At 40.4% G+C, this 72089-nt stretch overlaps 4 protein-coding genes and 1 non-coding gene across 6 annotated transcripts in view; 3 read left to right on the forward strand and 2 right to left on the reverse strand.

The window, feature by feature from the left end:
• Positions 1–29640: 29640 nt before the first annotated feature.
• LOC128610702 (uncharacterized) lies at positions 29641–31404 on the reverse strand. The gene is made up of 2 exons (XM_053630121.1): positions 31225–31404; positions 29641–30836 (listed from the first exon to the last, which is right to left on the reverse strand). The coding sequence occupies exon 2, from the start codon at positions 30625–30627 to the stop codon at positions 29641–29643; it is 987 nt and encodes a 328-aa protein (XP_053486096.1). The 5' UTR covers positions 30628–30836; positions 31225–31404.
• A 1435-nt stretch (positions 31405–32839) lies between these two features.
• Positions 32840–43048, forward strand: LOC128610092 (thialysine N-epsilon-acetyltransferase). The gene is made up of 7 exons (XM_053629174.1): positions 32840–33342; positions 39999–40050; positions 40165–40248; positions 41806–41907; positions 42244–42284; positions 42447–42627; positions 42758–43048. The coding sequence occupies exons 1-6, from the start codon at positions 33280–33282 to the stop codon at positions 42618–42620; spliced, it is 516 nt and encodes a 171-aa protein (XP_053485149.1). The 5' UTR covers positions 32840–33279; the 3' UTR covers positions 42621–42627; positions 42758–43048.
• Positions 40852–40955, forward strand: LOC128610824 (U6 spliceosomal RNA). The gene has a single exon (XR_008386428.1). It is a non-coding gene; the product is annotated as a U6 spliceosomal RNA (small nuclear RNA).
• A 17641-nt stretch (positions 43049–60689) lies between the features above and the next one.
• Positions 60690–68116, forward strand: tnfsf12 (TNF superfamily member 12). Of its 2 annotated transcripts, XM_053629167.1 has the most exons (7): positions 60690–61239; positions 63694–63775; positions 65235–65291; positions 65626–65682; positions 65775–65798; positions 65874–66001; positions 66158–68116. In XM_053629167.1, the coding sequence occupies exons 1-7, from the start codon at positions 61066–61068 to the stop codon at positions 66410–66412; spliced, it is 777 nt and encodes a 258-aa protein (XP_053485142.1). In that variant the 5' UTR covers positions 60690–61065; the 3' UTR covers positions 66413–68116. The 2 variants fall into 2 exon arrangements, with proteins under 2 accessions (XP_053485142.1, XP_053485143.1); XM_053629168.1 differs by lacking the exon at positions 65235–65291 and having other exon boundaries at positions 66158–68114.
• A 228-nt stretch (positions 68117–68344) lies between these two features.
• The window catches only part of chd3 (chromodomain helicase DNA binding protein 3), a 53097-nt gene continuing 49352 nt past the window's right edge, over positions 68345–72089 (reverse strand). Inside the window, exon 40 of the mRNA XM_053629157.1 lies at positions 68345–70512. Within this exon, the coding sequence (XP_053485132.1) occupies positions 70409–70512 (104 nt within the window). The 3' untranslated portion in view covers positions 68345–70408. The remainder of the gene's footprint in view (positions 70513–72089) is intronic.

The raw sequence follows: 72089 nt of genomic DNA on the forward strand, positions 1-72089 counted from the left end.
GTAGAGGTATTTTTGTGGTTATTTTCTTGTTGAATGGTCCATGGAGAAGCCTTACCTTCCTAGCCAAAGTAACTTATGGTGCTATCACAAAAGCCCCTGAACCACCAGCGGCAAAACAGTCCCAAAGCATTATTGATCCACCACCATATAATTTTTTTTCATTGTGTGCAGTCCTGTTTTTCACCAGACATGTCAATTATATGCAAAATGGTCAATTTTTGTCTCATCTGACCACTGATCTGATGCTTAGTGAAGTTCAGGCACTCCATTTTTAGGTTACTTTCAGGCAGCGTGATTTTGAAATATGACAACCACATCAACTAAACTGTGCAATTTTAAAACTGTGATCTTTGGGTCTTTTTCCTCCCTTACCATTCTCCTCACTGTGTGAACGGTCCCAATGTTCATGTATTCTCTTCCTATAAAACGTTCAGCTAAATATAGTTTTATATTTGTCCAATTGTCATTATAACCCTGAATGTTACTGTATAACTTTCCTATAGCCCTAAACCAAAGCGAAAAATACTGACACGAAGAAGTCAAAATGAAATGCAAATACGCTTAGTAATGTATTTACCAACAGTCCCATGTAGCACTGCTCCCAAACTAATTACTTGTTTCCCTTCCATCATTTCCTCCTTTCACAGCACGAAAACATTGAACTAGTAGCTTGATAATGTACATTAACTTATACCAAGGGCATAGGTTTGGTCTCAATATTGGTAGGTACACCCCCTGAAAAAAAGGACTGTTTAATGTTAACAACCAACTGGTTTATTAAAATATAAGATCTATATTTAGATTAAGATCTGTAATTACATTTCAATACAGATTATACAAAGCAACAGATCAAAGACTAAAAGAAAGTAAACTATAAAATTACTTGTTAACCGAAAAGAGAGAGAGTAAAAAATGTTTTGCATCCAACATCAACATTCTTCATGATAGTCCTTGGTGTCTATTTAAACAATCCAATCAGATGCCTATGTCAGTCACTGACAGATACAAACTGTTGGCAAATATCTTTAAGATCTACTTGGTCAAGGGCCTCTTGATGTACATGGCATACAGCTTGGTGGCGACTAAAGCTACCCGTGGCATCCTTCCAATTATCGAAACCTTTTGTGCAGAAGGCAGGGTCATTATTTTTTCCAAAGTGGTCTTTTTTATGGTGTATGCTTTGACACACTCAAAACAAAGAACCTTTTTCAGTGTTGGACTGTAGTGAAGCCATGAATACTGACTGTACCAGTTCGCCTGAAACTGCAAAATCTTGTTTGGAAGTTGCTGTACTTCGATGAATTTTGGATCAGGCTGGTATGGTTTACTCCCCATGTCCATGACACTGATACACTGACTTGCTTCAGGATCATCCTCACTCACACTGACTGTCTCCTAAAGAGAAAAGTAAACTTAACCTGGTCTGTATCAACATTTGCAAATTATTCTTTTGCATCCTGTGTTATAATAACTTGCAACTAAGTTAACATTAAAATAGGTAGACTATGGTACTTACAATACATGTAAATTGGTCATTTACAATTAATCTATAATAGCATATGAAGAGTTCATTTGCAAAAACAGATATCCACCATTTTAATTCATTTTCATAAATCATTTTTTAAATTGTGCATTCCAGGTAATACAAATCAAGCTGCGATTGGGTTGTTTTGATTACATTTATTTTCACTTAATTAAAACAACCCCACGGCAGTTTGATTGATACTACCTGGAATGCGCAATAAAAAAAACATGTTTTTTAAATATTCATAAGAATTGAGATATCCGTTTTTGCAAATGACCTCTTCATATAGGCCTATGTTTAATCGCAGTATCATTTTAAGACCAGCTGCTTCTCCCTCAACCTGCCCTACGGCATCTTTAGGCCTACTTGATTTCTGAGTTTCCTATGTGTAATAAAATTATGCATTGATGAAGATACATATACATACAGTTAAGCTTTGGATCCCATTTATTTTTGAGGGAAATGTTAATATTAAGTGAATACGTTGTTTTGATGTATGATTTTTTTTCAAAACAAACTCATGACCAATATGTTGACTTTCAAAGGTTATACTGTATATTTGCTGAACATCCTAAAGACTGACTTTAATGTTGATGCCTCCCTACAATTCCAAAATATAATTCATGATTAGGACCTCACCTGAAACCCTGAAGACGCAGTTGTTTTATCCTGCTCTACTTCAGCCTGCTGCTGCGTTTCCTGCATACAAACTAATTCATTAAATGATGACATTTTCATGGGATTTCTAGACTAAAATTCAACTCAACATAATTTCATATATGCACCTATTTTATGTTCCAGCTGTCAACCTGTCTGCTAGCCTGCAGATGACAGAAGCCAGGGTTAGCTTGCTAGTTAACGCTAGCTAACACGGTTAACTAACATCAGTTGACATTACTTTCTGCAGTGCAAGGCTGGTGACGTTTGGTCGCTAACAGGTTTTCATTTTAAATCAATGTGGCTACTGGACAGTTAGTTTACTACCTATTACTTACGCTTTGAGTTGGTTCGTGCAAATATTGGTAGGGACAATTCTGCCCTCCCAAAATACTGGTAGGGACATGCAAACCTACGCCCTTGACTTATACAGTACAGTATTTTAGAACTTGAGTAAATTTGTAAAGAATTTTGGAGCACTGAAAACAATTATTAATCTTCCCAGGATCTGTGCAAAGACTCTACTGATTATCTTGAGCAGATGTATGGGTTCTTTGCACCAGTCTTATGATTACTAAGAATCAAGGCAAATTAACATGTACTATAACACGCCTCTTGTGTATTCTTTTTCCTGAATCAGTAAGATGGTATAATCAATACAACCACCCACTGTTTCTGCATAGGCCACCTATCCAACTTATGTCTTATTGGACAAAAGTATTTAAACATAGAAGAATTTTTCAACAAAAGTGAGAAAATCTAAAAGATAAACAGAGAACATCAGTTTACAACTAGTCCTGAGTTAAATATAGTTATTTTTGCAACGTACCACCTGTAGAGATAGTTTAATGAAAACTTAATTATTCTTAGATAATATTGTGAGAGAACAGTTTGCCAATCCAGTGCTTAATTTCCTATATTTGTCTTCTTTCTTCTTTCTTCTTTTCTGCTCAGATTTTCCAGTGATTATGGTTTGAGGAGGTTTGTATGAGTAGGGCTGATGCCAATTTTAATTATATTGAGGCTGTATCAGTAATATCACTAAAACAGTAAAAGAGTGGGTATCTAATTTAAATACAGTTCATCATGTGGTCAAATGTGCTGTGAGTCAGTACCATTTCCACATTGCACATAATTTCAGTGATTGCATAATGTATTGTATCCTCTTTTTAAGACCTACATACTGACGTGGTGTTCACATGCATACAGACTTAAGCATTCATACACACAGGCTTCCAGTTGAGCAGTTATGGACACACACACAAACACACATACACACACACATACATACACACACACACACACACACACAAAACTTATTTTTGGCAGTGGTGCCACGTAAATCAGGGTAGACGTGTGAATATGCACTTTGTATTGAGCCAAATTACTCAGATTTGTAAGACCCATATGTGGCACTCAGTGCATTTCAGTTTAGCTTTTAGATTTTAGTGCTCCTTGATACACTAACGAATTAAGCAATCTCGCACGAGCAAGAGTGCGAATAAAGTTCCATTGGCAGCCATACATGCCCATGCCATAACACTCCCTCCACTATGTTTGACAGATGATGTGGCATGCTTTGGATCACGAGCCCTTCTTTTACTTCTCCATACTCTTCTCTTCCCATCATTCTTGTACAAGTTAATCTTGGTTTCATCTGTCCAAAGTATCTTGTTCCAGGACTGGGCAGACTTTTTAGATGTTTTCTAGCAAAGTCTAATCTGACCTATCTGGTTTTGGGTGTTACCTGTAGTTTACATCTTGAGGTAAACTGTATTTACATTCATGAAGGTGTTTCTTGAATTTAGACTTTGACAGTGATATGCTTACCTCTTCAAGAGTGTTCTTGACTTGGCTAGATGTTGTGAAGGGGTTTTTCTTCACCAAGGAAAAATTCATCCACTTTAGTTGTCTTCTGTGGTCTTCCAGGACTTTTATTGCTGCTGAGCTTGCCATTGCATTACTTCTTTTAACAAATGTACCAAATTGTTGATTTGGCCACTCCTAAAGCTTCTGCTATCTCTCTAATAGGTCTGTCTTATCAGTCAATTGTCCGATTACTTTTGAGCCTGTAAAAATTGAGGGACTCTGTAAAAAAATTGTTGTAATTCCTAAATGGTTAATGCAATATTTTTGTTAATCCCCTTGAATTAAAGCTGAAGATCTACACTTCAATCACATCTTGATTTGACACATGCTTCACTTCACATCTATTGTGGTGGTGTACAGATGCAAAATTCCAAAAATTGTGTGACTGTCCAAATACTTATGGACCCATCTACATGTGAAATACATTTATAGATTGTTTGTTTCTGTAGTTTGTAGAGTCTGGTGTATTACAGATGACAGGAAGCCTCTGTTGGCTTAACAGATGTGTTTTTGACACTGTAAAGCCTAATTTGTTTAAAATGTTCACACTGTAAAAACTTTATTAAATTGTGTATATGATGTTAAATAGGATAATTGCTTACTGGTTCAAATTACTCAGCTAAATTAATTAAATATCTCTCAAATCCTACCCTGATTTTTAAGACTTCACTCTTAGAGAAAAAATGTTCTTCAGTTGTTCTTTACTGTAAGCATTTGTTGGATATTTAAGGGTTAGTTTCTTAAAAGTGTTCAGATAGAGAAAAACGCTGTAGGGTTTTTTATAGAGACATTCTTGCAAAGATTACTTGCTATTTGTTTATTACTTGATTACTTGTTTATTGTTAGGATTACATTAATGACAGGCTGACTGTCTTTTGTTTGCTTGTAGTGTATGTGTGACCTTTCAATGACCTAAAACAGCATGTACAGTTCCAAATCTCACAAATCTCACACATCTCACACACACACCCTTGTGGCCCAGAGCCAAAATGCAGCATGCAGTCCTGTGTGCATGTGTGTGAGACAGGGACAAAGAAAAAGTGTGCAAGAGAGCTGAAGAACTGAGAGGAGATGGAAAAAGAGAAGAAAATGAATGAAATTAAACTTAAATTGATGTGGTTTTATGTGGACATCTTTTTAGGATCTGCCCAGGACAATTGGCCTTCTTAAGTGTACACTGCCAATTTAATCTGTTTTCTAGTGTACAAAGTGTACAGAGTGCCACAGTTTAGCCATGCTAGCTACTTAATATATCTACAACAGTACAAGTATGGTTAATTTTCAAATACAGCACTGTTTTAAGCATATTATAATTTGTACACTAAGAAGATTTTCCAGACCTGCTTGTCTGACAGACATGTGGGTGGTTCTGCTTGTTTACAGTAGCTGTGTGTTTCCACATGTAGACACGAGTGTTTTAATAACAAATGTGTGCTTACTAAATAATTACTTGTTTGAATACACACTTCAGCAGCAGACAGACAGTTCCTGTAACCTGTGTCCTCATTTTTAAGTGAAGGTCATTGCCCTTGGTTATTCCTACCAGGAGTTATTTTAGTTTTTGTATAAACATTATTGGCACTTGTCACTGTTTTAAGGAAAAGGAAGATTTCTGAAATTGTTCTTTGAAATTGTATTTTGTAATGAGAATTTGCAGTATGTTTGTCAATATCTTATATTGTATATAAGTTACGATTTGTTTAATTTAATTACATTTTTAATTTAAAAATAAAAATGATTTACTCCACAGTAGTGACGTATCTTTACCAAATATTCCAATATACTGTAAAAGTACAAGTATGTAGCTAGAAAGGTTAGTGAAACCCCCTTGCTGCTATAATCAAGAAACTTCCATATAAGGAAAATAACAAGTAACTGTAATTACCATATTTGTGTGAGAGAATGGACATGAGCTCATCGGTCATGTGACTCAGTCCATTAAGATGGCTTGTCTGCTTGCTAAACCTTTACCACAAATATGTTTAATATTGCAACATATTAACTCTTAATATCCCAACCGATTCCACTTACTTAGCTGCAAGTGACACATGGAAATAACAATGAGATATCAAGAATAGGAGTAATCACAAAGAATGTAACCTCGTGTAAAATAATGTAATTCTCATCTTACTACTTATCTAGATGAGGAAATCTTAGTAAGCCAAATAGGTTTTTGGGGAATTGCTATGGCCTGGGTGGACATCTGCACATTTTGGGGACTGATGCAACCAATCTGACCAATTTGGCTAAAATTGGCTAAATTTGGCTAAAATTCCTACAGATTTTAGTCAAATTTGTAGGAATTATAATGAGTGAGGATTTAGTTGGTTTTCACACAGGTTGAGGGGTGAATTATAAAATTCAACTTTAACCTAATCTTAGCCCTAAAATTTCATAAGAGTTTGTAGTTGTGAAGCCATGTTGATGTTTGGGTAACTAGAGGGGAAAAAATAGATAATAATACCACAGGCTCTAATTATATTCAATATGCAATTTAATGAATACATATGAATGTTAAGTGGGGAAAAAAAGCTTTAACCCAACAAAGGTTATATTGTCAGCTATAGTTGGCAACAAAACGTAACTGCAGTGGCTGAAGTGTCTAATCTTGGTGACATTAGTAAGAAAAACACAGCAGTACAGACACCACGTCATAGTCTAATCAGGAAAAGGAGGCAACTTCCTGTGTTGCACAAGGTTGCCTCAGTAGCTGTCTTTCTGGTTACTCATGTGCTGGTCTGGAACCTGTTTTTCACTTCAGCATAATGTGCTATTATCTGTGAGGATGCTGACCTTAGATCAGTATCATGCATTTTTACCTACATTCTGTCTAGGGATGACAAGTCAAAAGTGATACAAAACAAAACAAAACAAAAAAAAAAAACCCACTGCATCATACTTACAAAGATTTTTTTAAAGCACAATCATGATTGAATATTATTTTCCCAAATGGCAGCTTATTGACATTTAGATGGTTTACAGCGTGTCACACGACTGGATACAATACACTGAAATATTTATTATATTAGATAACAACCCATTTTTAAAACCAAATGTAAAATATGTAGATACTGTATATTATACCTACAGCAGAGCTTAAAAGAAAAATAAATCTTGGATCATATTTACAGACATCCATGTGTAAGAGCATTAAATTAATATCAACTCATTCCAGTCCTGTGTGACTGATTTATCATGCAACAAAAATTGTCCTATGTTCAGTAGTCTTTATTTTCAAAGTTGCATTCACTTCATCTGGAAGCTGATCTGGCTCAGTAGGTTTAAAATTTTAATAGCATTATGTTACACCCATCAGCATACTGGGTCAAATTTCCCTGTAGTTTCCTAAAACTCCATTTGCCAGTTTTATTGTGTTGAGCATATAAGGAACAGTACAGGCCATGACGTTGGTATTGAGGTTTTTTTTTTTGTTTTTTTTTTTTAAATGTGAATTTAGGCATTGTCTGGCTATTTTACTAGCTATTGGAACTAAATTAGAGTGTAAAATATTTATTTCTTTTCTGTTTTAGTTTGATTATTTTTAGATTTATCTGGTTTATGCTCCTTTGGTTGCAGTTTTTATAATAATAATAATAATAATAATAATAATAATAATAATAATAATAATAATAATAATTTGACAACATATCTACAAAACAAATTATGCAAAATATAATAGGATATACGATTTTTTTAAACCACTAAATTTTTTTTTCTTTTAAAGTGCAATGAAACTGGCCCGTAGCCTACATATATACTGTATCAAAAGATGATGTATGAATATAGAGTCGGCGCTGACTAAAAACCGTTAGACCCGTTTGTCTTGTGCGCATGCGCAGTGTCAGTGCGTCACGGCTGGAAAAACAGCGTCACATGACAGCAGGGGCACTGAGCTGTAGCTCCTCGTTACTTCAACACGGGACTATTAATTGCTACAAGGGGCCGTTTGGGAAGGAAAACGAGTGTGTTTGCGGAGTGACGTTGTAGCTCCACTCATTTCCTCCCCGCCCGTGTGTGTGTGTGTGTGTGTGTGGTGGCGCTGTTCAGTTAGTGCGCGCACACTGCTATATTTAGCACTAAGACATCAGCTCGCGCACTGTGGGCAATTTTCAATCTCAAACCGACACCCACACAGTGAATACAAGTGTACAGTGTTCTTTAAAGCTATGTAATGAAAGGACATCTGAGTTTATTTCATCATTATCGTTGTCACAGTTTTAAGACGTTTTTGATGGCTCTGTAATGGTTAGTAATGGTGTTTTTTTGCTTTCTGTGTGGTTGATATCAGTGTAAAAGGCACTAATGGTGTAATAGGTGACATGACTGATTCTAAATGGTTTTCTAGCATCTGGTTTTCTAAGATTTTCTCAGATTTGATGGTTTTCAGGATTAACAGTTCATAGAGGAGCCTGCAGGTCTTGGTTAGCCTAAGATGGTCTTTAAATGTGATGGTAATAGTGTAATGTGCGTAATGGATTTCAGTGACATGAGAATTAGTCCTACATTTGAGCAAATACAAGTCATTAATACATTCATGGTTATAGACAAAACTGTAAAAATCCCAGCAAATCACTTAAGGACAAACTGAATACATCCCAGACATGTAACTGAGCCAACAATGAGCGGATTCTTAGAAACTCTTAGATCCTGGTGGGAGAATGTTTAATTTAAAGCACTTTAACTAATGTAAAGGCTTATTTCATTTACACAGTGATATAACAGCCCCGATGTGTTTTTATTAAAGCAATGTGCTGTAATGTGATTAATTTAGGCTTAATGCTTATGTTTGTTTCACAGATTAATAAAACTTTATTTCTTTGACTGGGAGGGCATGATTTGTGAGGTATTCATTTCTGGGCACAGGGTCAGAGTTGGATCTACGTGCGTCATTACTGTTTAAAAGGGGGAAAACGCCCCCCCCCACCAAGTCTCAGATATGGATGTGTGTGGGTGTGTGTCTCAGACTCCTGTAACAAAACTGTTTGGACTTTCCCTTCTGCTTTAATTTTCTAACATAACTATCCCACCCATATATAGTTGCAATCAAAATTATTCAACCCCCATTGCAAATCAGGGTTCTTGTCAACATTCACAGACTTTCAGCTGTTTGCAATGAACAAATCAAACAAAAGCAAGTGAAATAGTTGAACACAGTGAATGCTTCAAGCGGTTTCCCCAAATTCAACTGAAAATGCAACTTAATATGATTTCTCCAGTTTCAAATTATTCAATCCCTTCCTGGAAAGCATCTTTAGTACTTAGTAGAGCACCCTTTCGCTGTTATGACCTGCTGCATACAAGATGCATAGCTTGGAGTTCTGGCATGGAAACCTTCTGCATTTAGTATGCGTCATACTGTGCTCACTGAAACCTCAGCGCCTGTTCCCAGTAAGTCTTGCTGCAGGTCTTTTGCAGTCACTCGGGGTTTTTTTTTACAAGAGGCCTTCACAGAAATCTGGTTGCAACCATTTATAACTTCCTTTTTCTGCCCCGTCCAGGAATTTAATATTTTTTCTGCCCTCAGTCAGTTCAGGTATTTCATGTGTTCCAGCTCAAGCACACCTGATGCAACTAATGAAGCCCTTGATTAGTTGCGGCAGGTGTGCTTGAAAAAACACCTGTTTTGCATATTTGTGCAGTTGTAAGGGATTCTATTCAGGGGGTTGAATAATTTTAAAACTGGAGAAGTCATTATAAGTTGCATTTTCAGTTAAATTTTAGGAAACCACTTGAGGCATTTGTTGTGTTGAACTATTTCAATTGCTTTTGTTTGATTTGTCCATTGCAAACAACTGAAAGTCTGTAAATTTTGACAATGAACCTGATTTGCAATGGGGGTTGAACAATTTTGATTGCAACTGTATATACAGTGCCCTCCACTAATATTGGCACCCTTGTTAAATATGAGCAAAGAAGACTGTGAAAAATTTTATTTATTGTTTAACCTTTTGCTCATTTGTTTAAAAAAAATCACAAAATACTCTGCTCTCATGGATATCAAGCAATTGCAAACACAACACAGGTTTATAAAAAATATCTTTGTTAAATAGGCTTATAGGTGTCCAACAATTATTGGCACCCCTATGAATTCATACGAGAAAAGTATATTTGAAGTATATTCACATTGATTTATTATTATTTTTAGTACACCTGGATGACTAGGAACAGGAAATTGTTCAACCATGACTTCCTGTACAGGGGTATAAATATGAGGTAACATATGGGCCAAATTCCCTTAAGCTGTGTCTGAAATCACTCACTCGTTCACTCGTTTACTCATTCACTATTCCCTATATGGCGAATGACATTTGATTCCACTATATGGGAAAGAAGCGAAGGAAAACGAGTGAGCGAGAATGCTGACGTAAATACAGTGAGCACTGTCACGGACACTATAGAGTTTATCGTAAAACAGTAAAGTTAATTTTCTCAGTGTGTTCATCTGTCACGTATATTGTGGCCTATTAGTTGATAAAAAAAAACAACTGCTTGCCATGTTTATTTATTATTATGCTCATTTATTATATTTAATAAATATATTTATTATATTTAAAAATAAAAAAGAGAATAAAAACACTACTGTAGTTCACTTTTTTTTTTATGTTTGTTTATTTTTAAAAAGTATAAAATAATTATTTTCGCTGGTTTTCCTTTTCGAGGGGTTTCCTGTCAGTGTCCTGAAGCTGACTCCTGAGGTGAACCTGTAAACCGTAAAATCTACTCCGTCTGATTAGTTTTGGTTTCAGTGAAACTTATTTTCCTGTGGAGAAGAAAACGGCGGATTTCAGAAAGAGCAACAACTTTAAGGCGTGCTTTGTTAGCTCGAAGATGCCATCTATCGGTAAGAAGATATGACTGACTGAAGTTAGATCCTAAGAAACATGCAAATAAATATATTTTCCCCCAATCTGTCCCTAAATTAATTAAAAAAAAGTCGTCAATACATTATTTTCTAATACATATGTGAATACTGTATTATACACACATATACACGTGTTAACTAATATAGCAAATTAACGTTTGATGTGTACAGTTGTTCATTTAACAATTCAACAGTACTGTATTTCTTATGGCGTTTGTGCAATTCTTAGCCTTAGTCTAACAACATACTAAAAAAAAATGTATGCTCCAGTGTCTGTTTGTGTGTGCGTGTGCATGTAGGCTGTCCATTGATTAAAAATTATAACGGTGATCAAACTGACTGGAATTACCTGTGCAATAAACAGTTATAATGCACACCTTCCGGCCAATCAGAATCCAGTATTCACATTCACCATGGTATAAGTGTAATTAATGCTTAAGGTTCATAATGACCTTACAATATGTATTGATTTATTCCAAAGCTGCAGTTCATAGAAACCTCTTCACGGCTAATGCTGCTGAGATGGAGGTCCAGGGGACCATGAAGAGGTGGCTCCAGCTGGCATCAGATCGAGAGTGTGGGTCGCAAGAGAAGACTTTTGCAAAAGGAATGTATTTTGAGTGTTTTAACGGTGTTGTTTGTGTTTTTGTTTATTTGTTCATTTGTTAAAATGTTCATATTATAGTCTATTTTTAATTGTTTATAAAAGTCCTTGCTGTTTTTAAGTGGTTAAATTTGTTTGTGTGTTCCGACGTTCTTAAAATCAAATTAGATGTCTGTCCTTAAATTGCCATCTTTGGTGTTTCATTTCAGCGTCAACCTCTGAACCATAAAGAAGCTAGTGTTGTGGCCTTTGCATCGTTACTTACTCGGCACAGAATACTGTTGTCTTGGACCTCTCCACATCCCCCCTCTATATCAGTCTGGCTTAAAGATTTAATCTTCTTTTTAAAACTTGAAAAAATCAAGTACAACATCAGAGGCAGGGGTGACTCATTTTTGGGAAAATGGGCACAATTTATTACCTACTTCAATGATGTACGCACCCTGGTGGTGGATTGAGGAGAGGTGGACTGTAATTCCTGATCATCTTACCCCCCTTTTTGTTGTTGTTGTTGTTGTTGTTGTTGTTTTGGGTTTTTATGTTTGTTAGTTTTTTTGTTTTGTTTTTGTTTTTGTTTGTTTGTTTTTTGTGGTTTTTTCCCTCTGGTTGTTTGTTTATTGTTTTTTTGTTTCCCCCTTTCTTTTGGTTTTGGCTGTGGTTGTTTGTTGGGGTTGTTGGGTGGGGTGTTATGTAAAATGTAAATTTTACATAAAAATTCTATGATCATAAATTTGTGTGTGTGTGTTGGTAGCTGGGTGGCTATACAGTTGCGGTCAGAAGTTTATATACCCCTTGCAGAATCTTCAAAATCTTAATATAAAATAAGATTGATCCCATGTTGTTTTTTACTTAGTACCGCCATGAATAGACTATTTCACATAACAGATGTTTACATATAATCCACAAAACAATAGCTGAATTTATTAAAAAATAAAATAAAATAATAACTCCATTCAAAAGTTTACATACCCTTGATTCTTAATACTGTGTTTTGTTACCTGGATGATCAACGAATGTTTTTATGTTTTGTGATAGTTGTTCATGAGTCCCTTGTTTGTCACCGATCATCCTGTTCAAAAGTTTACACCCCCGGCTCTTAATGTATTGTGTTGCCTTCTTGAGCATCAGTGAATATTTGCACCTTTTGTAATAGTTGTGTACAAATCCCTCAGTTGTCCACAGTGTGAAAAGACGGATCTCAACATCATATAGCCGCTGTTGGAAAGGGGTCAAATATGATATGTAGAAGATGCTGGAAAAGTAAAGAATATGCAGGACCTGGCTTTTTCTGAGTGTGGGCAGTTTAACTGCTCAGGACAAACAAGGGACTCATGAACAATTATCACAAAACATAAAAACAGTTGTGGATTATCCAGATAACGACACATGGTATTAAGAATCAAGTGTGTGTAAACTTTTGAACTGGGTAATTTTTATAAATTCAGCTATTACCTTGTGGACTATATGCAAACATCTGTTATGTGAAATAGCTTATTCAGGACAGGACTAAATAAAAAACATGGGATTTTTATGATCCCTCTTATTTTGTTAAAAGTATTAAGATTTTGCAGATTCAGCAAGGGGTATGCAAACTTCTGACCATAAATGTATGTTCTCTGTCTTTTCTTTACAAAATGTACATATATTTGTTTGACTTATTTTGTTATTTGTTAATAATTATTCATATTATAGTCATATTGTATGAATTCATATTGTTCATATTAAATTTTTTAATTGTTTATAAAAGTCCTTGATATTTTTAAGTGGTTGAATTTATTTGAGTGTGTGTGTTGGTAGCTGGGTGTGTGTGTGTGTGTGAGAGAGAATATTATTTTTGTCTTTAAATATACTGTAAATATATTTGCTTGTTATTTTGTTGTTTTTAAAAGTGTGTTGTTAATAAATGTTCTTATTGCAGTGTATTTGTTAATGTTTAATAAAAGCCCTTAATCTTATTAAATGGTTGAATTTGTGTTTCCCTGCTAAAATGAAGTACATTTAGCAGTTTCTGGGCCACATCTGGCCCGGGGACCAAGCTGACTCTCAGCCAGATCTGTCTTACAGTGTCTGGGCCAGACCCGGGCCACATAAAACAATATGTCACTTTACCGGATCTGGGCCAGAGGAAATTGTATGTGTCGGTTTTCAGTGTGTGGGCCAACTTCGGGCTAGGGACCCAAGGTGTATACTGGGCCAGAACTAAAGCAAGAATCTGGCCCGAAAGTGGGCCAGACAAATTTTGCTATCTGGGAAATGGCTGAAAATAAACACTGTGCCAATCAATCAATAATTTGTTTAATTTTGCTTAGAAATATCTTGAAACAGATATTTTATATATATATATATATATATATATATATATATATATATATATATATATATATATATATATATATATATATGGTTAAGGTTAAAACGATCAGGAATGTGTTATATACATTCATATATATAATGTGGTTCATAGATAGACCAGTTGAACGAACACTGGTCAGCTAAACTGTATTTAATTTCAATATTCCTCAGAGCATGTTTGCTATTAATTTAATCCATATTTCATGGTGAAAGATGTGGTGATATCATAAACATCATAGAAGTTTAGGAACTGAGGCCCTGTTTACACTAGTGCGTTTTCGTTTTAAAACAACATTTTAAAATGAAAACGATCCTCGTCCACACTGGCGTTTCCACTGTGTTTCAGAAACGATCTCCCTCAAAAACGAATGTCACATGATCATTCATGCACACTGGGCATGCGCTTTCAAGTGTAAACAGGAAGTTGGTTGTTAGTCACTGGCAGGCACAAAAAACAGATGTTCCATGTGGGGCTTAAGCCGCTTGAAATGAGATATGTTGCCGATTGCTCTAATCATAGCTTGCCTCCTGCGCATGTAGGCAGCTGCAGTTTTATAAAATACAAAATTTAACTGCACAATGGCTGCTAAGAATGACAACAAAGCCAGCAAAATTTGCGGTTCAATCTCCGTGTTGTTGTGTATATGATCAAGGTAGCATAACGGTCATACGGTAGGGTCTTGACGAATCAGAGAAGGATACGCAATGATCCAGAAGACCCAATCAGGGGGCGAATATGGGTGAAGTCACGCCTCCGTTTTCAAGACTGTTTGTTTTGGTCTATTTACACTAAAACGCGAGCCCGGAGTTTTCAAACTAAAATGGGGTCTTCTGCGTTTCCAAAAGTCTCTGTTTTCGAGGGTCGACAATGCCAGAGTAGTGTAGATGACAGGCGTAACTGTAACAAAAGACTTTTTAAAATGTTTTAAAATGAAAACGCACTAGTGTGAACAGGGCCCAACATTTACAATATATCTTGCAACACACACACACACACACACACATGCGGGCACCCCCTGGTTCACATGAGAGACATTTTGCCTTTTGTTCCCACCTAATTAACATACAGTTCATTAGGGTGAGATAATCAGCTGGGGGTCCATCCTGCCATTAAACATACAGCTTCTTTTACATTTGATATCCTGGTCACTATACTTTTCAGAGAGGCTCAGGGGTATAAGAGGGTACTCTTCAGCTGGTGTTACAATAAGCCTTCATGTTTTAAATAATTCAAACGATATAAACGATAATGTTCAGTGAATAGGAAAGCCTGATTTTAAACATATCTACTGCATTCTACCTCATTAGACAAGACAATTTTACTACTGGGGCTCCAGTAAACAGGGTCTAGCGCACTGATTTATATTTATGTATACACACATATCCATATGCACAAACTATTACTGAGAACACCAGAGAAACTTTTGTTAACGTTAAGGGTACATAAACAGTCAGGGCCAGTTTTGGTCAACGAATGAGGGGACCCGCTCAACCGGTAGGCATGACCTTCCCAAGGTGGCGGCGCTGTTGACGAGTCACGTTCAGCACGTGTAGCAGTCTATCATTTACACATTCATATGTCTTGCTTAATATCTAAACGTGTTATGAGGTGAAGTTAAAAACTGTGTGCGTTTGTCAGTGTGTTTACAACTTGAGCTGAAATGGACTTCACGATTCACGCCGCCACACTTGAGGACTGTAAGGACATCATGCGCATGATGTCGGAAAGTGACTGCGGCTCGTATTCACCATAAATTAATTATTGTTATCTTTTTAACCGGTATGACAGTTTTATGCTGTATTGTATCATTCTGGTCAATTCACAGTCGGATCGGTCAGATCGGATCTGATGAGCCACTGTTCCTATTCATATGAATGTGAGATGCTCTCAGACTGCCTGTGTTTCTGCTCAGGCTCAGTAAAGCACTGGCATAAAGTTGGCCAATTTTTGACGTTCGATATTCGCAGACATTCGCATATTAAGGGACCGTCTTTAAAGTTACATACGACAGTGGTATACACGTTTCTAACTTCAATAGCATTTGAAGGGAATGACTTACAGTCACAAACCCAACTGTAAAGCATTCATGTAGGTGTCATCTTTGATGCACACCTTTTAGATTTTTTTATATTTATTAAAATAAACTGTCAAATCATATCTAAACATTGTGATGTTTTTATACCGTATGGACTCATACACAAAATATACCATAATTTAAATCTCAATAGCATTTGAAGGGAATGACTTACAGTCACACAACCAAGTGTTCGTGTAGGCGTCATCTATGATGCACACCTTTTAGATTTTTGATATTTATTAAAATAAACTGTCAAATAATATGTAGATGTGACATGAATTTCACTACCAAATGAGCTCTGTGTGTGTGTGTGTGGTGGCGCTGTTCAGTTAGTGCTTGCACACTGCTATATTTAGCTCTAAGACATCAGCGCGCGCAGTGTGGGCTATTTTCAATCTTAAACCGACACCCACACAGTGAATACAAGTGTACAGAGTTCTTTAAAGCTATGTAATGAAAGGACATCTGAGCTTATTTCATCTAATGTGTTTTGCTCATTATCGTTGTCACAGTTTTAAGACGTTTTTGATGGCTCTGTAATGGTTAGTAATGGTGGGTTTTTTTTGTTGTTGTTTTTTGCTTTCCGTGTGGTTGATATCAGTGTAAAAGGCACTAATGGTGTAACAGGTGACATGACTGATTCTAAATGGTTTTCTAGCATCTGGTTTTCTAAGATTTTCTCGGATTTGATGGTTTTCTAACAGGATTAACAGGTCATAGGAGTCTGCAGGTCTTTGTCAGCCTAAAATGGTCTCTAAATGTGATGGTAATAATGTAATGGTGGTAATGTGTGTAATGAATTTCAGTGACATTAGAATTAGTCCTACATTTGAGGAAATACAACCCCCATTACAAATCAGGGTTCTTGTCAAAATGTACAGACTTTCAGCTGTTTGCAATGACCTGAAAATTCAACTGAAAATGCAACTTAATATGATTTCTCCAGTTTCAAATTATTCAATCCCTTCCTGGAAATCATCTTTAGTACTTAGTAGAGCACCCTTTCGCTGTTATGACCTGCTGCATACAAGATGCATAGCTTGGAGTTCTGGCATGAAAACCTTCTGCATTTAGTACATGCCGTGGTCACTGAAACCTCAGTGCCTGTTCCCAGCAAGTCTTGCTGCAGGTCTTTTGCAGTCACTCCAGGGTTTTTCCACAACAGGCCTTCACAGAAATCTGGTTGCAGCCGTTTATAGTTTCCTTTTTCTGCCCCGTCCAGAAATTTTATATTTTTTCTGCCCCCAGTCAGTTCAGGTATTTCATGTGTTCCAGCTCAAGCACAACTGATGCAACTAATGAAGCCCTTGATTAGTTGTGTCAGGTGTGCTTGAAAAAACACCTGTTTTCCATATTTGTGCTGTTGTGAGGGATTCTATTCAGGGGGTTGAATAATTTTAAAACTGGAGAAGTCATTATAAGTTGCAATTTCAGTGGATGCTGGGGTGAACTCGACACAACACGGAAGGAACTGGCTGAATTCCGCCATATGTCGAGCTCACTCAGCAGGTCTGCTTGGTAGGCCTGCACCACTGACCTACAACACCACATTGGTTGGAAGAGTTTTTAAAAAAAGCCTCTGATCCAAAAACAAACTCAAGTATCTTCAGTTATATTTCATGGTAAAAGATGTGGTGATATAAACATCATAGAAGTTTAGGAACTAAGGCCCTGTTTACACTAGTGCGTTTTCGTTTTTAAAACAATATTTTAAAATGAAAACGATCCTCGTCCACACTGGCGTTTCCACTGTGTTTCAGAAACGATCTCCATCCACACTACACGACCGAAAATGAATGTCACATGACCATTCATGCACACTAGGCTTGCGCATTCAAGTGTAAACAGGAAGTTGGTTGCTAGTCACCGGCAGGCACAACAAACAGGTGTTCCATGTAGGGCTTAAGCCGCTTGAAATGAGATATGTTGCCAATTGCTCTAATCATAGCTTGCCTCCTGCGCATGTAGGCAGCTGCAGTTTTATAAAATACAAAATTTAACTGCACAATGGCTGCTAAGAATGACAACAAAGCCAGCAAAGCATGAGATTCAGTCTCTATGTTATTGTTTATATGATCAAGGTAGCATAATGGTCATATGGTAGGTTCTTGACGAATCAGTCAGGGAAGGTACAGGCGTACCTGTAGCAAAACTTATAAAATGTTTTAAAGCGTTTTAAAATGAAAACGCACTAGTGTAAACAGGACCCAACATTTACAGTATATGTTGCAATGTTGCAACACACACACACACACACACATGCCTGCAGGCACCCCCTGGTTAATTGGAACTTAATTAACATACAGTTCATTAGGGTGAGATAATCAGCTGGGGGTCCATCCTTCCATAAAACATACAGCTTCTTTTCCATTTGATATTCTGGTCACTATACATTTCAGAGAGGCTCAGGGGTAAAAGAGAGTATTCTTCAGCTTCAGCTGGTGTTAGAATAAGCCTTCATGTTTTAAATAATTCAAACAATATAAACGATAACGTTCAGTGAATAGGAAAGCCTGATTTTAAACGTATCTACTGCGTTCTACCTCATTAGACAAGACAATTTTACTACTGCGGCCCCGGTAAACAGGGTCTAGCGCACTGATATATACAGTATCTCACAGAAGTGAGTACATCCCTCACATTTTTGTAAATATTTGATTATATCTTTTCATGTGACAACACTGAAGAAATGACACTTTGCTACAATGTAAAGTAGTGAGTGTACAGCTTGTGTAACAGTGTGAATTTGCTGTACCCTCAAAATAACTCAACACACAGTCATTAATGTCCAAACCGCTGGCAACAAAAGTGAGTACACCCCTAAGTGAAAATGTCCATGACTCAGCTACCCTTATAAATGGCTCCTCATGGTTTTCTCTTAAAATTAAGGCCTTCCTTGCGAGACAAGAATCTTCACCATCTGAATTATGAGTAAGTTACATTTTTCTGTATTTTAGTTTATAATTTATTTTCATATTTGCTCTATATCTCTATTTTATATATAGTTATACTGCTTGAAAAACGGTACTGTACTTCCAACTTCATACTATCATTATATTACCCTTCTACTGTCCTACATATCCTACTATTCTGTATTTTATAAAGAGTTTTCTATTATTATAAGATATTTAACCTTATAATATCTCAATACTCCTTTTTATTATTCTTATAAAGTTATAATGTTATGTGTGTGTGTGTGTGTGTGTTATGTCTACATGCCCGCCCTTGTCTGTGCGAGAGTGTGTGAGAGTGTGTGTGTGTGTGTGTGTGTGTTAGCACTCCTCAGCTCTTATACTTCTTTTTGACTCTTCGACTAATAAACCATAGTGTAGTACTCTTAAAGATCTTTAAATTGTAAATCCAATTTGTCAATATCCGCCTAATACCGCTTCTGTGTGTCTTGGTGCCCGTCTTTTCTTCTTCTCCCCTTTACTGGATACTAGGTCTCCCTCATGTTTATTTTATGACATTTTTATCCACAACTATTACTGAGAACACTAGAGAAGCTTTTGTTAACGTTAAACGTACATAAACAGGCAGAGCCGGTTTTTATCACTGAATGAGGGAACCGGATCAACCGGTGTGACCTTTACTTATTCATGTCTTGCTTAATGTCTAAACGTGTTATGAGGTGAAGTTAAAAACTGTATGCGTTTGTCAGTGTGTTTACAACTTGAGTTGAAATGGACTTCGCGATTCGTGCCGCCACACTTGAGGACTGTAAGGACATCATGCGCATGATGTCGGTAAGTGACTGCGGCTCGTATTCACCATAAATTAATTACTGTTATCTTTTTAACCGGTATGACAGTTTTATGCTGTATTGTATCATTCTGGTCAATTCACAGTCGGATCGGTCAGATCGGATCTGATGAGCCACTGTTCCTATTCATATGAATGTGAGATACTCTCACACTGCCTGTGTTTCTGCTCAGGCTCAGTAAAGCACTGGCATAAAGTTGGCCAGTTTTTGACGTTCGATATTCGCAGACATTCGCAAATTAAGGGATCGTCTTTAAAGTTACATACGACAGTGGTATACACGTTTCTAACTTCAATAGCATTTGAAGGGAATGACTTACAGTCACAAACCCAACTGTAAAGCATTCATGTAGGTGTCATCTATGATGCACACCTTTTAGATTTTTTTATATTTATTAAAATAAACTGTCAAATCATATCTAAACATTGTGATGTTTTTATACCGTATGGACTCGTACACAAAATATACCATAGGATACCATACAATAGGATTACTCTAACGAAGTCATAATCCCTGCGCCCGTCCCCGTAATCAAATGGGTCCCTTACAGTAACCACTTCTACGCTACACTGATCAGAATAGGCGCTGAGGAGGTTTTGTAGACCTGGTGGGAGACGTGCTAGCGTTGTGCGCCCCGGGGTCTCATAGTAGATTGGCAGCTGGAGAATGGGCCTTAGGACCCCCCTACGTCCACTTTCCGCCGGACCCATGTAGAAGTACCTAGCCATAACTCTTAACCCTTAACTTACTTCTCCTTTCAACTATATATATATATGTTATTTCAAATCTAACTACCTTGATTATGCGTTTGTTTGCCTACATCGATTATAAGTGTGATTAACTGAGTTCCCCTAATCATTCATTACTACTACTACTGCCGTCGCTAGTTTACGTATGAGTGGCCACTACAGTAACTACTTGATTGGATCTACACGTCCCTATCTTTCTCAACTAGGCCTGTCAGCCCACAGTTTTGTATTTGTCGGGACCTGCAGAGTCTTGCTTCCCCCCAAAAAACCAACCCCAATCCTTCGCAGTCAGGGGTGGGCGAAAAAACCTCCTATGAGGAAAAATTCCCACCCTGTCAGCACTATGTGCTCGACAGCACCATTATACTTTTCTCGTGCCTGATTACGTCAGAGGCCCATTGCACATCACAGGTCATACCCCATCACATATCATATCACATATCACAACATTTTATAACAATCGACATGACAGTCTCTATCGGCAGTATCCCTCTGTATTCCGGTTGTCTTCGGCTCAAGCACTTTACGTACTGTAGAGAACCACCCTTTGGGGAGAGGTTAGGCTAGCACTTACACCCAGGGTATGGATCATCACATCTTCTTCTCACCCCTCAGGGTTCAGTAGATCTGCAACACAGATGAACACATAGAAAACACCAATAGGTCCCGTTTTTCTCGGATAGGCCCAGTTGGCCACTACCTTGTACAAACGGGTCCTTGCGCCCCCTTGCGCTGTCCTCATCAGTCCTGGCTCATGTCCCGTCTCATGTTCTCGTAGACCCCCCCGGTCTCGCTGGTGTTGCTGCTGTCGCTGCTCATTGTCTCCCGTCTGTTGCTGCTGTCGCTGCTCATTGTCTCCCGTCGCATGGTCTCGATCACCACCCCCCGTTGAGGCGGTAACGCCTCACCCCTAACAATGTACTGGCCAGAAAAGGAGGCGGAGGACATCACCATCCGCCGTGCGCAGGGGATCACACAGCAGGCCACCAGAGCCACAAGGAGAAGGAGGACGAACAGGGACACTCCCAAGCGGGTCAGGGCAGCAGTCCAATCTCCAGAAAGAAACCAGGAGAGCCACGGCGGGAGGCGGAGACTAGACCCATAGCCGGAGTTAGCCGCTTGCTCCGCTTGGAGGGCCTGTAGTTGACCCAGGACCTTGGAGAGAGCACCCTCAGAACCAGTGTGCAAAGGGATTGCAGCACAGCACTCGGGACCAATCATTGCACAGTACAAAATGGTTCTGAGCAGCCATGAGGGAAGTGGCATGGAGCTGATCACGGACCAGTCCGAGAGCACTCACCGAGTAGTTAATGAAGCGTTGCTCGTTGTACCACATGTAATTAATCCATGCCACGTTGCGGATGATCTGCACGGCCGGGAGTAAAATAGACGCTACACCACTGCCAACGGCCTCCATGGCTCTGTAGCGAGCAGGAACGCCAACGGGGGTGCCCCAAAGTCAAGATGGATGGTCTCATCAGCAGCCCAGTCAGAATAGTTCGCTGCACCAGCGTCACGGACATACTGAGTCCACAGGGCCACGTCACGGCGTGAACGGGACCAGCTGGATGACGGTTGGTCAGCCACCAACAAAACACGGGTCTTACCATCCAACCTAACCGGGGCGCAGCACCCCTGCCAATCCGCAGGCAAAGTCTGGCGTACACGTTGGCCCCCACAAAACCAGAAAACATCCGCAAGGGGAACAGTACCAACACTAAGATCAGGTAGGGGAATTGTCACACTGGGGGTGCATGGGGATGAATCACAGACAGAGAGGGTCTCAATTTGCAAATCATTAGGGAACAGGGAGACATTACATCGGGCAGACACGTTTCCCACAGGATATACGCCAACAGAGGAGCAGAGGCAGATGGGAAAGAACAAGGGCAGAGACGGTTGGACGCGGACAAAAGTCGACACTTGAGTGGAAACAGGGGTTTCCACTCAAGTGTGGAAACCCTTTCACTATGGGGGTGAAACAGGCATGAAGAGCTTGCATTGTACATCCACGATGGGCCAAAGTCAGCAGAAAGGGCCCCAAGGAGGCACACAGTAGGACACAAAAAATCAACAGAATAGGGGGTGGTGAGGCATTCCGTGAGGTTCCCTATAGGCAGCATAAAATGGGGGGTGAGGCTACGATCATGACATACGAGACACGAGCGATCCGTCACAGATTGAGCAGTATGGCCCATCCATGCCAAATACATGTTACTCTGCTCCTCTGTAAGCGAGGTGTTATCGGTGGAGATTGAATAGTATTGTAATTTCATTAATTTATGTGCGATCGGAGTTGACATCGGGGCAATGAGGAGGGGGTGGAGAGCCCGGGATGCGAAAGGTGACCCTGTACTATCATGGTAAGAACACGCCGTAGCCGAGCAAAGGAACGGTAGCCACAGGGGGCCAATAGTGGGCAGCTCAAAGGAGCACCTACTCGTCCGTGCCCTACCAGTAATTCTAAGATGTCCTACGCGAATCTCCACAGATCGAGCTTGGGAGAAAGTGAATGAGGCCAAATAGGGACTTCTGCCAATCAGGGACTCTTCATGGGCGAGTCTAAGGAGAGCTAACGCGCACATCAAGCTACGTGAACCTACAGTTGAGCCAGGGGCCGTCCAGGATCGAACATGCCTAATACGGGGATAGGGGGCTGTGCGGGAAGTAGCAGCCACTTGTGGGCGTAACGTGTGATAGGAATCCAGGGCATTATTGAAGGTATGAATAGTCCTTCTAAACATTGGGTCGTAGAAAAAGAAAAAGAGTGCTATTAGCCCTGCTGCAAAAATCACCCTACCCCCATATGTGCTACTGTTCTGTGGAGCTCGTGCCACCGGTCCCCTCCGGAACCGGTGGTAGGGGAGTGTGCAAGGATTCATGCGGAGACTGAAGTTCAGGAGTAAGCTCAGGTAAGTTCAACTGTGCTTCTAGGGACTGCAGCATATCCGAGTCAATTAGGCTCAGAGGCAAAGCGGGGTCGTCAAGGTCCTGACAGAGAGTGGCAAGCGTAGACAGAAAATCCTCCTCCGTTGGGGTTACAAATTCCTGTGGGCTGGTAACTACGACACCCGTCACTTCTACTCGGGGCGAGAGAACAGTTGGGCTACTGGCATCAGACTGAGACAGTTTATCTAGTTTTTCCACAGCCCGCCGCTTAGTCTGGGCTCGAGTGCCGTAGGCAGGGCTCAGGGATGCATCCGAATCACTGTCACTATCAGTGAACACCACTGCTCCAATGGGCTGCCTTGTACTGACTAGACCTGAGGTCGATGGTTGTTCGTCGGTAGTGTCTTGCAGTAGCGGTCCCTTACCTGGTTCGGCGCGGCTGCAGTGGTTCAAGTGATACCAGTAATTCCTCCCCTCAACTTTCACAGCCGTGGGGGTTGCAGCAACCATGGTGAAAGGTCCTTCCCGACGTCCCGCACGGGGGCTCTTTCTCTTGAAAACACGAATGTATACCTGGTCCCCCGGTGCCACTAGACACACGTCCTCCCGTACCTCGTTCTCTCCATGGACTGCCTCACGAACCTGTGAATACAAATGTCTATGGATTTGGGTGAGGGTTCGCACATAATCCTGCATTTCGTCCTCCAATTGTGCCACAGACGGCCCTGTGTATGGACCGGGTTCGCCATAGGTGATTGGGCGCCCAGTGAGCATTTCATGAGGAGTCAAGTGCGTCATACGATTGGTCTGTGAACGCATCTTCATCAATGCCAGTGGTAAGGCCTGGACCCAGTTTAGGCGAGAGCTCTCGCATATTTTTGCCAGTTTATTAACTAGGGTACCGTTCGCTCGTTCCACCATGCCCTGGGATTGAGGATGATATACACAGCCTAGCTTATGATCTATCCCCAAGGCAGATGCCACATTGTCGATGACGTTATTCACAAAGTGGGTGCCTTTGTCCGAACTCAGAAAATCTGGAATACCGAACCGGGGAATGACCTCGCGACATAAAAATTTAGCCGCGGCCCTCGCGTCTTCCTTGGAAGTCGCAGTTGCCTCCACCCACCTGCTGAAGCGGTCTACTATTACTAGAATGTAGCGCTTCCCTTCTTTCTGGTTGTCTGCTCCCATGTCTACATAATCCATCATTATATGCCGGAACGGTCCCGTCGGCGGGGGAATATGTCCTAAAGGGGCAGTAAAGTTCTTTCGCACATTGTTCTTGATACACACCTCACATCTTTTCAACACATAGTCCACCATACTGGCCAGAAATGGGGACCACCATTCCTGACGGATTTTTCGGATAGTTTCGGTCCTATGGGCGTGGTCCAAGCCATGGGCTTCTTTGATCAAGAGCGGGAGGTAACAGGCTGGGGCTATACACAACCCTTCTATGCTGCGCCACAATCCAGTACCCGCCTCTTTTTTCGCCCCCCGTTTTATCCACGCCGATACTTCAGCCACACCTGCGGTGTTCTGCAGCTCCACTAAGTGGGCCACATTGTCTTCCTGCGGATGCCGCAGCTGACTCTCCCCGGGCCGCGTTAGGGCCATCATCTGCACAGGCCCTATGGCAGCTTTCTTTGCTGCCTCATCCGCCAGTGCGTTTCCTTTAGTGATAAAGGAATCATCAGTCTTATGTGCCCTGCATTTCACTACAGCTAATTTTGTGGGCAATGTCATAGCATATAGTAAATCTGAAATCGCTTCCCCGTGGGTCACGGCGGACCCATCTGCCCACTGGAATCCGCTTTGCGCCCAGATTGGTCCAAACACATGGCAGACTCCATGAGCATAGGCCGAGTCCGTATATACAGTGCAACTCTCATTACGGCCCAAATTACACGCAGCTGTCAACGCCCGTAGTTCAGCTAGCTGGGCCGAGCAGGGTTGGGGAAGGGGAACACTCATCACCACCTCAAACGTCGCCGTGCTTCTACTACTGCCAACCCAGCCTTATTGCCCGTATCAGTACGATAACAGGAACCATCCACAAAATACGTATGCTTAGCATTATCAATAGGGCAGTTCTCCAAATCCGAACGCGCTTTCAAAAATTTCTCTGATTCCGCTACGCACTCATGGGGTACACCATCTATTGGGGTTACCAGTTTATTGGCCAGATTCACCGTGGTGCACCGTTCTATAGTGAGCTCCGGGGCTGACAGAATGGAGTCATATCCTGTTCGACGGGAGTTCGTTATCACAAAGGTCTGACTCGTTAGGAGCGCATGCAGTGCATGGGTCGTATATAATGTAACTGGGTGCCCCATGGTGATTGAGGACGCTTTCTGATATGCAAATGCGGCCGCTGCCAAAGACCGATAACAGGGTGGCATCCCTTTTTCTACATTATCGAGAGCCGTGCTGTAATAGGCGATGGCCTGTTTTCCCATCCCTTGTTGCTGCTGAGTTAGGACGGCCGATGCGTACCCCTTTCTTTCGGATACATAGAGGTGAAACGGTTTGCTATCGTCTGGGTTAGCCAATGCAGGAGCGGTCATTAAGGCCATTTTAATATCTGCGAGTGCGGCTAGAGCTTCAAGAGTCCAGACGAGGGGGGCATTTGGCTGTGATTGGTCTGCTGCCTTAATCATGTCCCGTAATGGTTGAACCCTTAGCGTGAACTCACATATCCATGGGCGACTGAACCCCGCCATTCCTAGAAACGCCAACATCTGTCGTACGGTGGTTGGCTGTGGGGCCTTGCGTATGGCCTCTACATGCTTTGGCACTATAGTACGGCTTTCTCCCTCTAACACACGACCTAGGTATTCCACTTTTTGTCTACAAAATTGCAACTTTTCTTTACTCACTTTGTGGCCATTTTCAGCCAACATTCTTAGAACCTTTAGTGAGTCGTGCTGGCATTGTTCTTTGGACGCACTACAAATCAAAAGGTCGTCGACATATTGCAAGATGGTGCTACGGCACTCCAGGGCTGAGAGGTCTTGAGCCAGTACCTGATTAAATATGGATGGGCTTTCACAGTATCCCTGCGGAAGTCTAGTGTATGTGTACTTCTGCCCTTCATACGTGAAAGCAAACAAATGCTGTGAGTCTGGGTGCAGTGGCACGCTAAAAAATGCTGAGCATAAGTCTATGACAGTATACCATTTGGTCCCTTCTGGAATGCTCGACAATAGGGTGTGTGGGTCTGGCACTACCGGTGTTTCAGGTATCACGATTTGGTTAATAGCACGCAAATCATGTACTAGCCTCCACTTCTCTGAGTCAGGTTTTCTAACTGGAAAAATGGGGGTATTGCACTGACTTCGCGTGGGGATTAGCACTCCGGCCTCTACCAATCCGTGTATTGTGGGCCGTATGCCTTCTCTAGCTTGCGCTGACAACGGATACTGTTTCTGGTAGGGCAACCTTGCATTCTCTTTTACCTTAATCTGAGCTAGGTCGGCGGATTTAACAAACCCTACGTCGGTCGGATGTTTTGTCCATAGCTGTTCTGGAACAGTTTTCAGTATTTCCTCATTGTCCTGATCTTTTGCTGCCTTAACTGCCATTTGCAAACCACTTCGGTCCGTGCTCGTACATATGCAGACACTAGTAGCCACGGCGGTGTCAACTGCTGTTATTGAGATTCGCACAAACTTTCCATCAGGCGACTTGTGCAAAGACGGATTGGTAGTTGGCTTCCACTCTTTTACTTCTTTCGCCTGCCTTATCATTGGCCCTACATCTTCCGGTTCCAGGCCTTTGGTGACCATGAGTGTGACATGGGGCGCTGTCCCTTCCAGCTGATACCAGTTAGTGATTCTCTCTGGGAGCTTGATCATAGCCGCCACTCCCTGTGGGCCGCTTATTATTTCCATGGTTTTAATGTCCATTACTTGTCCCTGTTCCATGTCTTCCCAAAGCTGAGCATATTCCTGGTCTCGTCCACCGTCATCATATTTAATAGTGCAATATAAAGGGGCCTCCACCTCTGTGCAATCGGGCTGCATGTACTGTAACCATGGTTTCCATTCTGTGTATCTGTGCCAGAGTTCCGAGTTAGATGGATCGGACATCTCCAACCAGTATACCATCCTCACATTACGGGCGGTGCTAGGTGGCTCGTGCAACAGTAGGTATTGTGTGGATATTGATTTAGGGAATGTCACCCAAATCCCAGTCGCCTCGCACTGTATCTGAGCTCCCAACTTACACAGGGCATCACGTCCCAGTAGGTTAACAGGCGCTCCTGGCGAATATAACAGGGGTCCTTGTATTGTCACACCATCCAGAGTTAGTTCTTGAGGCTCGGTGAATCGTAAGGTCTGTATTTTTCCTGAGAAGCCCATAGTTTGAATTGCCTTACAGGTGAGGGGGAGCTGTGAACCTTCTTTCCCTATGCTTGAATATGTAGCTCCAGTGTCGATCATAAACGGCGCTTGCAAGGTGTTTCCGATCGTCACTGTAACAGTTGGCTCTTGTTCTGGGTGCAGTGTGGTGACGGACTGCATGAGCTCCCCCCCGGGCTTCTCTAGGCCTCCTCAACTCTGGCTAGGTCCCGGCTCCCCATAGAGGCCCTACATGGGGCCACCTGGGGGTACTGGGGGTAGCGGTTGACACTGAGGTGGCATTCCATAGCTCTCCGGCGCTCTCGGTCCAAGCACCTGACCTCTTCTTTCCACCCTATCCAAGCGGTCTCCCCAAGTTGGTCGTGGGACACGTGGACAATTTCTCCTGAAGTGGCTAGGATCACCGCATCCCCAACACCCTTCAGTTGCCATATTTGGTCTTTGCAAAACTCGACCCCGTCCGTAGCCTCGTCCCCTCCCCCAGGCAGGTGGCGTCCACGGGTACATGGGGGCGGTCATATGATATATGTAATCCATCTGGGCGGGGTGCAGCATAGTAGTTATGTGTGGGACTTGCGGTTGTGGGTGGGCCTGGTATCCACTGGCCAGCAGCAAAGGGTCAGCCTGTGCTGGGGCTGCTGCTTGTGGATGTGGATGGGGCACCATTACTGCCACTTGTTTAATGTGTTCCTTCCTCCGTTCCTTCTCTTCCTGTTTAGTCCTGGTCAGTTCGCCGAGCTGTGCCTTACAGAGTTGGCTCATTAGGGTTTCAGTGGCATCTTTAGCTTCTTTTTTCAGCTTTCTGTGTTGCTCCACGTGATGGGTCACATGTGCCAGAAATGAAGCCCATTCCATTGCGTTGAGCCCCACCACTTCCTCTAACTTCTGCTGTACCTCCCCAGGGAGAGCCTTCTTCAACAGCAGTTTGAACAGTCCCACACTTGCCAACGAATCGTCCCATTTGGCACCCGTTTCATCCCTCCATTTGTCTTGAAACTCTTGTATGAAGGTTATCACATTTTCTTCGTCTTTCAGTTTTATATTTTCGAGCTTCCCAGGGTCCATCTTAGCCGGAAACATACTCCTCACAGCGTCCCATATTTCTTGTCGTTACAGGCCAAACGGGATGGCGTCAGCCTTGGGGTCGTCTATCAAATCCCTGTGTTCTGCCCCATCGAAAATTTCTTCAGCCGGTCCCTTGCCCACTGTTTGGCAGAGAATGGCTTTGATATCGCCAATCGCCAGGTGCTGTCCTGATGTTTTTTCCTCAAACTGTGTAATTCATTTCTGCCCCCCTTCACACATGTTGGGTAGTCGTTGGATCAGGCCCGTTAGGTCCATGAAACTCCAGGGTGCATAATGTAGGGCTTTTCCTTTAACCATGAGGGGCATCATCTGACCTGGGGGTGACCACCCATCCTGATTAAGGCTGGGCTCCGACTGGGAGCGGGCATGCGCTAAGTACACTGTGATACCAGGTTGGAATCTCACTGGGGGCTTCAGGCTTGCCCTGCTCCGTAGTGATCTAGCTTCTCTAGGCTCCGAGTCCTCCTCCTCACTGACGTCTTGTTCAACTTTTCCTTCGTTGTCTGTTTCAGTCCCCTCGCTCTCAGTCCCCCCTTGTTCGTCCAGATCCATGTCTGCACTCACTTGCTTCTTCTTCTGCTGGTGGTATATTAGGACCTTTGAGGCCTTACTCAGGCTCTTCACATGTTGTCCTGCTGACTGGCTCAGTGCTCTTCTCAACCTCCGTGATTTTGATTTTCCCAAACGGGGCTTGTGCGCATATTTATTTTTCACAGCCGTCACCATTTGGACTGCTTGACCTGTGATATTTTTCAATTCATCCATTTTACCCACGCCGTATGATATCCCATCCTCCAATTCCTTATCCTCCTCATATGGGGAGAGCACCACATCCCCCTCTATATGGACCACCCGCCCCACATTGTCTCTCGGCTCCCCTTTTTCTCCTCCTCTGGTATGTGGAGCCCCTCGTGCTCCGTTTTCAACTTCGTGCCCTCTCTCACTCCTACGACCTTCTTGATTGTCACTGGTATTATGCTCCTCCTGCTCCGGTATTTCTCCAGTTTCTTGTCTCTTTGCTTGTGCACCATCGGCCGTGACCCTGGCCTCGGGGTGCTAGTGCTGGTGGGACTCTCCCCGTGCTCCGGCCACCCTGGAGTGTGGGTCCAGTTTTTCATATACTCCTGTAGTTCCCTGTCCCTCTCTTTGTTGCCTACCTGTGGGAGGTCCAGCCGTGGGCTTTCGCCCTCGATCGGGGTTCTATCCTCGTATCCGGCAGCTACTTCTTCCATTTTGGTAGGTTCTCCATCCTCCCGCATGCGATGCCTCATTCTTTGGTATCCGGTGAATGTTCCCCATATGTCCACCTCGGTTTCCTTCCATTCATCTTCTCTGTCCTCCAGGTCTTGCATCATGTAAAGCCCGGCAGGTGGGGCACTTCCGACAGGTCTCACGGGAGGGCGGTACTGAGGGTTATATGAGGGCGGGGCCTCGGCCCATTCCTTCTGAATGGCCTCTTTTATCTTTTTTCCTAGGCTTGCTTCCCTTTCTTCTTTCTTCCATACCACCACCTCTGCTCGTTCTCTCTGCCGTCTATCCTTCTCCTTCTCCTCCTTCCCTGCCTTCACAAACCAGTCCACTATCTTCTCTGTCTTCACACATTTCTCCCTCACTCTCAAGCCTTTTTTCTGTTCATTCCATACAGCTAATCTCTCTTTCATTATCTGGCATAGCTGTTCATCAAGAGTACCTTCCTCGGGCCATTTCCACTCACCACTAGTCTTCTCACTCCATTTTTTACAATAATGCCTAATGTCCTTCTCATCTGTACAGTGTTTGCTTATCACCCTCTCTATCGGGCTCATCTCTTTCTTACATTCAGCCATAACTCTGGTCGTGTCTCACACCTCTCAGCCCTTAGAGTCTTTTGTACATGCCCCCCCTAAATCCCCTAAGTTATCCCTCACAGCCAAATGTTTTCCTCCTACCTTGTCCTGCTGTTCCAGCCTGCTTAGCCTATCTCGTACCGATTTATGCCTGCTTTTCCCTTCCGTCCGTACTTGGTCCAGCCAGCCTCCCTAGGGACTCACATACACTCAGAGTACATACATTCAATTCAATTAAGACGATTAATTAATTAATTAAGATGATTCAATTAATCTTATGAATCTTAAGTTTAACTTTAGGTAATTCACACAGCCTCACACAACGGCCAATCCGGCAATTCTTACATGTTTACAATGTTCTTAGACATAATATTTACAACTATTCAATATTACCCAATTTTGGGTAATTAAATAAAAATTAAATTATATTATTATTATTTGTCATTTAACTGAACAACACCTTCATAATTTATGGAATATAAATGAAAGGTCCCAATGGACTGACACACTGATTTCTCAACAATTTTGTTATATAGTACAGGTCTAGAAGTTCTTATTCACACAATGGGCAGTCTGACAGATGTCTAAAATATTTACAATGTTCGTGCATGCTCCCCAATTTTTAAATCACTCATACAGCAGTTATTGATACCAAATTAATTATACCACACACAGTCTCGCCCGACTCACAGAAAGTCTGTACCAGATTCAAAACATTAAAAAAAATCTCACACTGTTTTGTGTTACCCAGCTCAATCTGAAGTGCACACACACACACATTTTTTTCTTTTCCTTTTTTTTTTTTTTTTCCTTTCCACACAGACGGCAGGCCTGCTTGCGCAGATAAGAACAGATAAGAACACACACACACCACTCCTTTTCATAAACAACGCCCGCAAGCTCACAGTTTTATAAAATACAAAATTTAACTGCACAATGGCTGCTAAGAATGACAACAAAGCCAGCAAAGCATGAGATTCAGTCTCTATGTTATTGTTTATATGATCAAGGTAGCATAACGGTCATATGGTAGGTTCTTGACGAATCAGTCAGGGAAGGTACAGGCGTACCTGTAGCAAAACTTATAAAATGTTTTAAAGCGTTTTAAAATGAAAACGCACTAGTGTAAACAGGACCCAACATTTACAATATATGTTGCAATGTTGCAACACACACACACACACACACACACACACACACACACACACACACACACACACATGCCTGCAGGCACCCCCTGGTTAATTGGAACTTAATTAACATACAGTTCATTAGGGTGAGATAATCAGCTGGGGATCCATCCTTCCATAAAACATACAGCTTCTTTTCCATTTGATATTCTGGTCACTATACATTTCAGAGAGGCTCAGGGGTAAAAGAGAGTATTCTTCAGCTTCAGCTGGTGTTAGAATAAGCCTTCATGTTTTAAATAATTCAAACAATATAAACGATAACGTTCAGTGAATAGGAAAGCCTGATTTTAAACGTATCTACTGCGTTCTACCTCATTAGACAAGACAATTTTACTACTGCGGCCCCGGTAAACAGGGTCTAGCGCACTGATATATACAGTATCTCACAGAAGTGAGTACATCCCTCACATTTTTGTAAATATTTGATTATATCTTTTCATGTGACAACACTGAAGAAATGACACTTTGCTACAATGTAAAGTAGTGAGTGTACAGCTTGTGTAACAGTGTGAATTTGCTGTACCCTCAAAATAACTCAACACACAGTCATTAATGTCCAAACCGCTGGCAACAAAAGTGAGTACACCCCTAAGTGAAAATGTCCATGACTCAGCTACCCTTATAAATGGCTCCTCATGGTTTTCTCTTAAAATTAAGGCCTTCCTTGCGAGACAAGAATCTTCACCATCTGAATTATGAGTAAGTTACATTTTTCTGTATTTTAGTTTATAATTTATTTTCATATTTGCTCTATATCTCTATTTTATATATAGTTATACTGCTTGAAAAACGGTACTGTACTTCCAACTTCATACTATCATTATATTACCCTTCTACTGTCCTACATATCCTACTATTCTGTATTTTATAAAGAGTTTTCTATTATTATAAGATATTTAACCTTATAATATCTCAATACTCCTTTTTATTATTCTTATAAAGTTATAATGTTATGTGTGTGTGTGTGTGTGTGTGTGTGTGTGTTATGTCTACATGCCTGCCCTTGTCTGTGCGAGAGTGTGTGAGAGTGTGTGTGTGTGTGTGTGTGTTAGCACTCCTCAGCTCTTATACTTCTTTTTGACTCTTCGACTAATAAACCATAGTGTAGTACTCTTAAAGATCTTTAAAGTGTAAATCCAATTTGTCAATATCCGCCTAATACCGCTTCTGTGTGTCTTGGTGCCCGTCTTTTCTTCTTCTCCCCTTTACTGGATACTAGGTCTCCCTCATGTTTATTTTATGACATTTTTATCCACAACTATTACTGAGAACACTAGAGAAGCTTTTGTTAACGTTAAACGTACATAAACAGGCAGAGCCGGTTTTTATCACTGAATGAGGGAACCGGATCAACCGGTGTGACCTTTACTTATTCATGTCTTGCTTAATGTCTAAACGTGTTATGAGGTGAAGTTAAAAACTGTATGCGTTTGTCAGTGTGTTTACAACTTGAGTTGAAATGGACTTCGCGATTCGTGCCGCCACACTTGAGGACTGTAAGGACATCATGCGCATGATGTCGGTAAGTGACTGCGGCTCGTATTCACCATAAATTAATTACTGTTATCTTTTTAACCGGTATGACAGTTTTATGCTGTATTGTATCATTCTGGTCAATTCACAGTCGGATCGGTCAGATCGGATCTGATGAGCCACTGTTCCTATTCATATGAATGTGAGATGCTCTCACACTGCCTGTGTTTCTGCTCAGGCTCAGTAAAGCACTGGCATAAAGTTGGCCAGTTTTTGACGTTCGATATTCGCAGACATTCGCAAATTAAGGGACCGTCTTTAAAGTTACATACGACAGTGGTATACACGTTTCTAACTTCAATAGCATTTGAAGGGAATGACTTACAGTCACAAACCCAACTGTAAAGCATTCATGTAGGTGTCATCTATGATGCACACCTTTTAGATTTTTTTATATTTATTAAAATAAACTGTCAAATCATATCTAAACATTGTGATGTTTTTATACCGTATGGACTCGTACACAAAATATACCATAGGATACCATACAATAGGATTACTCTAACGAAGTCATAATCCCTGCGCCCGTCCCCGTAATCAAATGGGTCCCTTACAGTAACCACTTCTACGCTACACTGATCAGAATAGGCGCTGAGGAGGTTTTGTAGACCTGGTGGGAGACGTGCTAGCGTTGTGCGCCCCGGGGTCTCATAGTAGATTGGCAGCTGGAGAATGGGCCTTAGGACCCCCCTACGTCCACTTTCCGCCGGACCCATGTAGAAGTACCTAGCCATAACTCTTAACCCTTAACTTACTTCTCCTTTCAACTATATATATATATATGTTATTTCAAATCTAACTACCTTGATTATGCGTTTGTTTGCCTACATCGATTATAAGTGTGATTAACTGAGTTCCCCTAATCATTCATTACTACTACTACTGCCGTCGCTAGTTTACGTATGAGTGGCCACTACAGTAACTACTTGATTGGATCTACACGTCCCTATCTTTCTCAACTAGGCCTGTCAGCCCACAGTTTTGTATTTGTCGGGACCTGCAGAGTCTTGCTTCCCCCCAAAAAACCAACCCCAATCCTTCGCAGTCAGGGGTGGGCGAAAAAACCTCCTATGAGGAAAAATTCCCACCCTGTCAGCACTATGTGCTCGACAGCACCATTATACTTTTCTCGTGCCTGATTACGTCAGAGGCCCATTGCACATCACAGGTCATACCCCATCACATATCATATCACATATCACAACATTTTATAACAATCGACATGACAGTCTCTATCGGCAGTATCCCTCTGTATTCCGGTTGTCTTCGGCTCAAGCACTTTACGTACTGTAGAGAACCACCCTTTGGGGAGAGGTTAGGCTAGCACTTACACCCAGGGTATGGATCATCACATCTTCTTCTCACCCCTCAGGGTTCAGTAGATCTGCAACACAGATGAACACATAGAAAACACCAATAGGTCCCGTTTTTCTCGGATAGGCCCAGTTGGCCACTACCTTGTACAAACGGGTCCTTGCGCCCCCTTGCGCTGTCCTCATCAGTCCTGGCTCATGTCCCGTCTCATGTTCTCGTAGACCCCCCCGGTCTCGCTGGTGTTGCTGCTGTCGCTGCTCATTGTCTCCCGTCTGTTGCTGCTGTCGCTGCTCATTGTCTCCCGTCGCATGGTCTCGATCACCACCCCCCGTTGAGGCGGTAACGCCTCACCCCTAACAATGTACTGGCCAGAAAAGGAGGCGGAGGACATCACCATCCGCCGTGCGCAGGGGATCACACAGCAGGCCACCAGAGCCACAAGGAGAAGGAGGACGAACAGGGACACTCCCAAGCGGGTCAGGGCAGCAGTCCAATCTCCAGAAAGAAACCAGGAGAGCCACGGCGGGAGGCGGAGACTAGACCCATAGCCGGAGTTAGCCGCTTGCTCCGCTTGGAGGGCCTGTAGTTGACCCAGGACCTTGGAGAGAGCACCCTCAGAACCAGTGTGCAAAGGGATTGCAGCACAGCACTCGGGACCAATCATTGCACAGTACAAAATGGTTCTGAGCAGCCATGAGGGAAGTGGCATGGAGCTGATCACGGACCAGTCCGAGAGCACTCACCGAGTAGTTAATGAAGCGTTGCTCGTTGTACCACATGTAATTAATCCATGCCACGTTGCGGATGATCTGCACGGCCGGGAGCAAAATAGACGCTACACCACTGCCAACGGCCTCCATGGCTCTGTAGCGAGCAGGAACGCCAACGGGGGTGCCCCAAAGTCAAGATGGATGGTCTCATCAGCAGCCCAGTCAGAATAGTTCGCTGCACCAGCGTCACGGACATACTGAGTCCACAGGGCCACGTCACGGCGTGAACGGGACCAGCTGGATGACGGTTGGTCAGCCACCAACAAAACACGGGTCTTACCGTCCAACCTAACCGGGGCGCAGCACCCCTGCCAATCCGCAGGCAAAGTCTGGCGTACACGTTGGCCCCCACAAAACCAGAAAACATCCGCAAGGGGAACAGTACCAACACTAAGATCAGGTAGGGGAATTGTCACACTGGGGGTGCATGGGGATGAATCACAGACAGAGAGGGTCTCAATTTGCAAATCATTAGGGAACAGGGAGACATTACATCGGGCAGACACGTTTCCCACAGGATATACGCCAACAGAGGAGCAGAGGCAGATGGGAAAGAACAAGGGCAGAGACGGTTGGACGCGGACAAAAGTCGACACTTGAGTGGAAACAGGGGTTTCCACTCAAGTGTGGAAACCCTTTCACTATGGGGGTGAAACAGGCATGAAGAGCTTGCATTGTACATCCACGATGGGCCAAAGTCAGCAGAAAGGGCCCCAAGGAGGCACACAGTAGGACACAAAAAATCAACAGAATAGGGGGTGGTGAGGCATTCCGTGAGGTTCCCTATAGGCAGCATAAAATGGGGTGTGAGGCTACGGTCATGACATACGAGACACGAGCGATCCGTCACAGATTGAGCAGTATGGCCCATCCATGCCAGATACATGTTACTCTGCTCCTCTGTAAGCGAGGTGTTATCGGTGGAGATTGAATAGTATTGTAATTTCATTAATTTATGTGCGATCGGAGTTGACATCGGGGCAATGAGGAGGGGGTGGAGAGCCCGGGATGCGAAAGGTGACCCTGTACTATCATGGTAAGAACACGCCGTAGCCGAGCAAAGGAACGGTAGCCACAGGGGGCCAATAGTGGGCAGCTCAAAGGAGCACCTACTCGTCCGTGCCCTACCAGTAATTCTAAGATGTCCTACGTGAATCTCCACAGATCGAGCTTGGGAGAAAGTGAATGAGGCCAAATAGGGACTTCTGCCAATCAGGGACTCTTCATGGGCGAGTCTAAGGAGAGCTAACGCGCACATCAAGCTACGTGAACCTACAGTTGAGCCAGGGGCCGTCCAGGATCGAACATGCCTAATACGGGGATAGGGGGCTGTGCGGGAAGTAGCAGCCACTTGTGGGCGTAACGTGTGATAGGAATCCAGGGCATTATTGAAGGTATGAATAGTCCTTCTAAACATTGGGTCGTAGAAAAAGAAAAAGAGTGCTATTAGCCCTGCTGCAAAAATCACCCTAGCCCCCATATGTGCTACTATTCTGTGGAGCTCGTGCCACCGGTCCCCTCCGGAACCGGTGGTAGGGGAGTGTGCAAGGATTCATGCGGAGACTGAAGTTCAGGAGTAAGCTCAGGTAAGTTCAACTGTGCTTCTAGGGACTGCAGCATATCCGAGTCAATTAGGCTCAGAGGCAAAGCGGGGTTGTCAAGGTCCTGACAGAGAGTGGCAAGCGTAGACAGAAAATCCTCCTCCGTTGGGGTTACAAATTCCTGTGGGCTGGTAACTACGACACCCGTCACTTCTACTCGGGGCGAGAGAACAGTTGGGCTACTGGCATCAGACTGAGACAGTTTATCTAGTTTTTCCACAGCCCGCCGCTTAGTCTGGGCTCGAGTGCCGTAGGCAGGGCTCAGGGATGCATCCGAATCACTGTCACAAGGTGGCGGCGCTGTTGACGAGTCACGTTCAGCACGTGTAGCAGTCTATCATTTACACATTCATATGTCTTGCTTAATATCTAAACGTGTTATGAGGTGAAGTTAAAAACTGTGTGCGTTTGTCAGTGTGTTTACAACTTGAGCTGAAATGGACTTCACGATTCACGCCGCCACACTTGAGGACTGTAAGGACATCATGCACATGATGTCGGAAAGTGACTGCGGCTCGTATTCACCATAAATTAATTACTGTTATCTTTTTAACCGGTATGACTGATTTATGCTGTATTGTATCATTCTGGTCAATTCACAGTCGGATCGGTCAGATCGGATCTGATGAGCCACTGTTCCTATTCATATGAATGTGAGATGCTCTCATACTGCCTGTGTTTCTGCTCAGGCTCAGTAAAGCACTGGCATAAAGTTGGCCAATTTTTGACGTTCGATATTCGCAGACATTCGCATATTAAGGGACCGTCTTTAAAGTTACATACGACAGTGGTATACACGTTTCTAACTTCAATAGCATTTGAAGGGAATGACTTACAGTCACAAACCCAACTGTAAAGCATTCATGTAGGTGTCATCTATGATGCACACCTTTTAGATTTTTTTATATTTATTAAAATAAACTGTCAAATCATATCTAAACATTGTGATGTTTTTATACCGTATGGACTCGTACACAAAATATACCATAATTTAAATCTCAATAGCATTTGAAGGGAATGACTTACAGTCACACAACCAAGTGTTTCAAACGATATAAACGATAACGTTCAGTGAACAGGAAAGCCTGATTTTAAACGTATCTACTGCATTCTACCTCATTAGACAAGACAATTTTACTACTGGGGCTCCAGTAAACAGGGTCTAGCGCACTGATTTATATTTATGTATACACACATATCCATATGCACAAACTATTACTGAGAACACCAGAGAAACTTTTGTTAACGTTAAAGGTACATAAACAGTCAGGGCCAGTTTTGGTCAACGAATGAGGGGACCCGCTCAACCGGAAGGCGTGACCTTCCCAAGGTGGCGGCGCTGTTGACGAGTCACGTTCAGCACGTGTAGCAGTCTATCATTTACACATTCATATGTCTTGCTTAATATCTAAACGTGTTATGAGGTGAAGTTAAAAACTGTGTGCGTTTGTCAGTGTGTTTACAACTTGAGCTGAAATGGACTTCACGATTCACGCCGCCACACTTGAGGACTGTAAGGACATCATGCACATGATGTCGGAAAGTGACTGCGGCTCGTATTCACCATAAATTAATTACTGTTATCTTTTTAACCGGTATGACAGTTTTATGCTGTATTGTATCATTCTGGTCAATTCACAGTCGGATCGGTCAGATCGGATCTGATGAGCCACTGTTCCTATTCATATGAATGTGAGATGCTCTCAGACTGCCTGTGTTTCTGCTCAGGCTCAGTAAAGCACTGGCATAAAGTTGGCCAATTTTTGACGTTCGATATTCGCAGACATTCGCATATTAAGGGACCGTCTTTAAAGTTACATACGACAGTGGTATACACGTTTCTAACTTCAATAGCATTTGAAGGGAATGACTTACAGTCACAAACCCAACTGTAAAGCATTCATGTAGGTGTCATCTTTGATGCACACCTTTTAGATTTTTTTATATTTATTAAAATAAACTGTCAAATCATATCTAAACATTGTGATGTTTTTATACCGTATGGACTCATACACAAAATATACCATAATTTAAATCTCAATAGCATTTGAAGGGAATAACTTACAGTCACACAACCAAGTGTAAAATAAACTTTTTTAATAAATTTTTTTTTAAATAAACTGTCAAATCATATGTAGATGTGACATGAATTTCACTACCAAATGAGCTCTGTGTGTGTGTGTGTGTGGTGGCGCTGTTCAGTTAGTGCGCGCACACTGCTATATTTAGCTCTAAGACATTAGCTCGCACATTGCACACTTTCTAAGATTTTCTCGGATTTGATGGTTTTCTAACAGGATTAACAGTTCATAGAGGAGCCTGCAGGTCTTCGTTAGCCTAAGCTGGTCTCTAAATGTGATGGTAATAATGTGATGGTGGTAATGTGTGTAGTGAATTTCAGTGACATGAGTATTAGTCCTACATTTGAGGAAATACAACCCCCATTACAAATCAGGGTTCTTGTCAAAATGTACAGACTTTCAGCTGTTTGCAATGACCTGAAAATTCAACTGAAAATGCAACTTAATATGATTTCTCCAGTTTCAAATTATTCAGTCCCTTCCTGGAAATCATCTTTAGTACTTAGTAGAGCACCCTTTCGCTGTTATGACCTGCTGCATACAAGATGCATAGCTTGGAGTTTGGACTCATACCCAAAATATACCATAATTTAAATCTCAATAGCATTTGAAGGGAATGATTTACAGTCACACAACCAAGTGTTCGTGTAGGTGTCATCTATGATGCACACCTTTTAGATTTTTGATATTTAATAAAATAAACTATCAAATCACGTGTAAAATTTGCCATGAACAACCCCAATCTATACAGGATAGTTGATCCACAGGACTGCAGTCAAGAAACCAAATATGTTTTGGTGCACAGCAGTGCATATGCAGTAGTTAGCCTTTTATTTATATTTGTTTTTTGTTCATTTATTTTGTTTGTACCTCATACAGGAACTGACAGAGTATGAGAAAATTACAGATCAGGTCACAATTACACAAAAAGGTATATTACATCAAATGTTTATTGTTAAACTGTTTTGGGATAGTAGAAATATAGATACAATCGAAGGCAATATTGGCATGTATTTAATGAAATTCTGTTTATTCCTCACTGTAGACCTAGAGCAGGATGGGTTCTCTCAAAACCCATTTTTCCATGCAATAATCGCTGAGGTTCCAGAACAGCACAAGACCAAAGATGGTGAGAAATATACTATGTGACATGATCAAAGGTGCTGTCCAGGCACTCTCAGTGTTAGTAGTCAGATACAGTGCTTAATAGTAAAACCTGGTTTCCTCAATGATGTTGCTTTTATTTGTTTGTTTGTGTTTGTTTGTTTATTTGCTTATTTATTACTTACTTGCATATAGTGGATATAAATTTTCAGGTTTTTGTGATTGGAACAAATATTCAACCTTAAAATTAAGATAAATCGTGTGATATAGCAACAAACAAGTCAAGTGAAAAATAAATAGCAAATAATATGTATGAAATCAAATAAATTAAAAAGTGTGCACACCCTTTTATAATGGGGCATGTGACTGTGCTCAGAATTAACCAATCACACACAAACTTGTTTACAATAGAAACTATTATACACCTGTCATCAATGAAGTGATTCTGATTGACCCCAAATAAAGATCAACTGTTTCTGTAGGATTTCTGGACACCATCTTGGTTTCATCTCACTTCTGAAGCCATGGTCTGCAAAGAGCTTACCAGGCACATCTGCGATCACATTGTTGAAAGTTATCAATCAGGAGAGGGATATAAAAGAATATTCAAAACAATAGATGAACAATGGAACACTGTAAAGCACATATACTAAAATCGGAATGATACAGAGAAGATTAGCATAGCCCCTGCCCAATGTTGACACGCAAAATTGTGTAAAGGACTCCATCAACAATTGGAGAAAATAGGGCACCACAGTGACATCACCAAGAACAGGACTTCCCTCCAAAAGTCACGAAAGAGCTTATCACTCAAAGAACACCATACCAGCGGTGAAACATGGTGGGGACAGCATCATGCAATGGGGTTGTTTCTGTTCAGCTGGGAGTGGGGCTCTAGTCAAGATAGAGGAACCATGGAAACCTGCAGGCCTCTGTTAGACAGCTGAATAGCACAAATCCAAATCAACAAAGGAATGACTTTTGGAAGTTTTGGAATGGCCAAGTCAGAGCCCAGCACCAAAACTGTGGAATGGCTTGAAGAGGGTTGTGAACAGGAGATCCCCTCACAATAATGTCTGGAAAGATTTGCAGTTTTTTTGGAAGAGTGGAATAAAATGAAAAATAAAGTTGCCAAATCAAAATGTGCTAAATTGCTAGACTGTTACCCAAAAATACCAAAACCGGTGCTGTATTACAAAAAAAAAAAAAGAAGATCTAACATGATTGGTTATGGTTTCATTTTTTTTACGTCACAAAAGCATGCAATTTTAACAGGGGTGTGTAAACTTTTTATATCCACTGTACTTGTTTGCTTATTTGCCTTCTTATTTATTTCACAGAGAGAATACAGGTAAACTTTGTAAATGATTCTTCAAAGGTTCTTTACTTGGAACTGTCTTGGAAAAGAACACCCCTCTGTAGGATTGAAATCAAACCTTTAAAGAATAAACTAGAGGGACAAATCATTTTTTCTAGGAATGCATTTAATTTGCAAGTACCTATTAAAGCCACATGATTTGTTTCTCTTATGAGTAAGAAAAAAGACATTCCAGTCATTGCAGAATGTGTATGTCTGTTTCAGGTCATACAAAAATAGGGTATTCTGTGTACTCCTTCACTTATAGCACATGGAATGGCCGAGCTGTATACATGGTGGACTTGTATGTGATGCCAGAGTTCAGAGGTAATTGTGCTACTTTTACTGCTTTGAATATGTAAACATTTTACACCATCTTAAATTTTCTTTAAAAACTTTTTCCATTTTCTCAGTCAGTACAGGCTGAAAGTAATATAGTCAGAAACATTAACCACCCAAACAACCCTTGAGATGCCCTTTTTTCCTAACAGTGTATCCATGGTGCCTGTAGCATACAGTATGGTCACTTATCATAGGAGAATAATGCTGATGTATTTCCTACTGAGAAAACACATTAAATTGAAACATATTTTATAATGGAAGCCCTTTTTTTTATTAATAATTTTTTTAAAAATTTCATGTCCATGTTTGCATCTCGTTCAGGAAAGGGTATTGGCAAGGCATTGATGAGCAAAGTTGCACAGGTGAGGGATGTATGAATATTTTCTGGTATTTAGAAATGAGATAAGTTGAACTGTATGCAGCATCTTTTAAAAAATCAAATTAATCTGTGTATTCAAAAAGAATGTGCATAATTGTCATATAAATTTTCTGGTATTGTTGATTTTGGGTCGTGACTATAACAGCTAGGAAGGGCCGCTGGCTGCACTCACCTCAGTTTTACTGTGGTGAACTGGAACAAGACAGCGCTGGACTTTTACCAGAAGCAGGGCTCCATGGATTTGACCTCTGACCTGGGTTACCATTGCATGAGCTGCAGTGGGGATGCCTTTCAAAGGATGGCTAATAGAGATTGCTAAATTTCAGGTTAATTTCATATTCCTTCCTTCCATCCCTAATTAAAATCCAGTTGAGTGAGCTAGAATTTATTGCTCCCACATTGATGGAAGCAAAATACTTGTATTGATGTGAAACTTGACTTTGTGTGTTTTAACAGTGCCAGTGGGGCTTGGATTTGGTTGCATTAGTCATGGTGGCAAAGCGGTAATGGAGGAGATGTGACAGGCAGTAATGTCATTGCAGGTCAACATCTACCTGTGCAATCAATGTTGTGTGTGTAGACACTTCCTGTTTTAATTCTGAAATATCTGTTGTTCAGGGGATGCTAAAACAGTTTTATATTAACCATAGGATATTGTTACATGCTAAAATGCTGACTCAAATTGTGTTATTTGTTTATAGTAAATTATCACATGTAATAAATAAATAAATCATTATTTGACATCCAAATGAGATAACTGTGGCAGTCTGCTAAAACCCTACACATGGTCAAATTTGGACATTTTCCTGAAGTAAATGATATTTCTGTTTTGGATTTATCTCAATCAGAAATAAAGTTATAGCATTTGAAGGTCTGGTTGGCCCAAAACTGAAGGTGGAGGGGAAAAACATTTACAGTGATAAATGAGTAATCATTTACTTTGATCAGCATCATCAACACTAGTCTCTGTCTTATCATCTAAGGTACTCTCCACATTTACACACCAGCCTCATCTTTATCTCTTCACTTGACTGAACACTGTTTGCTCTTATATCAGTGGGGAAACATCCATCCATCCATCTTCTATACCGCTTAACTTTTTCAGGGTCACGATGAACCTGGAGCCTATCCCAGGGAGCATCGGGCACAAGGTGGGGTACACCCTGGACAGGGTGCCAATCCATCGCAGGGCACACAATCACACACCCATTCATACTTTACGGACACTTTAGACATGCTAATCAACCTGCCATGCATGTCTTTGGTCTGGAGGAGGAAACCGGAGTACCTGCAAACTCTCCTGAGAACATGCAAACTCTGCACACACAGAGCCACGGGAATCGAACCCCCAACCCTGGCGTGGGTTTTACTGAGGTCAGTAAATTTGTGAGGCGAACATGCTAACCAACGTGCGCTGGTGGGGAAACAAGTGCTGATTAATACAGTCAGTTCTCTTTTGTTGGATTACATACAGAGTTTGTAAGCGCTCTTCTCTGTTTTGATAATGATAGGACAGTGCAGGTGTGTTACATACGTTTTGAAAGCTGGTATCTGATCACAAAGTGAAATGATTAGGCTTATGTGTTTTTCACTGTGGTACATGGCTATCCAACAATTGATTGACACCTGACCTTCACTGCACAAAAAAAACAGATGTTCCTCATTTTTGGCTGTGTTCCAGAATTTCCAGATTTTAGCCACAGCAACATTTGATGAGTTTTTCCAGGCCACCACACATACATCATAATTGTTTACAAAAAACAAAAAACTTGAAGTTCAAAAATAAAACTACAGTCTGTGGCAATCAAGTAGTGGGTATTTACATTTACATTTATTCATTTAGCAGATGCTTTTATCCAAAGCGACATACAAATGAGGATTTACATATCTATTAACATATCTATTTGTAATGCAAAATTAAAAATGGTACAAGAGCAATATTTCCATGACATTCATTTTTATACTGCTATGTTGTCCATGGACATGTTAGAGAAAACTGCTTTCTAAACTGTCATGTATTACAAAGCAATAAGATTAGTGAGAAACTCACAATTAAAATAAAGACATTTTTGTAATATACATTACTTTATAAACAAGAATATTTAGATCATTGTGTGTAATGGGACCACTTTGCTCTAGTGGACTGTTTATCCTTTCTCTTAGATGTTTGTCTAATGGTAAAGTCTGTTAAAAATGAACAAGACCAATGTTCTCTCACTCACACACACACGCGCACGCGCAGCAGGCGCATGATGTCAGTAAATAAGCGGCTCATATTTCAGTATAAATGAACTATGTTTAACATTTTAAACATCTTGTCTGGAATAGCACCCTCCTACCTCAACATCCTCCTTGAGGTTCATCTATCCTCACGCAACCTGCGATCAGTTAATGACCGACGCCTAGTAGTGCCTACTCAGCGACGCATGAGGTCCCTTAACAGAACCTTCACACTAACTGTCCCTCAGTGGTGGAATGAACGTCCAACCTCAGTCGAGACCGCAGAATCTGTCACCATCTTCAAAAAACGGCTAAAGACCCACCTCTTCCGTGAACACCTAACTAACCCCCCTGTATATATAACAACCAACAACAACAAAAAAGAATTCTGTACTTACACTGGCTCTTACACCTCTCTGTGCACTGCACTTTGCTTCTCTAGAACTCAATTAAAAAACTTGTATAGTAGCACTACTTGTATTGTTCTCCGCTTGATATATCGCTTGATATACACACAAAAAAACCAAACTTTCGGTATAATAAGCGCAGGGGTCAGACTCCAGTAGCTAGGGCTCACTGAAGCGTTTGCCTGCTGTCAAGCTTGATGAGAGTAAAGTGTCTGTCACTGCAAGGCTGGGGCAGCTGGGGTGTATGGCGCAGCTGGGGCTCAGGTGGTAGAGCCGCTTGTCCTCTAATCATAGGGTTGGCGGTTCGATTCCCGGCCCACCATTTACCAAGCAAACAAACCTGGTATGGATTTTCAGAAAGGTGGCTACTCTTACTCTTCCCGGCCCACCATTTACCAAGCAAACAAACCTGGTATGGATTTTCAGAAAGGTGGCTACTCTTACACAATGAAAGTGAAATGGATTTGGAGATGACTCGAATTTTCAATGATCATCCATGGAAAAAAAAACTCGCGCCCTGAGGTGAGGATATGACACAACATTCAGATGCTCTTGTGTACACTAATGTATAGATGAAAGATTTACCTCTTTGTATTTGAGGTACGATATCGTAGCTATTTCAACCCATGAAATTGCTGATTGTTTGCTGGTTTTGATCGACAGTTTTGACAATTATTTAGCTTATGAAACCAAAATTGTGTGTATGTGCCTGTGCTACATGTCCATAAATGATTTAATGGTAGTGTTGGGCAAAATGTTCACACAGACATGAGCATCCTTCAATATTTTAAGAGGAGGAGGACAGAAGAGGATGAACAGCAGGTCATAGGAGTAGAAAAGATTGAGGAGGTTGAGCGTGTAAGTTGTATGGATAGCTACCAGTTAGCCAGATAGTTTACAGCACACCATGTTGGATGCTTGCCATCGTGTTCGAGAGTTGGTGCTATGAGTTGGAGACTGTGCATTTTCATTTTCTGTAATTACTCTGGAAAACATCGCCATGGTAGGACAGTGCTTCTGCATCAGAATTCCCACATTGGGTCACACTGTCATCCAACAAGAAAGCTGGACAATGAAGTGTTTTTTCTATTGCAAAATAACCTCCAACTCATACTCCTAGCTTCAACTCACCAACAGAAGCAGCAATCCTCCCAGGATGGCACCCACGTCTCAACATGTACTGTGGCTAGCTACATAGCAGCTGTTCGTAACGATTACAGTAGCTAGTGTTTTGTATGAACAATTCTCCCGTTTGGAGTAATATTAACTTGTATCTTCATATTTCGTCATTTTTATTTTAAATACAGTATATTATGCAGTTTATGGTATGTAGTAGTTTTTGTTCTACTTATATTATAGTCCGTCTCTCTGACTGTGCACCCGAGTCTTTATAATCTCACTCCCCAGTCTGAGTATTCTCTGAGCATCTTCTGTCACTGCAAATACCCTCTTACACCCACACTAATTAGTACATTCTGATCCCAAAAGTCATTAGAAATGAGCATTTAAGTGCTTTATTTAAAAAAATAATAATTTCAGGGGAGCATGACCCCGAACCCCCCTAGCATTTCAGACCCCCAGATTCAAAATCGCCCCTGAAATAGTTTAAACCTGCCTAATTTCTGGTATGTGTGTGCAGATTTAAACAGATCAAAGTTTCTACTATTGCGTCTGTTTAAGTAGCTAACTGTTTCTGTTAAGATATTTGGCTCTGTTAAGACTCCATTAATTTCCCTGAGGTGGTCTGATTGGTTCTGTGAGGACATGCGCTGATAGATATATGTACTATGGCCAATCACGAAAGTCAACATTGCACAACCACATGCAGAATATCCATTTCCAGCCCTCTGCACAGTCATCCATGAGGAAAGTGGGATAGTGTTCCTGTAGCTCAGTACTATCCTGCGGACATGCAAATGTAATTTATTTGTTTGTTTGTTTGTTTTTGGAAGAAGAAAAATTAACAGAATATATATATATATATATATATATATATATATATATATATATATATATATATATATATATATATGCAGTATTAGATGAAACAGTTATTATACTGATTCAAGTTGTTGTTGTTGTTGTTTTTTAATAAATACATTCCATTTTTTAATCACATTTTATTGGCCACCAGCTGCTATGATTAGAAAGAGGATTAACCAAATGGGAACGTGCATTTTCCCATTTCAGTCTAAAGGCTACTAGCCAGATTGCTACACTGTCCAACGTGGCACCCCCCCTAAATCCAGCCCTGCCCTATTCCATGATGTTAATTTCCACCATATTGGATTTCCCATCATTTTTTCCACACCTTCTACATGAGTTTTTTTTTCACTCCTTCTACATGAAATTTAAATCTCAGAATTGTGTAAAAACACTTGTTTCTCAGATTTTTGATGTAACATAATTTTTTATCCATATTATGCGAGCAAATTTGATCACAATGTCGTCTAACAGAAAGTAAGGTCCTGCAGTGCATCCGGAAAGTATTCACAGCGCTTCACTTTTTCCACATTTTGTTATGTTACAGCCTTATTCCAAAATGGATTAAATTCATTATTTTCCTCAAAATTCTATAAACAATACCCCATAATGACAACATGAAAGAAGTTTGTTTGAAATCTTTGCAAATTTTAAAAATAAAAAAAACAACAACAAAAAAAGCACATTTACATAAGTATCCACAGCCTTTGCTCAATACTTTGTTGAAGCACCTTTGGCACCAATTACAGCCTCAAGTCTTTTTGAGAATGATGCTCAAACTTTGATATATTAATGCCAAAACTAAGAAACATAGTCTGTTTTTGATTCTACTGAAAACAGGCTGTGAGGCTATATATCAGCAATGGCTTGACATCCATCCATCCATTTTCTATGTCATGGCTTGACATATTGGCATTAACATTAATATACCTCATTGGGAATAAAGGTTGAATTTCCGAATGGCTTCTGTTATAAAGGGGTTGGGATAGAAAGTGTTTGGCCCCTTAATTGCTGTTTGCAATAATAATAATAATAATAATAATAATTATTATTATTATTATTATTATTATTATTATTATTATTATTATTATTGTTGTTGTTGTTGTTGTTATTATTATTATTATTATTATTATTATTATTATATAATTTTCATAATAGGCTACATGAAATCAATTTTGTTCTAGACTGTTCATCAGTCTATGCTGACAAATGAATTTTTCAAGGAAAGCTAATAGACCAAACAGTTTGACTGACCACTGATTCTTTGAACTGTTTGGCAGCAAACGACTGAGTGAGCTACAGTATCTTGTTGATCATGATGTCTCATTTTAAGGATTTGGTTCACATGGTCATTGGGAAGACAGACACTTTCATGTAAGATCACAGCTAGGTGGTGCCATAACATTTAAATAATTAAGGGCCAAGCCTTGAAAACCTTAATTTCCTCAATCCCTGGTGCAAACATAAGTTATTTTTTGTATCCATGTTTAAAACATTTAGCTTAACAGGCAATATCTCAGGACAACTACATTAAGAGATCGTCTGACATCCTTCTGACAAGTAATGCAAAAACAAAGGACGGATGTGAAATATCATATACAACGTATGCTAAAAACCTCTTTGACATACACTCTGGCGTTAACCATCTGGTCTGAAGTAGTGACAGCTGTGAGAGAGATAATGACAGAATCACTGCCAAAATAATTTAATAAAAGACTGCTTTATTCTGTTTATATATATATATATATAGGTGTTGTGGTTGAGTGCCTGTACCCCTGATATATTACATAAATGTAATGCAATTTTTCATTATTTTTTTTTTTACAAATGTGAAATAAGTATGCCATAAACTAAATCTGTTTACTCAGACCCCTTTTACCTACATCAAGTGACAAGGGTCATTTGACCAAAACATTTAGGAAATGTGTTATGTTAGAGGACTAAAAGTTGAAAATGGAATCCAAAACCTTCAAATTTGAATATACAGTATTGCCTATATAAGCCCCAGTGGGGAATGGGTAAAAAATGGTACAGGTTAGTTTATTCCCAGGACTGGAGTCAAGAAACCAAATAATATTTGCTTATTGGTGTACAGAGATGCATATTTAATAGTGAGCCTTTTTTTTTATTTGTTTGCCTGGATTTTTTTATTTTATTTTTTTGCTCTTGTTGTTTGTACCTCGTACAGGAGATGGCAGAGTATGAGAAAACTGCAAATCAAGTAACGATTACACAAAAACATATAGGCTATTACATGAAATGTAAAAAAGTTTCTTTTTAAACTGTCATGGCATTGTACAAATATAGATATAACTGAAGGTGATATTGGTAATCTGTTTAAGTGTCATGCATGTGATTGATAAAATTTGATTTATTCCTGACTTTAGATCTAGGGCAGGATGGGTACTCTAAAATCCCATTTTCCATACAATAATTGCTGAGGTTCCAGAACCGCACAAGACCAAAGATGGTGAGAATGTGCTCAAAAGTGCTGTCCAGTCTTTTACACAGGCTCTGACAGTGTTAGTAGAGATACAGTACATAGTTATGCCTGATGCCATCTTCACTGTGTTGCTTTGATTTCTTTCCTTCCTTCCTTCCACACTTATTTCATAGGGATAATAGAGGTGCTACATTCAGGGCAAAATAAGAGTATAATTTATAATTTATATAGGGCTAACTTAAGCCTCAGGGTGTTTGCTAATGAAGCACTCTTTTAGATGTTTACTGGTTCCAGCTTTCTAAAATTGTTTTACTTCACACTGTTCATATAGAACCTTTAAGAAGTAGCCAAGATGGACAAACCATAGAGCTCTGGGGTGATAGACTGAAGCTGTTTTTCTGAGAATGGACCTATGCATGTCATCTGTAACTACATATTGAAGCTACATAATAATTTTTTGTTTGTCTGTTTCTTGTATGAGAAAGAAATAGGACATTCCAGTCACTGAAAAATGTGTATGTATTTTTAAGGTCATATGAAAATAGGTTTCCATGTACTTTTACATTTATAGCTGTATTCATGGAGGATTTGTATGTGATTCCAGAGTTTAGAGGTAATTGTGATACTTTTGTTGCCACTTTGAAGTAATAAAATATTTCACACCGTCTTAGTCCAGAATTTTTTTCAACCTAATGTCTGCACACTTTTTTTTTTAAAAAAAAGAAAGAAAAAAGAAAAAAGAAAAAGGATCCCTCTAGCACTTTAAAGGGTACTTCACCTCTGGGAAATCTTTTACAGGTGGCTGAAAGAGATTCCTCAATTTCAGGTTCCACTCATTACCTCTATCCTTAACTAGAATCCAGTTCAGTGAGCTAGAAGTTATTGGCCCAGCACTGATGGAAGCAAAATACTTGTATTAACATGATACTTGACTTTGTGTTATGTGTGTAGACACACTAATTATGAAGTGTCTGTGTTTAGGTGATGTTGTTAATTATATTGTTAGTGTCTGTTGTTCAGGTGATGTTAAAACTGTTTTATTCTATTGAACATGAATATTAGTACATAATGGTGACTATGAAAATTGGGTTATTTTTTTAAAAAGGAGATTATCACATGTTAGAAAAAAATTCTAAATTCTCATCCAAGGTCGTATATGTGTGGTGGCCTGGGAAAACACAGCAGATGTTGCTGCAACTACAGTCTGGAAAACAGACAAAAATTTATGTAAAATCTGCTTTAAAAAAGAATCAAGTTGTTGCATAACTGATTATACTCTATATTAAAATGTTTACAAGACCAGAAAATTGCAAAAAATAAAATAAAAATAAAACTACAATCTGTGACAATAATGCAATAGGAATTTACCTGCACCATTACAAAAATGAAAGAACAATATATGTACAGTATTTCATCATTCACTATCACACTGCTATGTTGTCAATGGGCATGTTAGACAAAAAATGTAGTGCAAAGCAGTAACATTAGAGAGAAATGTGCAATTAAAATATAGACATAATAGTCAAATGCACTATAAATACACTGCGATCAAGTCTATTTAGATCAGTGTGTGTAAATGGGACCAGGATTGCACTTTGCTCTACTAGACTGTTTATCCTTTCCTCTCAGATGTTTCTCTGATTGTAACGTCTGTTATGCAAGAGAGCTCTGTTATATTTTATGGTGCCTGCCAAACACTACAGCTAGGAAAAGAGCCTGGAGGTGCTTAAGAGTTAGCGGAGGTTCAGTGAGAGGTTGAGTTGATGTCCATGTACAAATGAACCTTTTCAGAAGACCAAAATGAAATTGCCCCAATTGTATATTAGCTATGTGGGCATATGTGTGAGCAAGGATTATGAAAGTGTTCCAATGTGTAAATTCTTCTGAAGATACACACTGAAGTGCTCACTGAACTGAGAGCTGTATCGCCAGTGCTGCACAGGGTGCTGAATATGGATCAACGTTCAGGAGATATGCAGTGTTAAAAAGTGCTGCCACCTTGTGGTTGATAAAAAAAAAGTTATTGGAAAGCTACTACTACTATTGCTATTACTATTACAAGTACTACTACTACTACTACTACTACTACTACTACTACTACTTTTACTGCTGCCTCTACTACTACTGCTACTACTACTACTACTACTACTACTACTGCTGCTGCTACTACTACTACTACTACTACTACTACTAACTCAGTGGTGGAATGAACGTCCAACCTCAATCCGGACAGCAGAATCTGTCACCATCTTCAAGAAACGACTAAAGACCCACCTCTTCAGTGAACACCTAACCAACCCCTTTAAAAAAAAAAACACATTACTCTGGCACTTACACCTCTACTCTGCGCACTTTGCTTCATCTGGAACTCAATTAATGGATCTTGTATGGTAGCACTATTGTTTTGTTGTATTGTATTGTTCTCTGCTTGATATATCGCTTTGCTTATATTTTCTCATTTGTAAGTCGCTTTGGGTAAAAGCGTCTGCTAAATGAATAAATGTAAATGTAAATGTACTACTACTACAACTACTACTACTACTACTACTACTAGCCTACTACTATTAGCCTACTACTACTACTACTACTACCAGCCTACTACTATTAGCCTACTACTACTACTACTACTATTACTACAACTACTACTACTACTACTACTACTACTACTACCAGTGGGGTGGCTTTGGTTCAGGTGGTAGAGCGGGTTGTCCACTAATTGTAGGGATGGCGGTTCGATTCCCGGCCCACATGACTCCACATGCCGAAGTGTCCTTGGGCAAGACACTGAACCCCAAGTTGCTCCCGATGGCAAGTTAACGCCTTGCATGGCAACTCTGCTACCATTGGTGTGTGAGTGTGTGTGAATGGGTGAATGAGACACAGTGTAAAGTGCTTTGGATAAAAGCACTACATAAGTACACCATTTACGCCATTTACTAGCCTACTAGTTCTACCATTACTACTAGTACTACTACTGCCACTGCTACTATTACTGCTACTACCTTTACTAACACTACTACTACTACTAGCTTTCTACTACTACCATTACTACTACTACTACCACCATTACTACTAATGCTACTAGTACTACTACTGCCACTGCTACTGCTGCTACTATTACTGCTACTACCTTTACTACTACTACTACTACTACTACTAGCTTTCTGCTACTACCATTACTACTAATGCTACTAGTACTACTACTGCCACTGCTACTGCTGCTACTATTACTGGTACTATCTTTACTAATACTACTACTACTACTACTACTAGCTTTCTACTACTACCATTACTACTACTACTACTAGCATTACTACTAATGCTACTAGTACTACTACTGCCACTGCTACTGCTGCTACTATTACTGCTACTACCTTTACTAATACTACTACTACTACTAGCTTTCTACTACTACCATTACTACTACTACTACTACCATTACTACTAATGCTACTAGTACTACTACTGCCACTGCTGCTACTACTACTGCTACTACCTTTACTACTACTACTACTACCATTACTACTAATGCTACTAGTACTACTACTGCCACTGCTACTGCTACTACTACTCTAATACTACTATTACTGCTACTACGTTTACTAACACTACTGCTATTACTACTACTACTACTGCTGCTGCTGCTACTACTCCTACTACTACCATTACTACTACTACTACTAAAATTACTACTACTACTACTACTACTACTACTACTACTAATAATAATAATAATAATAATGGTGCTCAAACATAAAGTCACTTTACAAAAGACGCAGACAGACATACAACAGACAAAACTTTTACAAATAACGTGTTCACATTTATAAACAAAAAAATACAATTTACATCAGATGTAAGCACAATAAACAGACTAAAACTAGCCTGATATTAACCGTGCTAAAATGACTACAGTTACATTATGGGATGTTTTATAGGGACTAGGGCACATCATTTGTTCATTAACAAGCTAAATAGTCAGATAGATATTAAAATTAAATTATGTAGGCTATAATAGCCTATTCGACTATAACCTACTACAAACCAGATGAGATCAGAACAGTTTCATTTTCTATACAGTGGTGATAAAGTAAAGCAGATCGCTTCTCCGCCTGTCGCTAGTCCTACACATTTAGCTATTTAATTTTATTTGTTTTTTTCAGCAAACATGTTCATTTCTGAACCCAAAGTTTTGAGTTTCTGAACTCAAATCCAAATCATGCAGTATCAGCCTACACAAGGGAAGGAGCTCTTTTCTTCACGTGACCGAGCGGTACAGACTTTGCTGAGCTTTGCGCTTTCATTCACAACCTTTCACCGATCAGCCACTAATGGGTATCACGATTCACGTACTCCACTGATCCGATTCTTTCGAATTACGCATTTAAATGAATCGAATTTCATTTGATTCATTTGATTTGCTACTCAGAGCAGCACCCAGGACGATCGTGTGCTGATCGCAACTTCGAGACAAATTACAAACTGTATATTGTCTATTCGAAAAAGCTTTGCATGTGGAAAATCTACTTGATGTAAAACTTACTCAAATATTGCCATTTCAAGACATTGTGAAACTAGAAACGTTGTGTATTAACTATGAACATTATTTTTTAACAGTAGCCTAACTCAAGAAAGTACATGAAACATTTTAAAGCTGGCACATCTTTCAGCATTTTGCTCAGGTAATATCTATAGACTGTAAATTATAGGACATGTCATAAACGGTTGGTTCTCAAACAAATTAGGTCCAAGTTGTCACTGGCCTAGTGGTTTTTGAGTTATTGAGGTTTGTAAAACCCACTTTATTCAGCTGACCAGTCAAATAGGTAAATAACTATAAGAACTCAATAATAGCCTAATGCAACTTTTGGCATCATGGGTTATTATTTCCACAAAATAAAAATCACAGGCAGCCCTATGAGGGTCATTGGACTCCATTTCTGAACCGCTGACATGAACTGTATTAATTATCGTTGTTGTATTTTTATTTATAACAGACATATTCTAATTCCTTAGTCCTTTCCACTCACAATTTTTGGGGTACAGCCATAGAAATAGATGATTAATATTTATGTGGCCACAGGGTGTCCAATTAAGTTGACAAAGAGTCACTAGCCACCCTACTCCAGAAACACCCCTGGTTGTCTTCTACACCCACATCTTCCTCTATAGACTGTGACCCTAATGATCACAAATCCACTCGTACCCTCCTTCAAGTGCACTCTCCTCTTATTGTTTATGTCAGCAAATGGAGTAGCCGAAAAAGCAACAGCAGTAAGCTGTTACACCTCTGCATTTGTTTTGCTATTAGTGTCTCTTAACAACAATAAACCACAAGATTTCTTGTGAGGTTTTGATTAAGCAGAAAGTTGTGCAACAAATAAAACCCAGTCATTGTGATCCTCAGTCATCCGTTGTTCCCAATTTTTCAATTGCCTAGAAAACAACAAAAACCTAAACAGTCATTTCATAATCTGTTAGTTTCAAAGTTGTGTAATATATCCATGGGTCTAAAGTTCAATGACCTGTTATATAGCCTACTTTATTAGCCCAGTGCTCTGTATTTTTCATTAACTGGAGGATAGTCTAGTTTATTTTCAGTCTAAGTCTGTAATCCTTTCTGATGTCATAATGACTTTGCCCTACGTTTTGTAAAGTCTGCACACTTCAAAGTGAAAACTCACTAAAGATTTAACTTTGAGGTAGACACACTGCTCATGACAACTGACCCTCCATCCATCCATTTTCCATACTGATTATGATACACAGGGTTACGGTGAAGCCTGGAACCTATCCCAGGGAACTTGTGGCACAAGCCAGGGGACACCCTAAATGGGGTGCCAATCCATCAGAGGGCACATTCACAAAATTTTGAAATGCCAACCTACGACGCATGTCTTTAAGTTGGGGGAGGAAACCGGAGTACCCAGAGGAAACCCCCAAAGCATAGGGAGAACATGATTCAAACCCCCAACGCTGGAGGTGTGAGGCAAATGTGCTAACCACTAAGCCACCATGCCGCAATTCAAAACAATTCATAATTAAATGAAAAATGCAGCATTATTCAACACCCAGATGTTTGTGTTTAATAAACTTTGTGTGTAGTGATAGCTACATTATCCTGTTGCAATCTACTGCTGGTGTTCTAAAAAAAGTCAGTGCTGTGAAAAAGTACTGGGTGATATTATTAAGGGTCTCAATGTTTTTTGTACATTTATGCTATGAACCTACAGTGCTGTGAAAAAGGATTTGCCCCCATCCTGATTTCTTCTGTTGTTGTGTATATCTCATACTAAATAGTTTTAGATCTTCAAATAAAATACAACATAAAACAAAGGCAACCTAAGTAAACACACATTACAGATTTTATTTTTTTGTTTTATTTTACTGAAACAAAAAAGTTAAACACCTATCACCCATGTGAAAATCTAATTGCCCCCTGGTTGTGCCACCTTTAGCAGGAACAACTGCAACCAAATGCTTCCGATAAGTGGTGATCAGTCTTTCACTTATGTCTAGGACTAGTTCTTACTCCTATGCTTTGGATCATTGTCTTGCTGCATAATCCAGTTGTGGTTGAGTTTAAACTTACAGACCGAAGACCGGACATCCTCCTTTAGGATTTTCTGGTAGAGGGCAGAATTCATGATTCTCTCAATTATTGCAAGTTGCCCAGGCCCTGAAGCAGCCAAGCATCCCCACACCATCAAACTTCCACCACCATGCTTAACTTTAGGTATGATGTTCTTTTTGTGGAATTCTGTTTTTGGTTTACGCCAGATGTAACAGGTCCCCAGGACCTTTATTGATGCAAGACTGGGTCCTTTGCTGTTGTCCTTGGCTCTATGGTGACTTGCTGGATGAGTAGTTGCTGTGCTCTTGGAGGAATTTTGGAAGGTTGGCCACTTCTGGGAAGGTTTACTTACTACCGAGTTTTTACATTTGGAGATAATGCCTCTCACTGTGGTTCTTTGGAGTCCCAGAGACTTTGAAATAGTTTTGTAACCCTTCCCAGTATTTCAATCACCTTCTTTCTCATCATTTCTGAAATTTCTTTCCATTTTGGCATATTGTGTTGCTGCGTAAGACTTTTTAACCAACTTCATGCTGTTGAAAAAGTTTTATTTAAGTGTTGATTTGATAGAACAGGGTTTTCAGTAATCAGGCCTGGTTGTGTCTAGTCCAGCTGAACACCATTATGAATGTAATTTCATAGATTTGGGGAATTAGTAACTACGGGGGCAAATACATTTTCACACAGGCCCGGTTGGTATTATATAACTTTTTTGCTTCAATAAATAACATTATCATTTAAAAACTGTATTTTGTGTTTACTCAGGTTACCTTTGTTTTACCTTAGATTTTGTTTTCACTTCTTAAACAATTTAGTATGAGATATACACAAAAACAGGAGAAATCAGGATGGGGGCAAATCCTTTTTCACAGCACTGTAGGTCCATAGCATAAATGTACAAAAAACACTGAGACCCTTAATAATATCACCCAGTTACATGCAATTGACCCTAAAAGGTACAGTTAATGGGACACTATTGATGTTCCAGGGTGAAAGATGTTTACTGTTCATGTCTGTAAAATGTATAAAATATTTTTAAAAATTAAAATATTAGTGTGGCATGGTGGTTTTTGCTGGAATGTGGGATACAGTCTGTGTGGAGATCTACTGTAACCCTGTCCAGGATAAGTCAAGTCAAGTGGGTTTTTATTGTCATTCCTCTATATAATTGTATAGATTGGATCCAAATGACATTTCTTCAGGACCATTGTTTAACACAGAACAGTATGCAAGACTACATAAAGTGCAATACACAACACTGTGAGATGAGTGAAAAACAATAAATACACATAACAAAACAATAAATACACAGGACAGTACATACACAGAACATGGCTGTAAACTGTAAGCTATTGTATAATGTAGTAGCACAAGTATAGCAGAAATACTGGCAGCAAAAACGAGTTCCATAGTATAAAGTGACTGATACAGCTATGTAAAGTGCAGTGTGCAGTAGTACTGAGTCTTACTGTGTTAGTGCATGTGCAGTTGTATGAGTCTTACTGTGTTAGTGCATGTGCAGTTGTATGAGTCTTACTGGGTTAGATGTTTGAGTAGCCCAAGTCAGCATTGGGAGGCAGCAGAGTTTTGACTAATCTGACTGCCTCAGGGAGGAAACTCTTGCAGAGTCTGCTGGGGGTGGTACAAATGCTCCTGTACCTTCTGCCAGATGGTAGGAGGGTGAATAGTCCATGAAAAGAGTGAGAGGGGTCATCCTCAATACTGGTGGCTTTCTGGATGTAGCGGTTGTTGAAAGAGGTGTCGATGCTGGAAAGAGAGACCCCGATGATCTTGTCAGCTGTCCTCACAATTCGCTGTAGGGTCTTGCAGGCAGAGGCTGTACAGTTCCAGTACCACACAGTAAGACAGCTGGTCAGGATGCTCTCTATCATCGCGCTGTAGAAGGAAGTGAGGATGGGAGAGGGGAGTTTGGCTCTCTTCAGCCTCTGCAGGAAGTGGGTGCACTGCTGGGCCTTCTTAACTAAGCAGGTGGTGTTGACAATCCAGGAGAGGTCATCAGTCATGTGCACACCAAGAAACTTGACTCTCTCCACAGTTGTTCCGTTAATGTGCAGTGGTGAGTGGTCCACTTGGGTTCTCCTGAAGTCGACAATCATCTCTTTAGTCTTATCAACATTAAGAGATAGATTATTGTCTCTACACCATTCTGCAAGCTAGTTCACCTCCTCCCTGTACACTGACTCATCATTGTTGCTGATGAGGCCCACAGCTGTAGTGTCATCAGCAAACTTGATGATGTGATTAGAACTGAGCTTTGCTGCACAGTCATAAGTCAGCAGAGTAAACAGCAGTGGACTGAGCACACAGCCCTGGGGGGCGCCAGTGTTCAGTGTGGTGGTGCTGGAGCTGGAGTTGGCGATCCTGATGGACTGGGGTCTCCCGGTCAGAAAGTCCAGGATCCAGTTGCAGAGGGAGGTGTTTAAACCAAGCAGGCTCAGCTTTGTTGTCAATTGTTGTGAGATGATTGTGTTGAATGCTGAAATGAAGTCTATGAACAACATCCTTATGTAATTGTCCTTTATATCTAGATGGGTCAGAGACAGATGGATGGATAAAGTGGTTACTAAAGATGAATGAATTAATAAATGAAGGAATGAATGAAATATTATTGTAAGTGAATGAGAGCATGCTTGCTGAACCATTCATTCGAAAGCACAGTTTACCGCACAAACAGGAGGAAAGCTTGATGTAGTTCGCATCTGTGAAGCTTTCATTTCTTCTGATCTACCAATATCTGAGGTGCAAGATTGGAACTGGCATTGTTACCATTATTGTCCTCTTGTGCTGGGGTAGCATTGACAGTAGAACCAGATATAATATAGTTTGTGCAGGACCACTTTATAGGTCATGTTTTGAAATAATTTTAAGATCTGGTTTCTTTTTCACACTGTTCTTTTTATTACATACATGAAAAATGGAAAGGAGCTAGTTGGAATGTATGGAGCTAGTACACTAGCCAGTCATGTTCGAGTTCCACACATAGCCTAAACATGAGAATAAATATGAGGAAATATTGTTTTGATTATGGAAATGTATCTGTACAATCCAATTTTGACAGTCATTTTTAATTCAGTTGACATTTTACTGGACTCATTTGCATTTTTATGCAATTTCGTGATTTTGGGTGTGAAGTGCCCACTGGTTGTAGGCACCGTGTCAAAAGATGCTAATCAGAACCAAGAACTGTTCACACATACCACCTCTGTGTGATATGAGTTGTGCAGAACACCTTGGTTTAATTAAATTTTTTATTCTTCTTTTATTTTTTAAATTAATATTAGACACACACATATATAAATATTAGACATTTTTGACGTAGTTGGACAGCAAACATTTGATCTTTGAAACAGTGCCTATTAATAAAGATGTTACACTCTATGAACTGCCACATAAAATTTTTATTTTGTAGTAATTTTCAGTTTAAATTAACAAAAAAACAGATCAGTCACATGGAAAAGTAAGTACACCCCTACATTTATCACAGCTAAAAAAAAAAAAAAATTATCACTCCTTCCATAAAATTTTAATCAGGTGTTCAGGATTGGGTGCCAGTGATTAGAACCTGCTTAGGGAGTGCAGGTGGAACTTGTTTTATTTATACCCCTCTCATATCTAGTGTCTGGTGTTCCCTTTGCTATTGAGGTGTGTGATGTCATCATGTCAAGAGCTAAAGAGTTCTGCAAGGCCTTCAGAAAAAAGGTTGTGGATGCCTGAGTCTGGCAAGGAATTTAAAAAAGATCTCCAAATTATTTGAAATACATCATTCCACTGTAAGGAAAATCATCTACAAGTGGTGCTGATTTCAAACGACTGCCAATTCTTCCAGGACTGACCATCCCACCAAATTCAGCCCAAGAGCAGACCGTCTGATGCAAAATGAAGTCTCCAAGAAACTTAAAATTTCATCACAGGATCTGCTAGTAAGTCTTACAGCTGTTGGTGTCAAAGTGCACTCTTCTACAATCAGAAAGAGATTGCATAAATTTGACTTGCATGGGAGGCGTGCCAAGAAAAAGCCTTTGCAAGACTACAGTTTGCCAGTGAGCATACAGGTAAAGTTGAACCCAAAGTGGACCTTTCAACAGGATAATGATCCTAAGCACACAAGCAAATTCACCAAGGAATGGCTCAGAAAGAAGAAATGGAGGGTTATGGAATGGCCTCGTCAAAGCCTGGATTTGAATCCCATTGAAATGTTGTGGGGGGGATTTTTAAACAAGCAGTACATGCAAGAAAACCCTCAAACATCTTGCAACTGAAAGAATATTGCATGGAAGAGTGGTCAAAAATTCCAGCAAGCCGATGTCAGAGACTGGTGGACGATTATGCAAAACGCCTACAAGAAGTTATTTCTGCTAAAGGGAGCAATACTATCTTCTGAGGCCAAGGGTGTAGTTACTTTTTCCACAGAAGAATTTTATATCTATTGATATTTCTGTTGAACAAATGATTGAAAAAGCTCATTTTCCTTGTGGTTTTGTTCTAGCAGCTATATCAACTTTATTAATAGGCACTGTTTCAAAGAGGATCAAATGTTTGCTTGTCCAAATATGTCAAGAAAGAAAAAAAAAACATTTTCCATGGAGTGTACGTATTTTTTCACATAACTATATGTTATACATGGCAAGACAGTAAAAATATGTTTATAATTTTTTACAAATTTGGTCAAAACGTTTGAATCGTTCGTGTATGAGAATCGCTTGGCTTGTAAGAGTTGTTGAAAAAGAACCGATTCTGTTGCGAGTCGCTTGTTCCATTCTGAGAGGACGAGGAAGTGTGTGACGAAAATTCAGCAGTACAGGTCTGACAACTCACAATGAGAACCTGATTTTTCAGCTGCAGCTGTGAATCTGTGGCACTCTCTCACAGACAGACGCCAGTTCCGCAGCTGAGGCTGCAGCAGTCACAGTGCGCGAGCTCTCACTCCGGGAAAATAGCACAGTGCGCGCGCTCATTCTCACCATCTGCAGTCGCGCTTAAAGCTCCGCGAAGCGTGTGTGCGTGCATCTGGGACCAGACAAAAACGAAAAATGTGCACGCACAGCGCGTTGGCAGAGACGGAGTGGAAAACTGCGGAATGGTGAAGTTGCAACAGCAGTAGCAGCCGTGCGTGACAATGCATCGGATAGTGCAGAGGAGGCGTGCTGGGCCGCTCCGCTCCGCGTGGTCGCTGCTCGCTGCCGTGGCGCTCGCGCTCGCCGCCTCCAGCGCCGTTTTCACCGCGTGGACGTGGCGACAAACCCGAGACCTGACCAGGTCCGTCCAAAATCTGCGCGACCGCTTGGATCAGGTAGACTGTCCATCCTGCATAGAACCTGCACATTTCTGAAATTCTCATTTGACATAACATCATTTGACATAATATCAACTATCCGCACTTCTCCCACAAAATATCAGATGAATAGGATAAGGACCATATGCATCACCTAAATGTGTTGATTGTATTACCACATAACTGAGTTATTTATTATTTATTTCGTTAGAAAAATATGCATTTCTTATTATTGACGATGACGACTTGTCCTGTTATCTGGGGGATAATGTTACAGGTTCCCCCCTGTTCAGAAGTGTTGGCTAAATCAGCTTACAAACCTGCAGATACAGTGGCATGTGCAGATTTTTAGACATGAGGCTGATTTTTAGGCTAAAGTTGCGTTAGAAGAATATATTTGTTTTCCTTTGTGAGAAATGAATAGCCACAATAATGAACTTTGGCTTCATAGTAACCCTGTAGTTCATTACTGAAGAAATCTGGTCAAACAGTTACTACAGTCGGGTTTTAAATCAGCTTGCGTTAAATAGGATTTATTAAGTCTGTATGAAGTGCATAGAAATAATAGACTTCACAAACGTTAGTAATATTGCAGAAGCACTGCCTGATCAATAGTCATCGCTGATTTAAGAGCTTTTTGTCTGGCTCGATTCCATTATCGTTCTTTACTTTCAGGAGCTCGAATGTAGCCCACCTTAAACAGTTTACTACCCAGCAGCAGCAGATTGCATGTGTGGGTAGTGACAAATCTCTCAGAAAGGAAACAAAGCGGCAGAAGGTCTAGCGCCGCTGGCCGGTCGGTAATAAACAAGGCTCAGTGTTCCGCTTGATAATTTTGTAATTGTGCATCCTGCAGGCTGACATTCTTCTAATGGTACTCTCGCGCGTGTCTGGGCAGTGCTTTAACCGTCTGGCTGCTTAGTGAGGACATTTCGGGCAAAAGCACACATGCTGTGTTCTTGATTATACAAACAGCTGTGGTAGCACTTGTGGGGGTCTGTGTGGTGCGTTTTTTATCGCTCCAGTGGAGAGGCACTGCAAGTTGTGGCTTATTTGGCCCGAGCGTTTCTGCCAAGCCACGTTTAGCGCAATTTACTGGAACTGCTGGTCCACTTGGCACGCGCATGCACCCGAGCAGGCACAAGGAGCAGGCCAAAGCAGCCTGTCCAGCGTCTCCCATACGAGTGTGTGTAATTATGGTGCAGTGATCGGTAGACTGCCATTCGCGGAGGAAGGGCAATTGACTGCTACACAGTGCAAAACTGCAGATGTGCATAGTGAATGCGCGCGCGCACACACACAAACGCACGCACACACACACTCTCTCCACTCTATACATTTTTTTTCATGGTTAAGGCTATGTGTTTTTAATGGGTTTCTAAAAGGCAAAATCTGTTGTAGGGTTCTATTAAGAGTTCCCCCAGAAGGACGAACCAAAGAACTACACAGTATGGTTTGTTAATGGTTTAGTTGGCATTTGCAGTTTTTGTATTTGTACAGTATTGTAAATCTGCAATATGTCTATGAGGCTGTTGTCCAGTTACTAAAATGTTTCACTGCGTGCATGTGCAGTATCAGAAATACCGTAGTGATGATTAAGCATTTCAGTCACATGATCCCATAAACAATGCATACTTGGAGAAATTGGTTTTATCTGCCTGAAGAGGTTCTATTTGGAAACCCTCTGTTGTAGGCTTCTACAGAGCCTTTAAAAACCCGCTAAAGAGCGAGATGGCACCTGCTGTATATTCAGTCTTTATCAAAGTTACTTAAAGCATTCACTAATTTTAATCCATTGCAATGGTAATATGAAACAATATAACATTTTTCCATATGTGCATCTCTAACAGACACACACGTGCACATGCTTAGAAACACATGCTGATTCAGCAAGCAGATGAGCCACACATGACTCTGACACTAACTTTCTGCTGCATAGTGAGTTGAGCTAAATGTGTACTAGCCTCTGTGGCATTCACTTGATTTATTCAGTAAAAAATGTTTTTTCACATTGCTCAAAGCATTTTTGCCAAATATTGCATAGACCTGTTGCGTTTCCTCCTCACACAATATGGCTCTTATTAAAAAAGCCTGTTTGAATTGCTGACAAAGCTTGCATGCCGGTCATAATTTTTTACTAATGTTGTTCTTGGTCCAGTCTCAGTGAGGCCGTTTAAACATGCCAGGAATCTGTAGCTTTTAAAAAATGTCTAATGTGTGGCAACTAGTTTTGTGGGTGACCTATTAATAGATGTGTGTTGAAGTGTGTGCCAAGCTCCAGGAAGGGAGATGGTAGTGTTTGTTTGTGTCTGGTTTAGAAAAGTCTGTGGGTTTGATTATTTTGCAGGCTTTTCCTGGTTCGAGTGCTGGCCACACGAAACACCAATTAATATCTACACACTCCTCCTCCACATACCACATATTTATGCCCCCCTCACCCCCTCTGTCTCTCTCTCTCTCACTCTCTGTCAGGTGAATTTGCAGCGCAAGGCTATTGTCCAGCTTTTCCTGGAGAAGAGGGAGCTGCTGGAGAGCCTGCGAGTGAAGAGAGAAGGTACTGAGAGTAAATGACTTTCAAACATTAAGCACTTGATGTCAAACATGTCCTTTCTGGTGAATATATAATGGTTCTACATAATGACAAAGTAAAACTGGCAAGCACATGGTGTGATGTAAAAAGACAGTGAATTGACACCAAGCTTCATAAAAATGCTATAGACACATATTTTCTCCACGGTGGAGCTAAGTTATATTTAACTTAAAGCACGCTTGAGCATCGTTTGTAAAATATGCAGCAGTTTTGAATCGCTATCTAAGGCAACAAAAAAAGAGAAGAGCTTCGGATGATATTTACAGAGCCTTGGACAGCATGGCATCTTGGGTAAACTAATGGGCACGTGTTTCTAAAAGCTGCAACTAGAAGCAGGAGGCAGCATGCTGAGTGACAGGAGAAATTGCAGGTTTGAGCTGGACATGCACCCAGCAAAACCAACTGGCACGAGGGCTGCACAGGGTTGGCGGTTTTGGGGACATTCTAAATCAAGTGACCCCACTGCTGAAACCTGAAATAGGCTTAGTTTGTTATTTTGTGCAATTACGAATGCTCTTTGATAGCTCCTGCAATTATGCGATAAAGCATCTGGCCTAGTTAGGCAAGTGCAGAAGGAGCATGGTGCACTAACAGGGGGGAAAAAAACAGACATTCTGTGATAATGGACTGAAAAGTTGGAGAAATAAAGATTAGTTTATAACAGATGGGTGATTAGAGGCTTATTGAACAGCTGAAATTCTTCAACAGACACCTGATAACAATATGATATCAGAGGCAAAATGCTCAGAAACAGTCTTTTTTTTTTTTGACGCATGATTGTTCTCTTGCCTAAATATAGCAGCCCTCGGGGACAGCGTGAGGCTGCTAGTTCACCCAGTTTGCCAGCAATAACATTTTGGTGAAGTGCTTCTCTGGACCTCCTTTGATGTGTATGGTTTGTGGTCTGAGTTGTATCAGATTGTTCGGCTCACTTTTTGAAGGTCTGCTGAGAGTTCAGGCAGTGTTCATAAACCCAGACGCTCGAAAAAAACAGAACCTTTGGAACATATATTAATTTATTACCATTAGCTGAATAGTAGCCATGACCATTGCTCTCTCCCCCATTCACACATGCAATCTTTACAGCTCCTTCAGGGTCATGAAAGATCCAGTGTCTTTATTCATACACAGGAAAGAGAGCATACTGTGCATGACTGTGATAAAACAATGGCTGAAAGGTGTAGAATGGAGGAAAGGGAAGAAAATATTTGACCATCTGGACAGACAATCAAGGCTTCAGTTGGTCAGCAAATGGTACTAGTTTAATCCATGGTATTTGTATCAGCACAGCTGTTCTATTCAGTAATTTGCTGAGGTCTCACACAGACACCTTGCTTCTTATCTCTCTAGCAGAGTTAATTCCAGAAACATTTATGACTTTTTTTTCCCAAAACATTTCTCCTTTTTTCCTTTATTTTGCAAGTTGGAGGGGCAAAAAGAAAAAATGGAAATGGAAGGAAGGTGGCCTCTCACTTCGAGAGTAAGTTGAATAAATAGAGTTTTGCATCTACACATAATAATAGACAATTGCTAATTTTATTATCCCAAAGCTTCTCACGTGTGAAAAGTGTAGAATGGAGGAAAGGGAAGAAAAAATTTTTAACATCTGGACAGGCCATCGAGGCCTCATCTGATCAAGAAATGGCACTAGGATAATCCATGGTGTTTGTATCCGCACAGCTATTCTATTCAGTATCACGCTGAGGTCTCACACAAACACCTTGCTTCTTATCTCTCTAGCAGAATTCATTCCAGAAGCATTTATGGCTTTTTTTTTTCAAAAACATTGATCCTTTTTCCCTTTATTTTGCAAGCTGGAGGGGCAAAAGGAAGATACGGAAATGGAAGGAAGGTGGCCTCTCACTTTGAGAGTAAGTTGATAAAATAGATCTACAGATAATAATAGACAACTGCTAACTTGATTGTCCCCAAAGTTCTCAAATCTGCCTCTTGTTTTTAACAGTAACCAAAGATTCATTCAAAACAGGTAAGACAAAACAAGTCATTTTTATGGTTATAACATGTGGAGTGTAGGGTATTAATATATGTGTGTATGTTACAGTGGGGAATGAGGGAATCATTAAAGGATGGACTGAGCAGTACCTGAATATGACTCAAGCTGTGGAGTATAACACAGAGACGGGCACTTTTAAAGTAGTTCGGAGGGGTGTCTACTTCCTTTACTGTCAAGTAAGATGCTACAACTGTTCTTTTTACTTTAGTAACACATAGATATGCATGGAAAAAAAAATGTTTGCTTACTTGTTATCCTTTATCCAACTCTGGCACCTTCATGTCTTTGACTCATTTATTTTTCCATCTCATCACTCACTACTTCTCCTTCAGGTGCATTTCAGTGAGCAAAAGAGTCAGTATGTGAAGCTGGAAGTGACTGTCCCTCAGGGCCCCTCACTTCAGTGCATAGAGGGATACAGCACCACTCCAACCACAGGTTTTAAACAGTTCCACTTCCTGAAGCCGTGCCAGGTTTCTGGCCTCCTGCTTTTAGAGAAAGGCGCCGAGCTCAAGGCTGTGACCGGAAGTGATTTCAGCCTGAAGGACTCAGGCAAACATTACTTCGGCCTCTTCAAGGTGAATTAGTGGATCAGCCCCACAGTTCAGCCTCATTGACTGCATCATTTTTTGGAGGTCTACCACAGTCGATACTCACTGGCTGGACGAACCATTGTTGGTTCTTTTGTTAAACAAGTTAAACATCTGTCTTTTTGTTTGTTTTTTTGTTTTTTTAATCTGACACATTTGATAGGGTCCCTGCAGTCATGGAGAATGGCTGCAACCAAGGCATGGATGTTTCAAGAGGCACCTGGAAGTAGTTGAAATAATGACTGTACACATACTGGTGCCCTAAATATGGCACTAATCAGGATGGTAAAGACTAGGAGACCATGACTGCTGGACAGTTACAGTGGATCTTTTTTGGATTGCCCTGGTTTGGACATAAGGGTATAAACACTGACTTCACCAACTGTGCTTAAACATTTACTTGTAGCCTGATAAGGACATAGTTCCAAACACATGGCTGCCTTCCCTAAACAGTGGCATGGGCAGGTTGAATGGAAGATTCAGTGTTGGTGTTGTTAAGTCTGGACACTAAAAGGTGCACATGTGAATTTCATCATTGATTGTTAGGTTGGATCAAATATTTGCTCTGACTAACATACAGTTGTCATTGGATCAGTTCAACTTTGAAAATATTGATTTACCAAATACACACCAAGTAGTACTCCTTATATGTCCTTATTATTGACCTTCACATACACTTCAACTGAAGCTTTAAGTGCCTAGTATATTGTGATATATTTTTTTATATGATTGTGAAAATATAGTATAGATTGCCATGAAGTGGTGGTATGCTAACAACTTACAGTACTGCACTTCCATGTGTTCATTGCTATAGATAAATCTTGTAACAAAGTCACAATATACCTATGTTGTTGTTTTTAAAAAATACAATGCACATTCAATTCTTAAAGTTTTTTTTATAGGTAAAGTTACAGATTTTATACCAAGTTTATTGCATTTAATCTCACTGGTTAATCATGCGTGAAACAACTTTTCATTTTAAACAACGTATGTCAATGTCTCTTGGGCTTAAGACTACCATAAAAATGAGAGTTTAATTAGGTCTGAAATGGAATGTTTGCCATTTTAAATGCACATTGTGCTGATTGGATTTCCTAATCATACCCCAGCTTCCCTTTTGTATATCTGCAGCCCATTGTTTCCCCATGCCCTCGACTCTCACTTCCTTTACCCGTTGTAGTAAATAGCCGAAAAAACATGGAGAAGTAACATATTCCCATTTGTCTCCCCAATCTAGTCCTTCCCCCTTCTTCCTCTTGCCATTTTTCTTTATTTCCACTTTTTGGGGTTGCTCCTTGCACACAATCCACATTTGGATTGCTGCAGGGGTTTCTGCTGTTCGGAAACGGCGTCCAAGATAAACTCGTCTGGGTTGAGGTGAAGTGTGGAATGGCTGTGTGTGTGTGTGTGAATGTAAATGCACGATCAGGGTAACTGCAATGGCAGTTAAAATTTCACAGCTCTTTAGCCTGAATCTGAATTAATATGTACATGATGTACTTTTTAATTTGATGGATCTTAAATGATCTCTTTGACCATTAAAAATCTAGTTGACTGAACCAAAGCCAAAATGAAAACAGAGCCAGAGAGTTCATAAGGGCCAAACTGAATGTGTGTGAGAAGTTGCAGTTTCTATATGTTATAACTGTCATACATTGATTTTACACAATAAATAAGGTTAAAAAAAGTGTGGCAAAAATGCTATGGCTTCTTGTTTACCAGTGTATATGGTTTTAATGGCCAGGGTTTGACTCATCATGTGTACGAAACTAGGCACTGAGATGAATCACTTGCAAATTATTTCTTCTAATTACTAAAGGTTGAAAACAGTAATAACAGACATTCAAGACACGTCCCGTTTTACGCTAATGTTTCGCCCTTCCCATAATTAGCTGTTTGGTTTGCGAAGAATTAACACAGCTTTACATGTTTTCATTCGAATCTTTATTACAAACAAAACAAAAGAAAAGAAAGATGCATTATTAACATGTTCCGTTCGTCCACCTGGAGTCAAATCACAACATAGCCACTGATTTGGAACTGGTTCGGAACTGCAGCTTACACAGTGACACTTATTAATAAATGAAATGTTGGAAAAGAAACAAATAAAAAATACAATTACAGAGTGGACAAAAAAAGGTGGTGCTTGATTCAAAACTTAGACTCTCCCAATTTTAGTCAAGCACTGAAATGTAAATTTCTCAGTCTTCACACAGGAGGTATGCAAGGGAGTAGAGCAAATAAATTAAATTTTCAACTCATTATCTATCTCTTTGAGTTGAGGCCTAGCAAAGGATAATGTAAGAGCAAGCAGGTGCAGGTGCAGAATTACATATTCTGTTCAACTCTTTACAGTTGTTTTGCTGTTAAGGCGCTTATGTCATTAATACTGTGCATTTCAGCAGCCAAAGGTGTCGAAGTTTAAACATTTTCAGAGACAATGTAGGGATTTTTGCTTTCTAATCTTAGATTATATAACTGATGAATTAATTATATTGTCAATGCATTTGAGGATTACATGAGTGATCCACTGTGTGCAGGTTACTCGCAAGCCCCAAATCTACTGTAGATCGCAAGCTAGAAAGATGTTAATTGTTCCGAAGTTCATTCAACCTCTTCGTTGGCTATTATAACAATATGCTGTATATAGGGAAACATCATGGACCAAACATACAAAGAATTATCTTTCTTTTTTCCTTATTTTCATTTGGTAGAAGCTTCGCAATCGTAACATCAAGGACAACATCAACAGTAACGTTAACAATAATTATAGGTGCTAGGAACAAGGATTAAAAACACAGAAAAACACAATGAACTCAGCTTAAATATGCAAACAATTCAAAGACTCTGTAAAAAGGAGAAAGAGAAATATGGAAAACAAAGTGGGAAGTAGTGCTGAGACATAAAGAAGTATTTTTTTTTGTCTCCATAAGAGGATGGAAGAGTAAAGTGATGTGGAGATACAGAAAAGATAGAATGGAGCCAGAGGGGAATTAGAATAGGTAAAGCACTGCTGAACTTGATATAGTAAAACAAATACTTTCAGTTGTTTAATTTAATGACATGTCATGGCTTAATTCGAACGTGCCAATCTAAATACATATCAATGGTTGTGTTCCAAAAGCTAAATGCCATAAAGGCCTTTCTATCCAAACAAGAGACCATGACCAATGCCCCCATTTTAAATGTCTCTCCCTCGTTATCATATCAGGCAGCTCGAAAATTCAAATATTATGTGGAGTCATTACAAAAGCAAGAGCTGCATCATAAAGAAATTGTTTTCATCTCAATAGACGTAACTGTTAAGGTACTGAACAGCACTATTCTCAGTGTTAGCTTTACAGCTTCTTTTACTGAAAAAATAAAACCTGTTGTTGCCGAGACTGTAGTATGGATGCATGGATGTTTCTCTTAACATGAAACACAAATGGGATAGCATGCTGCTGAAACAAGGGGACGCTATGAAGCCTGGCAAATGCTTTTACACACACATGCAGCTTCATCTCTGATTCAGAGGGAGGCAGGATGCTAATGAGGTTCTGTAGTTGTGTGTGTGTGTGTATGTGTGTGTTTGTATTTGTGTGGAAGGTATTTTGTATGTCTCTGAGTAATCCCAAGTGTGAGCAGTTGGCTCAAGGCAGAATTTGAGCGAGAATAGATAGACAACAAGGATGGTATTTGAAAGTGATTTTGTGTGTAAGTGTGTGTGGGGGGGAAAGTGTTCTGTTTTGTTTACATAGCCTGTTATACTGGTTTTCATCAAATCAGTGCTATTATAATAACTATGTAGTTTGCCAGTTAAAGTTATGTGATGTGCGTTCAGAGGATTTTTTTCACCAATTTGTTGTCCATTTTGCCAATTATATCCCAGCCATAACATACTTTCATCACTTTAGGTCTGCTGAGAGAACAAAAGAAAGGCTTGATTTTGTGTGTGTGTGTGTGTGTGTGTGTGCACGTGTGTGTGTGTGGGGCTGGGGATTATGGCTGGCCTCAATCGTCGATGCAGATCACTTCTCCACTGCGTTGTTCCCTCCTTCCCATCATAAGCTCTGCCTCTCGCTCTTTTTTGACTGACATTGGAGGCCCATTCAGCACTAAAGAAACACACACACATGGATCACATTTAACTTTTACAGTCAGACGAGACGGATCTAACTCTTCCATTCCAAAGGACAATCCCCACTGTTTAAATAAACGTCTTTTCATCATTCCCCCCCCTTCATTTGTCTGCTTTTCCTTTTTAATATTTTCCCTCATTACTTTCCCGTTTCTTCCTATTTTTTCCTTTTCTTCTTTTATTCCAGGGTGTTTCCATACTGTCTTGCATCTTTTTGTTTCCTTTATCTTACAAATAAAACCACTGAAGATGAACAACAACAATGCAGTGCACTTCTGATCACGTTTTAATGTGAGGTTTCTTATGCATTGTTCTTGTGCATGATTTCTTATGCAAGATCACATATCATGAAAACAATGTACAAATTCAAGACTTGTTTATTCAGAAAACACTCACACTCACACACACACACACACACACACACACACACACACACACAATCATTGTGGCTCCTGATCCCAAACTGTGAATCATGTCATACTGCAGCTTGTCAGCACATGCTCACTGGTGTTAGTTATGCATTAAAAGAAAAGTCAGAAACTTTCAAAGTTGGACACAAACCTACAATGACTGAGTGTTTTCGTGTGAATGAGATTCCATCCCTTTACTCACATCTGTTAAGTTCTGTTCCACCATAGGCTACCTTTGGTTTGGAAATTATTGCTGTTCTAATACTGACTAACCCAGATTCATCAAAGGCATTTTATGGAGTTTTCACACTTGAATCTGTACCCAGGACCATTTCTTGGCTTGACTGGGGGACAGGTTCACAATCGCAGATTTGCTGTCACATAGAACAATTCCTTCTGAAACATGACTCGATTGCGCAATTCCATATGCCACATTTCTGCACACAGGTTTGAAAATTGCAGGCACTATGTTCATCCATTTATTTATTTATTTATTTTCCCCTTCCGTACCAACACATATCAGGTGAAGAAAATCCATTTTTGGATACATGGCATGTCATTAGAAGAACATTGCTAGTCATGCAGGACATTTTTCATGATGCTCTCAGCGCATGCACTTGCACCACAAAGGTAAGCTAATTACAAAGCTCTAGTTCTATCAAAGTCTGGATTTATATAGCAATAATCATAATAACCGTTTCCCCGGCAACATGAAGTAACATGACAAGTCGAGCCAATCATGGTACCCATGATCATGAATTGGTACAAATATTTAAAAAAGAAAAAGAAATTATCCTCCTTTTAACATCCATCCATCCATCCATTTTCTATACCGCTTATCCTACAGGGTTGTGGGGAAACTGGAGCCTACCTCAGGAAGCATGGAAAACCCTGTACGGGGTGCTAATCCATCGCAGGGAAAAATCACATTCACACCCCAATTCATACACTATCGACACTTTGGACATGCCAATCAGCCTACCATGAATGTTTTTGGACTGGGGGAGGAAACCGGAGTACTTGGAGGAAACCCCTGCAGCACGGGGAGAACATGTAAATTCTGCACACACAGGGCAGCAGCGGGAATCGAACCCCCATCCCTGGAGGTGTGAGGTGAACATGCTAACCACTAAGCATGCCTAGT

The sequence above is a fragment of the Ictalurus furcatus genome, chromosome 7, assembly GCF_023375685.1.
Source record: "Ictalurus furcatus strain D&B chromosome 7, Billie_1.0, whole genome shotgun sequence".
NCBI classification, from domain to species: domain Eukaryota; kingdom Metazoa; phylum Chordata; class Actinopteri; order Siluriformes; family Ictaluridae; genus Ictalurus; species Ictalurus furcatus.

Coding starts and splice junctions, on each gene's coding strand:
- LOC128610702 (XM_053630121.1), bottom strand. CDS start 30,627: ATGGCTGAATGTAAGAAAGAGATGAGCCCGATAGAGAGGGTGATAAGC.
- LOC128610092 (XM_053629174.1), top strand. CDS start 33,280: ATGGACTTCGCGATTCGTGCCGCCACACTTGAGGACTGTAAGGACATC. Junction 33,343..39,998: donor ACATCATGCGCATGATGTCG/GTAAGTGACTGC, acceptor TACCTCATACAG/GAACTGACAGAGTATGAGAA. Junction 40,051..40,164: donor GGTCACAATTACACAAAAAG/GTATATTACATC, acceptor TCCTCACTGTAG/ACCTAGAGCAGGATGGGTTC.
- tnfsf12 (XM_053629167.1), top strand. CDS start 61,066: ATGCATCGGATAGTGCAGAGGAGGCGTGCTGGGCCGCTCCGCTCCGCG. Junction 61,240..63,693: donor TGCGCGACCGCTTGGATCAG/GTAGACTGTCCA, acceptor ACTCTCTGTCAG/GTGAATTTGCAGCGCAAGGC. Junction 65,683..65,774: donor GGTGGCCTCTCACTTTGAGA/GTAAGTTGATAA, acceptor TGTTTTTAACAG/TAACCAAAGATTCATTCAAA.